Raw genomic sequence first — 72089 nt, 5'->3', positions numbered from 1 at the left:
TAATGAGTCGCCCTGTGAAGACCAATCAAAATCAGAAAACGGGCACCATCAAATGCAATCACGGGGGACCCCCGAGGTTGGAAGGCACCAACCCACCTCACTTCTTCCTCATCAAGGTAGCCGATCAAAGAATACCATTCTTCTTTACCACTCGAGACGAATGGAGCAACTCGTCTCAACATCATAAGTACGAGATCAGCATTAACGCATAATAGACGATTAACAACTTCGGTTGAAGCCATGTGATCCATAAACCAAAACTACAATAATAGGAGTATTCTAAACTTTGAAAACTAGTAAATTTAAGTTTAAAATTAAAACTAGGCTAAGTTTAGAATTTACCTGCAGGAGTGGAGCACATGCTCGAAAAACTCGATCACGACTGGATGAACAAGCCGTGAGAGATTGGAACATCTCGCTCAAAAGCATCGGTGCCAACCGGCGTCCCTCCCGGACTTGTTGAATCACGTGAATGAGGAAAAGATCTATGATGCCTCCGCCACCCGGGAACAAAAGTTGACTCACCACTAGTAAAGTGAGAGCATTAAAGTGAATCAATGGCTTTGAGGGATCCATGAGGCGTTCAATCAAGAAAGACTTGGACATAGTCTTCAAAATCGATCCGCCATCCGAAATCTTAAAAAACTTACGATTTATCCTCAAGAAGTCAGAAGTCTCACTTTGGTATCCATCACGCAAGGGTGGAACCACGATTGGGCCAGATATCTTGAGCCCCAATAACACTTCAAATTCCTTAATGGTGGGAGTCATTTCGTGCTCCCCAAATCGGAAGAGATTGAGTTCGGGGATCTAATACCCTAGCATGGCCTCAATCAAGCCCCATTACAATGGGACCTCGGGCAAGGAAAGAGTAAATCCTAACTTATTCAAGCACCATCGAGCTCTATCATCATTATCCATGCTATATATCAAACTACTCAAGAAAGGATCAACAATGCCGTACATTTTCAAGTTGGAAAGAGTAGAGGGCACCTCCATGGAGCTTGAGAAGAAGCTTGGAAGAAGAAGGAGAGTAAAAAAATGACCAAAAGTGAAAAAGGGAAGTGAAAAATCTTGAAAAGTGAAATGCTAGGGCAAAATGAAATTGAAACAGGCTTAAAATGGAAAATAAATCATACTGGTCCGTGTTTGAAACACGGATAAAGACAAATGTTAAGTCATCCGTGCCCAAAACACGGATAAAATCAACATTAACTTGTCCGTGTTTAAGGCACGGATAAAAGCAAAAATGACTTATCCGTGCTTCTGGCACGGATAAAAGCTGGAAAAAGCTATCCGTGTTAAGAACACGGACCTGAACATTTTTTTTAGCCTTAGGGCCATGAATCATATGAATTGGGAAAGATTTGGGACCACGTAGCAAGCATCTCATGTCTCGAAATCTCAAAAATCATATGAAAAATATGGGGAACTCCTACGTGCTCAATAAATGTGTTCGAAACTCTCAAAAGCTCTCAAAATACGCACCAGGCACGTAGGAACTCGCCAAGATCATATTGGGCCAGATCAGACCTCCAAGGACTACCTCACTCACCATGGATCCCAAGCGGGTCACACCACTCAAGAATACACTCGAAGGGTCCTTTGGACCCTAATCGCACCCTTTACCCACCCATAGGCTCACCAACACTCAAAGGGCGCAAAAGCCCTAATGATCGATATCACGCTTAAGAAACCCGATGGAACCCGAGTCAATGGCATAGACGATCATAGTGATACAACAAATTCAATGAATAATGGACATATATGTATATATAAAGGTTTAAAGTGTTTACAAACATGTTTGGGTCTAATGCAAAAATATTTACATGTTTTGTAAGGTACAACAAAATCAGATGGAATGGAGAGCATCGTCTCGGGCACTTTGAGTCTTAGGGATAGCTCCAGAAGAAGATCCAGCCACTGCACCCGAGCCAGACACTCCGGAAGAAGGTAGACCTTGCATCCGCAGTCGTCCTTCCGAATCCGTAAAGAATAGCTCCACGTCCAGCGCAGCATCCTGCTCCGTAATACCCGCGAAATCAACGCCGGGGGCAGAAGGGCCAGTGGAAGGGGAGGCCTAAAAAGAAAGATACAAAACAGATTAAAACACAGGTAGAAATATATATATATACAGAATATGCATGGAAATGAATAACTAAAAGGGAAATACTTACCCTAGGAGGTGTTGGAGGACGTGCCAAGGTGCTCACTCCATCTCGACGTCGATGATAATCCTGAAAAGATCACACGAGGAAATCAATCAAAGCATAATACCATGAGTTATGATCTATGAAGCAGAAGAGAAATGAAACAGAAATAACATACCATCTCAGCCTAAAGATGAGACTCCCACAGGGCCATCTCCAGCTCTAGCTCCTGAATTTTGGCCGCCTGTGCCTCTATGCGAGCTTCCTGCTCCTCAATCCGAGCAACCTGCTCCTTCACCTCCGTCCTAGAGGCCCTCCATCGATTTTCCATCTCCACGGCCCTCGCCGCCTGAGCCTTGATAACATTGTAGCCTTCTTAGAGACGACAAAGATCATTGGCCTGAAAGTAAAAACACTGACCAAATGAGAAAGACAAGAAACAAAAAGTTCTACAGAAAGGAGACAATGATAGAATGCATACCGTGACAGCGTGCTCCTGCAACAGGACCCCTCCGATCTCTGTGATCCCAGCCCTGGCAGTGACTACAGGCATGATGCATCCAATGGACGCCTCTCGGAACCATGCTTGATAATCCCCAGCCCTCACCAGTCCAGCAGCATCAACACCCCTCGATTGGACGAGATACTCATCTACCATCATAGCCCCCGAGATAGGCTCAGGTGGAGCGACAGGGATGCGAAAGCTCCCGTCACGCTGGAAAAACAAGCGTTCCCCTAGATAAAACATATATCTCTGCTCGTCGATGAACTAGGGGTAGCGCTGTCGCCTGGTGTTACGCTGATAGGTGTTCCGTACTTCCTATTGCTCGCTAACGGTGCGGGGTAGATCTCGTAAAGTGACGGAAAAGATCTGCAAAAGAAGTAGTCAGACAGCAGGAACAGACAATTTCAAGCTTAAAAGAATAAAGAGAAAAAGTTCAGATACTCACGTCTAGGAGACGACATCGGTTAATGTGGACTCGGGTACTCCTAGGGCTGTTCCGAATAGCCCTGGCGTTTCTAGTAGCCCAAAAGGCTCCCAAAGGATAACCCTCGTCGGGATGACGACAGGTGGGCAAGTAAAATGGAAAATATACATGAACAAATATCTGGGAAAAGAAAGAAAGCATCAGACAGTGAACGTGACATCGAGAAAGGAACTGAGAAGAAATGAAATTGACATATAGTTTACCTCAAGGAAGTGCCAGAAGAACCGAGTGGAGATACCAGCCCCATGAGGTGTAGTGATGCCCTCCACTACTCGATCAAGCCAGGCCAAAATGGTACTGCAGATCAAACTCCCCCAGTCGAAGTCTCCGATACGATCAATGTCATGCATGACAGAGAGGAAGGTGGTAGAGACTGAAGAGTCGTCCTCCAAGAAGAAACAGCTACCAATGAGGAGAAGGAAGCAAATACGAAAAATGATGTCGAAGTCTCTATTTCCAAACCGGGCTGACCTCTCTCTATAAGTGTAGGGGGCTCCATCCTCCCCCTCTATCAGTAGTAGGCCCATCAAAACCTCTGTACTAATGCGCCCCAACTTCCCCACCATGGAGGCAAGGACTCGGATGATGCCTAACAGCTCTCCTACCTCCTGCATCGTCAGCATAGTCAGCGATAGGGGCTCTTGCTCCATCGCAATGCCGGTAATCGCAACAAAGTCAGAAGGCCTGATGCCTATCTCCACCTTCGACATATGAAATGAGTGAGTCGTTGGGAACCATCTCTCCACCATAGCCAAAAATAGAGGTCGATCCGCCCTAAGCACAAGTATACGTAAGAAGGCACCTAAGCCCACAGTAGCGAACTACGTCCGAATGTCATCAGAAAATAGCGCAACAGTAGCAAGAAATGCACTCCATCTCCCTCTAAAACTAGCTGACGGGTAGGGAGTAGGAATATCCAATCGAATAAGCATCGACACATGCCTCCCTATATCAAGAAGCAGAGAGGTATCTGGGACCCTCTTGCTCTCCTCCGCAGGGATCTCCACCATAGGAGCCTCACGGCCCACTTGGCCAGCGCCTACGGCCCTATCTGCCTGGCCTCGACCACCACGTCTGCCACTCCCACTACTACTACTGGGAAGATCCTCAGCTGGACCGCTATGAGAGGTACTGACCTCCTCTGCCCTACTACCAGATGAAGAACCAGCCGCTGAAGATGAATCGGGCCTCCGCAAGGGTTGTCTCGGCCAGCCGTACTTGGTCGCCACACCAGACCCCAAGGCTAAGCGGGTCCGAGTCCTAGGTTGGCCTCCTCCTCCTCGTCTAAAGAATGTCGTGCCACTCGGGTCCTCCACTCTCTACCCATCTGCAAGTCGCCATGTGGTCAATCAACAAAGCAAAAATCCTATGATCACATATCTCGATGAAATTGTCTAAGTTAAACCTATCCAATCTGAGTCAAACCTATCCCATCTAAGTTAAACCTAGCCAATCTAGTCAAAGTCTAGTCAACCTAACAAACCCAGCCAACCGAAGTCAGCTTAGTCAACCATAGTCAAACCCAGTCAACTTAGTTCAACCCATCTAACTCAGTCAAACCTAGTCAACTCAGTCAAACCTATCCAATCTCATCCAACTCAATCAAACCTATTTAATCCAAGTCAAACCCAATCAACTTAGTCAAACCTATCCAATCTCAATCAACTCAGTCAAATCTAGTCCATCTGAGTCAAAGTCAGCCAATTTCAGTCAACTCAGTCAAACCTAGTCCATCTAAGTCACAGTCATCCAACCTAGTCAAACCCATCCAACCCAGTCAAATCTAAGTCAAACCCAATCAACTCCTTAAACCCAGTCAATTCAGTTAACTCTGTCAAAACCTAGTCAACCCATTAAACCCAGTCAACTCCGTTAACTCTGTCAAACCCAGTCAATCTAAGTCAAACCCATCCAACTCAGTCAAACCTAGCCAATCTAGGTCAAACCCAGTCAACCTATTAAACCCAGTCAACTCAAAACCCAGACAAAACCTAGTTAACCCAGTCAACTCAGTCAACCCAAAAAGCCTAATCGAATCCAGTTATACCTGGTCAAATTTAGCCTATCCCAAAATTCAGACAAACCAGTCGACCTAATCAATCCAGTCAACCCATGTTAATCCAATTAATCCATTTTTTTACCCAATTTAGTCGACCAATCAAAAGCCAAAGCCTATGCCAAACCAGATAATCATTCATCACAAGAAGATATTATTCAAAAGAGAGGAAATGTACCTGAAGTAAGGTAGAATATTAACATTTAAGAAATAAAACACAACAAGTATGATAAACAGACAATTCCAAATCAAAGCATGCTAGAAATAGAGAAAGAAAAAGAATCGACTTACCCAGGCCCCCTATTATCAACAGTCCAAACTCAATCAGAATAGCCCAAAACATCACCCCGACCATCCTATCTCATTACCCGTTCGAAAGATCCCAAACAACCCCCTAGTCCACGCCTAACCCAGTCCCAAAAATCACCACTAATTCCCATTCAAAATAATACCCAAGCAACCCAAAACAACCCCGAACCCCAAAGAGAAAGTCCACCTGTCCTTACCCTTCATCACCACCCCTAATCTGCTCCTTCATCCATTATCACTAACAAACATTAAAAACCCAAACTCTGCCTCCTAAACCACCCCAAAGCCGAGCCACCCAGAACAGCCTTCAAACCACTAAACTCAGCTATACCACCCCACGTCACCTCATCCATCCCAAAGCAATCCAAACACCTACCAATCCAAGTATTAAGTTAATCCAAAAGTCCACTTTCATTATCATCCATAATACCCACGCTTATATGTCATCATCCTTCCTAGTCCAACTTAATATTTCACCATCATAAAGCATGCATGGATCTTCGTCAAAACTCACCCCAACAGGATTCACCCTTAACCATCATCCTTTCAAAATTACACCAGCCTACCACCATCATACATTCAAGGCCAATCAGGTAATACAATATCAATCAAAATAAAGCAAGCAAGATAAAGAGACGGCAAGTGATAGCGAAAGATAATTGTTCTTAAAGCATGATGATATTTCAAAAAGCAATCATGCCCATCTCAGACATTCGGAGAATCATGAAAACATCACAATATAAAAAAGTCAAAATGAAGACAACAAAATGACAAACGAAAAGTCTCTGTCCAGGGAAAATCGACGTGTTCGTTATCATTCTCATATGGCAAATGAAAACAATAAGAGGAAGAATAAAACGAAGATAAAACTCACCATTAGCGCATAACTCGTCCAAGAAGCTTTTCGAAGCTTTAAGTCATTCTCACAAGCACCCAAAAACCACGCACGCACTCCAAGTAGACCCAACGATCATGCCAAATGCCCGAACCAATAAAAGCAAAAAGAAGACGAAGAAAAGGGAGAGAAATCGCGAGGAAAAAGAAGAGAAACCAAAAGAAAATCGAAAGAAGTGGAAAGGAAGAGACGCGCAGGCCTTAAGAGTTTAAAATTCGTACTAGTTCATGTTACCAGTACGGGTGAGGCAAGATTTATCCTATCCATGTCACCAACACGGATAAAGGAAGTTTGGTTGGATCTGTGCCCCAAGAACGGATGAAAGAAACGAGAGCACTACCCGTTTTTCAAACACGGATGAAATCGTTCCAAATGATATCCGTGCCTCAAGCACGGATTAGTCAATAAATAAAAAAGGGGAGAGATGAAAAATCAAAATCAAAATCAAAATAAAATACAAATAAAAAAAAAGATAAAAAAAAAATACAAAAAAAAATACAAAAAAATAATAAAAATAAAAATACAAAAAAAAATTAGAAAAATCAAAAGAGTTTCAAAAATCCTTTCGAGTTACAATCAATGCCGAATTGCTAAAACACGATTGAGAAGTATCCAAATTTCAAAACTCATCCAATCTTCATCAAATCCGAGATCTCACAAGAGCTCCGCGCCATCGAGATCAAGGAATTAATAAGGTAGCTCTGTTAGACCTCGTGCTTGAGTAACCATTTCTTACGAAAATCGTCAATTCAATCGGTAATTCGAAGTTGTGTTTTGTAAAATTTCGTCTGACCCGTACAAATAGGGATTTAATCTATTCTTTGTAGTTCTTTGCACATAATTCCAACAAAGAAGGGCAGCTGTAGACACCTCAATTTGAACGGGCCCTCACTCGAAAGGCCTAAAAACAGTAATTTTCCAATAAACTGGGCCAACGGGCCTCGAAGGCCAGAAGCATTAAAATTTGACAGTTTTATCAAATCAATGCCCTTAAGATCCCCTAAGGGTCTAACGGGCCCACATGAAGGGACTCGGCAAGCTCCCATCTACCCTGTTCCACTCAAAATACCAGTTTTCCAACAAGATAGGCCAACGGGCCTCTAATCCCCAAAACATTAAAAAATGGCCTTTTGATTGAACCGAGGCCCCTAAGACCTCCTAATGGTCTAGGGGACCTACAAAAGGGTTGTGACCCATCATACACTTGTTCAACCTCACCGCTCCGCCTTTATATCCAAGAATAATCAAACGCTCGATAAAATTCTCCAACGGGCCTAAAGAGCCCGATTCGCCAGCACGTGGCATTTTAATTGATCTAATAATTTCTAAAAATCTTAAAAAGATAAAAAATGGAAAAATGTGAGACTTGGGATTCCTATCCCTCCTCTACTTCTACCGCTCCGCCTCCGAATCTGCGTACACCCTAAACCCACTCAAGGCCCCTAAACCCTTAACCCTCTCCTAAACTAATTTCTCATCTTAACCCCAACCTAAAATCGATCCCATATTTACCTAAACCATAGAATAAACCCACATTCAAAAATTTATTTCAAATCAAACCCCATCCAAGTCAAAATAACCTACAACCCTCCTAAAGCCCAAGCCCAATACATCAAAAATCCACAAACCATTATCCATACCCAACCCACTTCTAATCCACAACCCAATACCCATCAACCCTTATCCACATTAACCAATTATCTTCTTCACATCAAAAGATGACACATGTCATCATCCTCACTCATCTCCCTCATCTAAACACCTACCCCCATCATCATTCTCTAAACAATTCATCTAACCTACATCTCTTCCCTTCAAAATCATCTCAACCTAAACCCTACCCTAACCTAACCTATCCCCTTCTCTAACATCAACAACCACTCACATCACAACCCATACCCTACAACCCCTAACCTATGAATATTATCTAATATCATCAACCACCCACATCACAACCCATATCCTTACCCATCACCTTCCTTAAAACACTTCAATAAAATCACCTCAACCCATACCCCCCTCATCATCAACTAACTAACCCATACCCTTCTGTCCAATCAAACAACCACCATCAACCAATCAACCAATCTCATCACCTTACTCTTTCATCATGATTACCACATGTCTTCATCCCCATAATCCTCCCAAAAATCAATCTATCAACCTCTTACATAACCCATTCCCCTAAATCTAAACACCTCACCTCCTCAACCAACCTAACACTCATTCTCTAAACAACTCCCTTACACTCCTATTCCTCCCATCAACCATCACTCATCTCATACCACAAAATACTCTACCCAAATGGATTTGGACAAGATCCAAATCATTTGGGTTAAAACACAACCCATTTTCCTCATTACACAACTACCCTCAATTACACTCAAAATTTCATACCCTTCACTTTTAAAATCCATGACATTCTCTATTCTCCCAACTCTTCACCCCACTGTACCTAAACATCCTTCAAATACCTATAAATACCCCTCCCCTCCTTCCAAAAATGGTTACCAAGTTTCACCAAGTCTCACATAAAAGAAAACTCAAATCTCTACTCACCTTTCCTCTACTATTCTACCTTCACATTAATCTTCTAAAAAAATACATACACATTCCCTCATAGTCTACTAAGGATTCAAGAAGATATAGAAGAAGAAAGAAAGAGGAGAAGAGAAGCTTCAAGGTAGGTTCAAGCCTTCATACCCCCTCTTTTCTCTCTACCCTCTCCTCCTCCCTCTTATACTATCCCCTCTCCTCTTCATTTATTTTAGATGACTTAGGATGAATGGACCTCAAGGCTAGGGATCTATAAGGATCATCCCCATCAATGGGGTGACCCTTTGATCAAGCCGAAAGCATACCCCTATCTAAGGGTACAAGTACAGAACACGTGGCACTTCACTTTTATTTTACATTTTTAATTTAAAATGATCGAGTTATTTGAGGTTACCGCCTGTAGATACGTGATTTTCATCATTATGACGGCCACACCTACTATGGTTTGGAGTCTCCACCATTCATATTGTAAGTGGATGTGAATGGTCACCCGATGTACATTTTCCAAAAAATGACATTTTTGGCATTTTAGTGAGTAATGATGGATAATGGGTAATCAAACCTTGAGATTCGGATAAACGATTCGGTTGGAGAAAAGGGAAGGTGTTAGGCACCATTTTCTCTCCGACAAGTGACTGTAACCTCAAAGGACTCGATTATTTTGATTTTAAAAAAAGTAAAAAATAAAGTGTCACGTGGGTGCATTTGTACCCTAGATAGGGGTTTGCTTTTGGCTCGACCATAAGATCATCTCATTGATGGAGATGATCCTTGTAGATCTAAGCCTTAGGGACTACTCATCTTAAATTCATTTAAAACAAAATGAAAAGCAGAAGGGGATACTAGAAGAGGGAGGATGAGAGGATTATCTCATTGAAGCTACAAGGTCACTTTTCTTCATTTCTTTCTTCTTCTTCTTCTATGCTTCTCAGTCCTTAGTGGAGTATGAGAGAATGTATTTTTTTGTAAAAGATTAGTATGAGATTAGAGATGAGATGAGGAGAGAAGATAGATTTTTTATTCTTTTTTTTAGCAAGACTTGATAATCATTTTTGAAATGAGGGGAGGGGTATTTATAATTGTTTGAAGGATTTTAGGGGTATAATGGGGTGAAGAGTTGGGATAATAGAGAATGACATGGGTTTTAGAAGTGAAGAATTTGAAATTTGGAGTGTACGTGAGGGTATTTATGTAATGAGGAAAATGGGTTGTATTTTAACCCAAATGATTTGGATCTTACCCAAATCCATTTGGGTAGAGTGTTTGATGGGATGAGATGAGTGATGGTTGATGGGGGGAATGGGGGTGTAAGGGAGTTGTTTAGAGAAGGAGTGTTAAGTTGGTTGAAGGGGTGAGGTGTGTAGATTTAAGAGAATGGGTTATGTAAGAGGTTGGTAGATTGGTTTTTGGGAGGATTAAGGGGATGAAGACATGTGGCAAATATGATAAGAGAGTAAGATGATGAGATTGGTTGATTGGTTTATTGTGGTTGTTTGATTAGAGAGAAGGGTATGGGTTAGTTAGTTGATGATGAGGGGGGTATGGGTTGAGATGATTTTGTTGGAGTGTTTTAAGGAAAGTGATGGGTAGATATGTGGGTTGTGATGTGGGTGGTTGATGATGTTAGAGAATGGTGATAAGTCAGGGTGTGTAGGGTATGGGTAGTGATGTGGGTAGTTGATGATGTTAGAGAATGATGATAGGTTAGGGTGTGTAGGGTATGGGTTGAGGTGATTTTAGAGATAAATTTTCTTGGAAAGATTTCACCGTTCACAGTTTATACTCTTGCAGGCCAGGAGTTCTTATTTTTTTTTATTTTTTTTGTTCACCCTTATTGCCCTTGGTGCCAATTACGATTTTCATTAGACCCGATTTTCACATTTTTGAGCATCAACGTCTTTTTCGGGATTTTCATCGTGTCGGTGGCTTTGATCTTGCCATAGTCTAATTCTTTTACTCATAACGTCCTTTCAGATTTTCTCTATGCCCCTTCAGACTATGTTTGTATTATTTTGACTTTTACACTTCGGTTCTGTTCGGAGTCTCTGTGGCTTGGTGACTCAAGTTGAGCTGCGAGATCGGCGACTCTACTCTTGTAGTTGCACTCTTTCTTGAGTAATAGATCTAGATTCCCTTCTCGAGCTTGTTGAAGACTATTCGTGTTCGACAACTCAAGTTAAGCCGCGAGATCGGCTATTCAACACTTCGAGTACTCTTTTTTCTCGAATATCCGACTTGGATTCGCCTCTCGAGTCTTCCAACGACTAACAAGACTTTGAGGTCCGGACCAAGTCACAAGATCATTGGTGCTGCCATAATCATTGTATTGCCCTAGAACATTCCCTGATCAAAAAAGGTGTTTTGTTTGGACGAAACGTTGGCTTGGGCTTATGGTAGTGGAAGGATACAAAAATGTTAAGGTCTAGGTCTTAGTTTATTTAAAGTAGGCTGGACATGGGGTTTGTCTATTTTTATTTCGAAAAGGTGATCTATGTCTCCTCCCAACGTCTCTCAAACTTGTTTAGGCTGGAGATTTGGGTCGAGCCAAGATCAAGTATCCGAGTTTTTGACTTTTTTGATTTTTTTTATATTTTTAACTGTTCACAGTTTATCCTCATGCGGGCCAGAAGTATTTTGATGCCTTTGATCTGATTTTCTTTTCTTCTATTTTTTTTTTCATTTTTTTTTCTTTTTTGTATCATTTTGTAGTTGTTGACTTGTCCTAGTCTTAGGTTAAGAAATGAACGTGATGGTTCAGAAGGGTTGACTAGGGTTAGATAGTTAGTTTGGGATAACAAAGATAACCTTTCGTCATCTCAGGATCGATTTTTAGGCGTAGTATTTTTTTAACAGTGTCAGCATCGATCGGTTGAGGGAAGACTTGTCTGTCTATTTCTGTAAGGAACAGAGCTCCTCCTGTCATTACCTTTTACGCGATGAAGGATCTCTTATAGTTTGGTCTAAATTTTCCTTTAGCATCTTCCTGGATTGGCAGAATCTTCTTCAGAACAAGGTCCCCTGGCGAGAAATCTCTAGGCTTAACTTTCTTGTTGTAGGCGCGAGCTATTCGTTATTGATAGATCTGTCCATGGCAAATGACTGCAAGATGTTTCTCTTTAATCAGATTTAGTTGATCAAACCGAGCCTGAATCCATTCAATTTCATCTAACTCTGCTTCTTTTAAGATCTGGAGGGAGAGAATCTCAACTTCTACGGGTAAGACTGCTTCCATTCCGTATACCAGTGAGTATGGAGTTGCCCCAATCGAGGTTCTGAACGAGGTTCGATAGGCGTGAAGTGCAAAAGGCAACATGTTGTGCCAATCTTTGTATGTAACTGACATCTTCTCGATTATCTTCTTGATATTCTTGTTGGCTGCCTCGACTGCTCCATTCATCTTAGGTCTGTAAGGTACAGAGTTGTGAGAAGTGATCTGGAAATCTTCGCACATCTTAATCATATCTTTGTTCTTGAAGTTTTTGGCATTATCAGTCACTAATCCACTGGGAAGCCCATATCTGTAGATGATGTTGTTCTTGACAAACTTCAAAACATTGTTTTTTGTGACGTTGGCGTATGATACAGCTTTTACCCACTTTGTGAAGTAGTCGATACCAACTAGGATGAAACGATGTCCGTTTGCCGCGTTAGGCGAGATCTGGCCAATAACGTCCATACCCTAGAGTGAAAAGGTCCAAGAAGTGGTCATATTATGTAATTCTGAAGGCGGAGCATTGATCTTGTTGGCATATATCTAGCATAGATGACATTTGCAAATATGCTGATAGCAGTCACTCTCCACTGTCGACCAATCGTATCCCATCCTCATGATCTTCTTGGCAAGCATGTGACCATTCATGTGGGCCCACAGACTCTCCCATGCATAGTCTCAATTAATCGTTTTGCTTATGTTTCTGCCACATACTGAAGTAAGACCTTGTGGTGCGATTTCTTGTATAGAATACCGTTGCTCAAGAAAAATTGCCCTGCTAGCTTCTGAATAGACCTTCGATCATTTGGTGTTGCATCTGAGGGGAGGGTTCGATCTTTGAGATATGCCTTGATGTCCGAGTACCATGGCTTTTCTTTAGATTCTTCTACTTCGATAGGTAAGCAGTAAGCTGGTTCATCTTGAATTCCAATCTCGATGGAGTCGATGACTAGATCTTCAGAAATGCTGATATAGAAGCGAGAGTAGCTAGTGCATCTGCGAATTGATTCTTGGCTCTTGGCATGTATGTGAATGAAATCCTATCAAAGCGCGAGCTTAGTTCCTCCAGATACTCGTGGTAAGGGACCAGTCTCTGTTCTCGGGTCTTCCATTCTCCAATCGTCTTATAGACTACTAAGCTTGAATCTCCGAAAACATCGGTCTCATCTACCTCAAGATCCAGTTCTGTTTTCAATCCTGCTATGCATGCTTCGTATACAGCCTCGTTGTTAGAACATTGGAATTTCAATCTGATGGCGATTGGTACGTGGGACCCATCTAGCTTGATCAGAACCGCCCCTATCCCGTTTCTTTTTTGATTAGCTGCTCCGTCGAAGTACATTTTCCAACCTGGTTCTTCGTCTTCAACATCATTTTCAATCTGGGTAAGTAGTATGGCTTCATCTAGAAAGTTCATCTTTAGTGGCTCGTAGTCAGGCAACGGGTGCTCGGCGATGGCTTGCCCTTTGATGGCCTTTTGAGTGACATAGTTGATGTCAAACTCGAATAATAATAATTGACACTTCGCTGTACAACCGGTTAATGTCGATTTCTCAAAAAGGTACTTCAGAGGGTCTATTCTGGCGATGAGCATAATCAAGTAACTGAGCAAATAATGACGTAGTCGTTGAAATGTCCAGACTAATGCACAACAAGTCTTCTCAAGTGTTGAATATTTTACTTCGTACTCGGTAAATTTCTTGTTGAGATAGTAGATTGCATGTTCCTTCCGTCCTGATTCATCATGTTGTCCTACCACACATCCCATTGACGTTTCTTACACTGAGATGTATATTAGTAGGGGTCACCCTGAAGTAGGAGGGAGTAGGACTGGTGGATTGAGCAAATATTGCTTGATTTTGTCAAATGCTTCCTGACAGTCTTTGTTCAACTTCTTTGGTGTGTCTTTCCTCAGTAGCTTGAAGACTGACTCACAGATAGGTGTAAGCTGGGCAATAAAACGGCTAATATACTGTATTCTTCCCAAGAATGTCTAAAAATCTCTATCTGAAACGGGTGCTCTCATGTCGAGGATATACTTGATTTTTGCTGGATCTATCTCGATGCCTCTTCTGTTGACAATGAACCCCAATAGATTGCCTGATGTTGCCCCGAACACACATTTTGCCAGATTGAGCCTTAAACTGTACTTCTTGAGTATGTCGAACAACTTTTTCAGGTTTACCAGATGGTCTTCTTCTATACCAGATTTAGCAATCATGTCATCTTTGACTTTGAAGGTCCATTCTAACTTTAATTTTCTCAATTTCTGCTTGATCGACTTATTTCTGGAGGTGATGGGTAGCTTGTGTACAACCAAATCTGTATCTAACCCAGGCATATCCCTATACGACCATGCGAAGACATCCTGATACTTTCGTAAGAGTTCGACCATTTCTTCTATATATTGTGACGTTAATAAGGCTCCGATCTTGACAATTCGTGGGTCCTTTTCGGTACCAAGATTGATTTAATCTGTATCCTCAATGCTTAGCTGAACACCTTTCTCTTGACGTTCTACCAAGTCTTTGATTTCTTTGGGTGGGTACTTCATTTCGTCCTTAGACTTTTCTTCGATCCCTATGAGGTCAAAGTCGAGTTCAAGATCAAAATCATACTCGTCCCTTTCAAATTCTATTTTATCTAGACACTCATTCGATTGAGACAAGTCCCTTGAAAATTCTTTTTCTGATTTTTTGAAAAATATCTATTTTTTTGCAATTTTGAAAGTTTTTTGATTTTTTTGATTTTTGAGAAATTTTTGATTTTTTTATTTTTTGAGGAATATTTTCTTTTTTGTTATTTTTTGAATACCTAAAATAAGAAGAACAATCATGCAAATTCATTAGTAAAGATAGGGTGCCCTCAAAACAGTCTTCACCCGAGAATAAGAGCTTGTTATGATCCTCGAGCAAACTAGATTCGACTAATGGCATTTTTTTGTGTGGCCTTAATAGCCTCAAGGGTTATTGGGAATTCTTCCCAATTGTTCAGAACTTCCCCTTTTTTAAGGGGGCGGATGAGATGAGAGAGTGATTTTTTGGGTGATTTGGTCGATGGTTCACAGATGACCATGATCTCCGATTGATTCTTGTTGTCAGGTTGGGGCATAGTCCCTCCCAAACTTGGTGAGATGACGACTGATGCCCAATCAATGCCATTAGGAAAGGGTGATTCTTTCTCTTAAATGGTAGTGATTTCCACGTTAGTGGATTCTAGAGTAGTTTCCGATAGAATTTCGTTAGAATCCCCATTGAATAAAATATCAATGCCTTCTATGAAGGATGGTTGGGACTCAACAACTGAGTCTTCATGAATATGCACAGGTTTGAAATTTACTACTTTTGTTCTTTTTACCGGTCTTGTTGATAACGGTTCTGATAAACTGTCGGGCCTAATTCGTGATTTTGGAAAGTCGACACTGATATGCGGAATTCTGCCCAGATTCCAGACATTCGATTCATGGTTTTGCCTTTTCGCTAGTCGAAGCTTTTTTTTCTTGTCATTCATTTCTACAATATCCTTTTTTGTAGGCCTAAACCCCAAACCAAAATAAGAAATGTGCTTTTTTGCTTCAATTGGCGTAGTTTTCCCCTTTCCTCCCGGTCCCAACCCTTGTCTAGGTCGTTGACCTGCTTTTTTCAAAATCCAACCAATCATCAGATTCGTTCTCAATAGTTCCGCCTTTACTTTCTCTTTTCCTTTCTCAATATGATTGACAGCAGCGAATTGATATGAAAGGTAGAGTGCTTTGTCCTTCGTCATTTCGACGTCGATAAACGGCACATCCGGGGCTCTCCCAGCTAGGAATAGATTTTCTGCTAACACAGATAGCATCCTTTGCCCCATAATAAATTTGACTTTTGGTGTAGAGAAGAAGGTATAGCCCCAGCTATGTGGATCCACGGCCTGCCCAATAGCAAGTTAAAGGTTGTCGGTATTTCCATGACTTCAAATGTTACTTCGAAGGTGCAAGGACCTATTGTGATCGGTAAATCCACCTCTCCCAGGGAATCCCTTCTCGAACTGTCGAAGCCTCGAACAACCTTGTTTTTAGGCTTGACATGTGACCAATCAGCGTTGAGTTTCCGGAAGGTTTCAAGTGGACAAACATTAAGCGTTGAACCATTGTCAATCAGCACCCTGGCAACCATCATGCCTTTGCACATGACCATGATGTTTAACGGCTTGACGTGCCCTCGTCCTTCTGGCACGAATTCACTTTCACTGAAAATAATAGGATTGGGGGCCATGATCTGGCCAACCGTTTACTCCAACTGTGTCGGTGAGGTAGTTGCAGGTACATGTGATTTTCCCAGAACTCTCAGTAATGCCTCTTGGTGTTCCTCCGATTTTTGCATCAGGCCCAGAATATTGATTTGAGCGGGCTGTTTGTTCAATTGGTCCACTATATTATGATCACTCTTGCGAACGAGCTTAATGAAGTCTGTAATTTCCTTGTTCGTTACTTTCGTATTCTCTTCCATCTTGTCATCTTTTTACAGTTTTCCCTTTCCCTTTGCTTTCCTTTTTTCTTCATCTATCACCTCTTTTGCATACTCTTTTGTTTCTTCCCTGATGTTTACCCCATTTTCTGATAATTTCTAGCATTTCCCTGCCCTTGTCATACGGTCGATATCAGCCACCATTACTTTCTTCGTGGTCTCTGTGGTCGTGATGATGGTGGTCTCGTAACTCCAGGAAACTGTCTGGTCAGAGCTATATAGGAATGGTTTAGGTGAGCGTATGGTTATGGGAGGTGGATTGGGTTTTACATTGAGAATGAGGGTGGTGGTGATGATTTGATGTAGTGGTGTTAGGAGGAGTTATGTGAGGAGTTGATGAAATGTATGGAATGACGAGCGGTGGATGTGAAGATGAAGTGTATGGTATATGAAGAGGGGGTCGGGTTGATCTTTGGGAATTTGACAGTGTGTAGGGTATAACAAAAGGAGGTCGGGTCAAATTTTGATGGTTGGGTGATCCATAAGGTATAACTAAAGGTAGTCAGGTAGTAGTATTTTGATGAGCGGGATGGATGGTAAGATCAGACAATCTAAGAGGTGGTAGTAAATTTTGGGACGAGTTTGTTGTGTAATTGTTGATTGTACTGACTGGTGGTGCTTCTGATCCCTGAGTTAAATGGACCTTGATTATAGACCCAATAGGGGCTATCAAAGTAGACAGCTTGAAATTGAGTTCCCCGTGAATGATTTTTACCCCATGCCCACTTCCCCCTCCATTGTGAGTAGGTAGGGATTTTGGTTGATGTTCTGTTGTTGGGGATTGGCCGGCCCATCCAATATGAGTGCCCTTTTGTCTATCAAATTCTGCACCTGGTGCTTGAGTTGCCAACATTGATCTGTAGAGTGTCTTGGAGCACCCATGTCGAATTCGCAAAATAAGTTAGGGTTGTACCCTGGACCTTTCTCAGCTTCAGGATTTGATGGCCTCTTAGTGAGATATTCTCCCTTGAGCAAGATCGGGAGTAATTCTGATAATGTCATTGGCAACCTAGTAAATACCCTGTTAACTCTATTAGGCCGTGCTTGCTGACCCTACCCGTATTGTGGTACCATAGGTGGAGGGTTTGCCCGTAATGGAATTTGAGGTGCAGGGGTCCAGACTGGTGGAGGTGTCGGAGCCCAAGAAGTTGACGGAGCTTGTAGTCTCGGTGCTGGTGCTGGAATGAAGAGGGGTCGGTTTGGTTGTATATTGTTAACTTGTGTCTCTTCTCTCTTCTTTACTATCGACACTAATTTTCTCTGAGAGAAGATCCCTGCTGCTGTCCTTAAACTCATGAAATCAAATATCAGACCGGTTCGGATCCCATCCTCTACCCAATCTGCCACTTGTACTAAATTCAAGAATGTGCCTGTGGTATGCCCTACCAGATGAGTATAGAAGGTGTGCCCTAGTGTTGAGATAAACGTGGTGTTCATCTCTTGCTCGGTCATTGCTGGCCTTACTTGTGAGGCTGACTCTCGTCATCTCTGTGTATACTCTTTCACCGTTTCCCAATGTTTTCTTGTCATTTTGGCCATGTTGTTTCGATTTAGCCCCACATCAGTATTGAATCGATAATTTTGCCAGAACATCTCGGCTAGGTCCTACTAGTTCTTAATGAGTGAGTGATCCAATCCAGAAAACCATTTGAGTGTCGGCCCTGTTAAGCTCCTCTGAAACAATTGCACCAATAACCTGTCATCCTCGTCATACTGACACATGGATCCACAGTATAACTTTAGATGCGACAGAGGACACCCCACTCCGTTATATTTCTCGAACTCCAGACACTTGAACTTGGTCGGTAATTGACCATTGGGGTACAAGCAGAGGTCCTTAAATCGAGTCCCGCTCATCGTGTTGAGGCCCTTCATTCTTCTCATCTCTTCCTGCAGAGACTCGATTTGTTGAGCCAATTTTTCATCTGTTGCGCTTTTGGCTTCTGTAGCCTTGTACTCACATTCATCATCAGGAATGACCACAGGGGGTGGTCGATTATGTGGAATTTAGAGCGGAAGCCCCTGGTATTCAAGCACTGCGGGAGGCATGGTGGCCTGTGGTCCCTGTGAAGGTTGCTCGGGTAAATCCTGATTTGATCCAGATGCGTGCTGCTGTGTATTGTTTGGGCTTGTATGATGCTGGCGTTGGCTAACACGGTACTTACTATCTTTTCTTGCCTCTCGATTATTTTCAATAGTGCTACTATTTGTGGATCGATACCTGACGTTTCAGCCGCTATGGGCTGTGCCGGTTCGGAAGAACTCATGATGATTGTAGATGATCTAAGGAAATAGGGGGTACCTCTGGCTGCTTGTATTTCTTTCGCTTGGCCACCTGTGAGTACAGAATACCAAGTGTTACTATCTTGTTTACAAAAAGTGAAGATGCATGATGTTTTATTAGGTCGGGTAAAGTTGTTTATTATGAGTTTTAACGAAAAGGTAATTTCTCGAAGTGAAGCTAGCATCAACACGAAGTTGGTAAAATGTTTTACAAAAGAATTACATCAGCACGGAGCTGGCATCGACACGGAGTCAAAAAAATATTTTTGAAAACGGAATTAACTCAGTGTGGAGCTGGCATCGGCACGGAGTCGGCATCAACATGGAGTTGGCATTAGCATAGAGCTGGCATCGACACGGAGTCGGTAAATCATTTTTTTAAAAGATAAATTCATCAGCACGGAGCTGGCATCAACACGGAATCAGAAAAATATTTTGCAAGCAGAATTATCTTAGTACGGAGCTGGCATCGACACGGAGTCGGCATCAACACGGAGTTGACATCAACACGGAGCTGGCATCGACACGGAGTTGGGAAAGTATTTTGAAAAAGTAATTCCATCAGCACGGAACTGGCATCGACACGGAGTCAGGAAAATATTTTGAAAAAATAATTTCATTAGCACGGAGCTAGCATCGACACGGAGTCGGGAAAACATTTTGGAAAAGTAGTTTCATCGGCATGGAGCTGGCATCGACACAGAGTCAGTAAAATATTTTGAAAATAGAATTATCTCAGCATAGAGCTGGCATCGATACGGAGTCGACATCTACACAGAATTGGCATCAGCACGGAGCTGCCATTGACATGGAGTCGGAAAAACGTTTTGAAAAAAGTAATTTCATCATTACGGAGTCGGGAAAATATTTTGAAAAAGTTAATTTCATCAGCACGGAGCGGGCATCGACACGGAGTCGGAAAAATATTTTGAAAACGAAATTATCTCAACACGGAGCTGGTATCGACACGGAGTCAGAATCAATATGGAGTTGGCATCAGCACGGAGCTGGCATTGTCGCGGAGTCGGGAAAGCATTTTGAAAATATAATTATCTCAGCACGGAGCTGGCATCGACCGGAGTCGGCATCAACATAGAGTTGGCATCAGCACGGAGCTGGCATCGACACGGAGTCGGTTAAATATTTTGAAAGAGTAATTTCATCAGCACGGAGCTGGCATCGACACGGAGTCGGGAAAATATTTTGAAAAAATTATTTCATCAGCATGGAGCTGGCATCGACACGGAATCAGGAAAACATTTTGAAAAGAGTAATTTCATCAGCACGAAGCTGTCATCGACACGGAGTCAGTAAGATATTTTGAAAAAGGAATTAACTCAACGCGGAGCTGGTATCGATATGGAGTCGGCATCAACACGGAGTTGGCATCAGCACGGAGTTGGCATCGACACGCAGTCGGTAAAACATTTTGAAAAAATAATTTCACCAGTACGGAGCTGGTATCGACACGGAGTCGAGAAGATATTTTGAAAAAGTAATTTCTAAGATAAATCGAGTTGGAACAACCCATATGTTTGGTAGCCTTCAATTCAATTATCTGAAATCAACACCGACCAGGCAAATCTCTAAGGAAGAGGCGGCGCACAATGGCACTCTTAAATCACCTTATTCCCTGAATAGACGTAGTCTATCCCCATCGTATCAACAGGGTAAGATCTTTCTAGGCACCGACTTTGATCAAGGATTGTAATTGGTGCTTTTTGAAATCTTTTTTTTTTTATTTTTAATATTGAATTCACTTGAGTTGATTGATCGGTTGTTATATTTGTTAAATCATGGGCTTGGTTCGAAATTGGATATGGATCCATTTGTAATAGATCTGGATCTTGTATCCAGTTATAATGGATCTGGGTTGCGGACCTAGTTGGAATGGGTTTGGATCTGGGTCGTGGACCCAATTGAAATAGATCTAGGTCGGGGACCCAGTTATAGTGGATCTGGGTCATAGACCTAGTTGGAATGGATCTAGGTTGTGGACCTAGTTGTAGTAGATTTGGGTCGTGGACCCAGTTGTAATGGATCTGGGTCGTAGACCCAGTTGTCGTGGACCCAGTTGTAGTGGATCTAGGTTGTGGACCTAGTTGGAATGAATCTGGGTCGTGAACCCAGTTGTAATGGATCTGGGTCATGGGCCCAGTTGTAGTTGATCTGGGTCGTGGACCCAGTTGGAAGTGGATCTGGGTCGTGTACTCGGTTGAAATGGATCTGGGTCATGGACCCATTTTTTATGTTTAGTAATGGACGATAATAAGTTTGATTGTAGGCAAGATTGATAATGTACCACGTGAGGTGGGGTCAACTTTGATAGATAGAATGCATGCGAGTTCTGTTTTGATCAAACAAAGAAGGGCGACGATGAGTAGGCCCTAAGTTTAAATTATGATCTATTTAAGCATTTTTAGGCCTTAAACGTCAAAAGAAAAATAAACTCGAGAACAAAAGTTGTCAAGACTGATGTCAAGAACAAATTGAGCAAAAAAATTTATTTTATTTTTTATTTTTTTTACATCTGTATTTCAAGTACGGATGAGTATATTTCATACCCATCTGTGCTTTAAATACGGACCAGTACGAATTTTTGGTTAAAAAAAAAAAAAAAAATTTAAAGTTTGTTAGTCCAAAATGAGGCACATTGCCTCTGATTTTTGGCTTGGGCCAAAAAAAGTTACATTTTTTAATTTTTTAATTTATTTTATTTTATGATATGCATGATAATTAAAAAAACTGATTTTGTTGGAATAAGTAAAGAAAAGGCATACTCCTAAGCCTATACAACTTGGCATTGTGGGCTCACAACTTGGGCTTCGAGGCCCGAATACATTAAACATTTACAACGTTGCTTCGAGGGTCGATATAGAATTGAAAACTTGTGTCCTAGCATTGTCTAATCGGGCACATGCATGCGGCTAGTAGGTGGTTTCATGGCTACCCGATCTTCAAACCTCGATGCATACCGAAGTACGCATGTCGTTGGTTGGTGATCGGATTTGATGTATTCATCCCCGACACTTGAAATAATGATCTCAAGCCATGGAATTACTAAGCATCGGGGCTAAATATATTGAGGGTGGGGTGGCTTGTGAAGTGGGTTATGCTCGCAAGTGCTCGTGCAACAGTATTTTCATTTCTTTTTCATCGACCCCCTTACAAATATCCTTGAAGCAAAAGAAAATAAATATTACAATATGTCACTTGAAACAAAAAAGAAAAGAACATGAACAACAAACACAAACTATGTTAGTAAACCAAATAAAAGTAAATTTTTTTTTGTTTTGATTTTTTGGAAGTACCGAATTGACATGAGGGTAGAACCTTGCTCCCCAGTGGAGTCGCCAGTTGTAGATACGTGATTTTCGTCATTACGACGACCACACCTACTATGGTTTGGAGTCGCCACCATTCATATTGTAAGTGGATGTGAATGGTCACCCGATGTACATTTTTCAAAAAATGACATTTTTGGCATTTTAGTGACTCACTATGACCATACCTATTATGGCTTGGAGTCGCCACCATTCATATTGTAAGTGAATGTGAATGGTCACCCGATGTACATTTTCTAAAAAATGACATTTTTGGCATTTTAGTGACTCACGATGGATAAGGGGTAATCAAACCTTGAGATTTGGATAAGCGACTAGGTTGGAGAAAAGGAAAGGTGTTAAGCACCCTTTTCTATCCGACAAGTGGCGATAACCTCAAAGAACTTGATTATTTTAATTTTAAAGAAAGTAAAAAGTGAAGTGCCACGTGGGTGCATTTGTACCCTAGATAGGGGTTTGCTTTCGGCTCGATCAAAGGATCATCTCATTGATGGAGATGATCCTTGTAGATCTAAGCCTTAGGGACTACTCATCTTAAATTCATTTAAAAAAAAATGAAAAGAAGAAGGGGATACTAGAAGAGGGGGGATGAGAGGATAGAGAGGGAGGGGGGTGTACTTTGAACCCACCTTGAAGCTTTAAGGTCACTCTTCTTCCTTTCTTTCTTCTTATTCTTCTATGCTTCTTAAGTCCTTAGTGGAGTATGAGAGAATGTATTTTTTTGTAGAGGATTAGTGTGAGATTAGAGAAGAGATGAGGAGAGAAGATAGATTTTTTGTTCTTTTTTTTAGCAAGACTTGGTAACCATTTTTGGAAGGAAGAGAGGGGTATTTATAGCTGCTTGGAGGATGTTTAGGGGTATAATGGGGTGAAAAGTTGGGATAATAGAGAATGGCATGGGTTTTAGAAGTGAAGGATATGAAATTTGGAGTATAAGTGAGGGTATTTGTGTAATGAGGAAAATGGGTTGTATTTTAACCCAAATGATTTTGATCTTACCCAAATCCATTTGGGTAGAGTGTTTGGTGGGATGAGATAGTGATGGTTGATGGGGGGAATGGGGGTGTAAGGGAGTTGTTTAGAGAAGGAGTATTAAGTTGGTTGAAGAGGTGAGGTGTGAAGATTTAGGAGAATGGGTTATGTAAGAGGTTGGTAGATTGGTTTTTGGGAGGATTAAGGGGATGAAGACATGTGACAAACATGATGAGAGAGTAAGGTGATGAGATTGGTTGATTGGTTGATGGTGGTTATTTGATTAGAGAGAAGGGTATGGGTTAGTTAGTTGATGATGAGGGGGGTATGGGTTGAGATGATTTTGTTGGAATGTTTTAAGGAAAGTGATGGGTAGAGATATGGGTTGTGATGTGGGTGGTTGATGTTAGAGAATGGTGATAGGTTAGGGTGTGTAAGGTATGGGTTGTGATGTGGGTGGTTGATGATGTTAGAGAATGATGATAGGTTAGGATGTGTACGGTATGGGTTGAGGTGATTTTGGAGAAAAGTGACAGGTTAGATGAATTGTGAGAGAAAAGTGATGGGGGTAGGTGATTAGATGAGGGAGGTGAAAAGGGGTGATGACATGTGTCATTTTTTTATGTTGAGAGGGTGATTGATTGATGTGGGTAGTGATTAATGGGTTAGGGTTGTGGGTTGGATAATGAATTGGGTATGGATAATGTATTGTAGGCTTTGTAGTGTTGGGCTTGGGTTTTGGAGATTGGTTATATGTTATTTTGGATTGGGTAAGGTTTATTTTGGATTAGATTTTTTAGGGTGGGTAAGTTGTAGGGTTTAGGTGATATGAGAATAATTTTAGGTTAGGGGGTAAGGTGGAAAATTGATTTTTGGGGAATTGAAAGTTCAAGGGCCTTGAATGGGTTTAGGGTGTTTGCGGATTCGGAGGTCAAGCGGTGAAGGTAGAAGAGGGGTAGGCAAATCGGGCTTTTTAGGCCCGTGGGAGAATTTTATCGAAAATTTGGTATTTTTTAGATGTAAGCGTGGAACGGTGAAGGTTGGACAAGTGTAGGATGGGTCCAATCCCTTTTATGGGTCCCTTAGACTATTGGGTGGTCTTAAGGGCTTCGGTTCGATTAAAACAACACTTTTTAGTGATTTGGGTTTTTGAAGTCCGTTGGCCAATTTTGTCGAAAAATCAATGTTTTGAGCGGAATGGGGTAGATGGGAGTATGCCGAGCCTTTTCATGCAGGCCCATTAGACCCTTAGGGGGTCTTAGGGGCCTTAATTTTGACAAAAGTGTCATATTTCAATGATTCGGGCTTTTGAGGTCCATTGGCCAAATTTATTGGAAAATTACTATTTTTGGGTCCTTTCGAGTGAAGGCCCATTCAAATTGGGGTGTCTACACAGCCATTTGGCAGGGAGAAAAGGGTGCTTAACACCTTCCATTTTCTCCAATCGAGCCGCTTACCCCGAACCTCAAGGTTAGATTAGTTCCTATCCATCACGAGTCACTAAAATGCCAAAATGTCATTTTTTCGAAAAATGTACATCGGATGACCATTCACACCTACTTACAACATGAATGGTGGCGACTCCAATTCCTAGTAGATGTGGCCGTCATAATGACGAAAACCACGTATCTATAGTATGGCTAGTATTATTTTAATCTTTTTGAATTATTTCTTTCCCTTGATCAGTATGTTTCAGTCAGATAAAAGTTTGCCAACACATCTCCACATAGACATCATACTCTAAATCTATTAGAAATGTAGGCATGTGTAATTTTTTTCTATGTTTGTATTATATTATTCTTGTTTTAGCCTAAAACAAGTTTATTTGTTTTGTTTCAAATCTTAATTATTCCCAAAGTTAAGGATGGACTACCTGGTCTCTCTAAGGTATTGCTCTATTTCATTTTATGTATCTCAGAATACTCATGTGAATTCTTGACATAGAACTCATCTTTCTTTTGTGGTTTATTTTATACACTTTTAACTCATCTTTAGAATTTTTTTTTTTTTTTTTTTTGGATTTTCTTGCTCTCTTGGTTGCTTGTCTAGTTTCCCAATATGAATTTGTATAATTTGCACCATAATCATATTAAATTTTAGATGACGAACAAATTGTATTAATTTTTTATTGATAATGTGAGGTTGTATGACATGTTTTCAAAGTATGGAATATGATCAGACCCTTATCACTTTCCTTCATCTTCTCCTCAAACCCATCTGGTAACCACCTTTGTTTTTGGTCTCCGTTGGGTTTTCCTAATAATAACCCATATGAAACACAAGCCTAGTTGGAAGTTTTGTTTGGATAGAGGAATATAATTGAGAGAGAAAGATGGAGGAGAATCGTTTCCATGTTTTTGCATAACACATAATGATTGATGTTGAGAGTAAAACTAGTTTCCATCTTTATTGGGTCAAATTAGGATCAATCAAACTTTAGTTTAGTCTGCTTATCCATCCTTTTGTGATTTCTTTGACCATGTCAAAGCTTTATCCCAAATATTGGTGTATGTGGCTGACTAAATCAGAAATTGAAAATGTCAGAGGAGACAAGCACTTTTGGAGAGTCTAAGAGAATCCAAGGTACCCCGTACACATAGTATAAGAACAAATTCCAAAGTCCAAACAGAATAATGGTGTCTCCATTGAACTGGGCCCAACAAGAGGATCAATAGGCAGAAACTTTACCAGATTTTGATATCGATTTTTGCCTTTTCTCTTGCATGCAATTCATCTTATTTTTTCCTTTGCTTGATTAGTCTACCATTTGATACTCTAACACTTCCACAATATTGTTGGTGTTGATGCTTGATATCATTGAGTCATTGGGTACTTTTGCACTTTCACAATATTGTTGGTGTTGCTATTGATGCTTCATTAGTGAGCCATTTGGCGCACTTGCACCTTTGATATGTATTGTTGATGCTTGCTTAATGATCTATTTGGTATGACCTTTTACTAGTTCAGTTTAGAGTCATTTTGGAATGTATTGTTGGTGGTTAGAACACATTTGGGTATAACTCAAACATGTATATTTAGCTCAAACAGGTACATTTAGTTATGTACCAAATGGTGTTGCTCAAACAATTACACAATCACAGTACCGTTAGTGTTGGTGTTTCATTCAATTTTGGTTTTTTTTATTTTTTTTTATTTCTAAAAATATGGATGATTTGCAGCAGGTTTTAATTGGGGTTGTTGATGTTGTAGTTGGTACAAGGTTGTTAGCTTGCGTATGACTTACAAGTAAGCTACAAGTTGATTCTTGATTAGAGGCTTAGAGCAAAATATTATTTTAATTAAAGAAAAAAAATTACTAATAAATTTGTAGAGTCAAGAATCTTTAAATAGAATGTCGAAGAGGTCTTTTATCTTGTTTGACAGGTAGTGCATCACTTGAAACTGATCTGTTTCGTATATTCCAGATGCAAGGGCATTCTATATTCAAGTGTGTAAGCATCAAAAGATATGATATGCTTTTATTCATTTAGCCAATTTATTTTTCCAGCTTAAAGGTTTAAATGCTCCATCATAGACACATTTTATAGTAATATAAAAGGTTCTAGGCTAATGATATTAAATACTAAAGAATTTTGTAGGTTCTTTGAAGATTACTAAATTGATGCTTTGAAAATCTTTGCAATGAACTTGTTGAACTCTAAATCTACTATTTTTAGTTATCAATTTGTATTTAATTTGTTTTAAACTTGAGATCTACAAAATTAGTTTCAATGTAGAGGAAATTCAATTCGTCTTGTCTTGAGATCTGTATTTTAGTTTCTAGTTTCTAGTTTTTAATTCTGATCTGTATTTGTTTGTGTTGGTAGAAGATATTTATTTTTTAATGATCTCTCCAAGCTAGATCTGGAGAGAATCAGGCCTCTGGAATAATTTATCTGAAAGTCTTGTATTGCAGCAAAAATGGCGGTGACATTGCCGTGAAGTTATACTACTAGCAATAGTGGCAACCATGGAGCTAATGATCTAGTATTACTTTGACTCTGTCACTTGCATTGTTCTATGTAATTAGAATTATAAGAATATTTGGATTTTTGGCGTTCCTCTGTGATGTTTATAAAATGTAATTCAGTATAATTAAGTGGAAAAAAAGTCACAATTTTCGCTCACTCAATTGATATTGTTGGTTTATTAGTGGGCATGGTACCTGGTTGCCAATTTAGACTGAAATGTAAACAAAATTTTGGTTCTGATTCTTGGGAAGGGAGATTTGATGCAAGAGAATTCAGTGTATTTTTTTTATATCTAAATTCTGAGAAACCAACATCTATGTATAGTCGTACATTTGTTCTGCAAATTTTTAAAGATACTTCATGATTAAATAATGTCATATTCATTTTGTCTAAATCTAAGTGTTTTCCACAATCCCTTGGGGATAGATATCCTTAGGGAGAGATTGACCATCTTACCTATAGATTAACATTTAAAATTGTTCAATTTATACTTTTTGATGATTATCGCACTCCCAACATAGATCCATTGTAGCACTTTAGGCCACTCCCAACATAGAACTATCTTCTAGTATTTTTGGTAACTAAGTTTTAAACTAGCTACTATTGGCATTTGTTTTCCATTAGTCTTTTCTAAGTATTGAACAATGAATATTGGTTGTGGAAACATTGAAGAAGACTTGTAGCCCTGAAGTTATTGAACGGTGTAAAATTGAACATAAAACTCATGTCATACCAACTTTGTGTAGTTCTTTGGTGATTCACTTATGAATTGGTGTGGGATTAGTAAAAGTTAGTGTGGCAATAGCATCTCTTTTATTATTTATTTTAGAGTTTTCAATGTATGGAGGTTGGAGGACATAGGTTGAATGTATAATATATATATATATATATGAAAAAGAAACTTACAATAGCGGATGTTAAGCTCCGCCGCTATATGTAGCATATTCTATTAATTTAAAAATTAACCTATTGCAACGGATATGAAAATCCGCCGCTATATGTAGCATATTATGTTAATTAAAAATTGACCAATTGCAGCGGATATTAAGATCTGCCGCTATATGATGTATATTCTATTAATAAAAAATTGACTTATTGCAGCGGATATTAAGATCCGCCGTTATATGTTTTATATTCTATTAATTAAAAATTAACTTATTGTAGCGGATATTAATATCTGCCGCTATATGTTGTATACTCTATTAATTTAAAAAGTGATTTATTGCAGCGGATATTCAAATCCGTCGCTATATATTGTATATTCTATTAATTTAAAAAATTGACCTATTGCAGCGGATATTAAGATCCACCGCTAAAGGTATTATATTTAATAGCGGAACATATTTTCCGCTGCTACATTTAGCAACCGAGGCAACAACGTTGGATTTTGCTTTCGCTGCTCATCGCCGCAATAACTTTTACCAGTGGAAAAATTACCCTATAGTGACGGAAACACTATAGACCAAAAATGTTGTAGTGATAGAATTTTGTCCTCTACAATCTTGAAGCATCAGATTATGTTTTTGATGCCACAAGGTGAGTCCAAGGACCCTTAGTAAGGTTGAAATACTTGTTAACTTAAAGTGGCGAAATGGGTTCCTCTTTATAATTTTACGAAAATTGATAGTTTTTTTTTATAAATATTTTTTTATTTTGATATTTTTATTTGTTTTTTTAATTTCCTCCCTATTTTCTTCCAATTAGCAGATTTTTCAAGAAATTACCTTTATTACCCTAGCACCTAACTAATGAAAATTAACGACTTAAATGCCCTTCTCTCTTGGGTAAAACTTTCTTTACCCTACTCTTCAACCTCAAGATTATTCTAATTCAACTTTCAAAATGTCTTTAATCATCTCTTCAACCTTAAGATTCTATCTACTTCAACCTTAAAATCTCAAAAACAAGATAGAATTTGTGAACTAAAAGATGAAAATAATCACTCATTTAAAGCTTGAATATGACTTGTTTTGGGAAGAAAAATTAAGGATTTTCAAATACAAGTTGAAGACGAGGGCATTTAAGATCTGTTTCCATTAGTCTATAACTGAAGACCGTTTACAAGGAGAAAAAATTGCTAGTTTGGAATAATTTTTAATTCTCAATGGGATAAATTTACCAGTTTAAAAAATATTTTTAAAATGTGTTGGTCCTTTAATTTTCTAAAAACTGTGTTGTTCTATTAATTTCCCTTACCTTATTTTGTTATGTGGGTGACCCATGGCTTCTTAATCATTCATGCATGATCCTACAGCACACATGTAGCATATGTAGGGGTGGGCTAGGTATTTAATGCTACTGTTCGAATAATAGTAATCATTCGAACCATGAGATGGTTATGAACTAATCAGATTGATTTTTCTTACTGAGGAAATCACGCGTAAGTGTGCAAAATATTGAATGACGATGGGTCTATATCCTCTACCTTTATATCAAATTCTATAGTTTTAATTGTTAGTCATGTCAAGCACCTAAAAGATCCTTGTAGTTATCCAACGCATCACATTTGCATATATGGTTCGAAAAATATGACTCATTCTCTGGAAATATATCTAAAGCATACATTGACGAAAACTCGAGTGAGGAGCTGGACCTACCTTCCTTTGATTTCGTTACGATTGCAAATGTCACTAATAACTTCTCTTGTCAGAATAAGCTTGGAGAGGGTGGTTTTGGTCCTGTTTACAAGGTAACTTCCCATTATTTATCTCATCAAATAAGCGTGAATCAAGTTGAATGTTCTCATAATCTTGTTCACTTGTGATAATCCTTAGGGTGAGCTTCCAACAAGACAAGAAATAGCAGTAAAGAGGCTTTCAAAGAATTCTGGACAAGGCCTCAATGAGTTTAAGAACAAGGTTATTTTGATTGCCAAACTTCAACATCGAAATCTAGTTAGGCTTCTGGGATGCTGCATTCAAAGAGAAGAAAAGCTTTTAATCTATGAGTATATCCCCAACAAAAGTTTAGACTTCTTTATCTTTGGTTTGGCCCTCTCTTACAACTTTACATATTTGACTTAATTGGATTGTTTATTTAGTAAAATCGTCAACTTCCATAGAAGAAGCAATCAGCTTGATAAACTTTCCATCAAAGGCAACATGGTGGTAGGAGATGAGGAGATTAGGGAAGGTGTGGTAGCTTACTACAAGGATTTGTATAAGGAAAAGGAACCATTAAGATCTCTACCGGATAATCTAGAGTTTACTTCTTTGAACTAGGAAGATATGGAGTGGTTGGAGAGACAAATTGACGAGGAGGAGGTTAGATCAGTTCTCTTTTCAATGAGTGGGGATAAGACGCCGAGACTAAACGGATTTACTATGGAATTCTTCAAACATTGTTAGGAAATTGTCTCAAATGACTTCATGAAAGTCATTAAGGAGTTGCAAGATAAGAAGTGCTTGGATTATAGCCTTAATAACACTTTTGTGGCTTTGATCGCCAAGAAAGTTGGGGCGAACATACTAGGTGACTTCAGACCCATTAGTCTAGTGAGCTCAGTGTATAAAGTTATATCCAAAGTTTTAGCTTCGCGCTTGAAAATAGTCTTACCTAAGCTTATCGGAGATGAGCAATGGGTATTTATTAGGGGAAGACAAATTCTTGATGGAGTATTGATGGTCAATGAATGTCTTGATTCAAAGATTAAGGACAAGAAATAGGGGATGATTAGGAAAATAGATTTACAAAAGACTTATGATCATGTTAGTTGGGTCTTCTTAGAATACATGACGGGGAGAATGGGTTGTTGGTGTAAAGTGGATAGGTTGGATCATGAAATGTATTACAACTGTGTCTTATTCGATTATAGTTAATGGGAGTTTAGCTGACTTTTTTAGGGGTTCGAGAGGGTTGAGACAAGGGGATTCACTTTCCCCATTCTTATTCCTTATAGTTGCAGAATCCTTGGGTAGATTGTTTAGAAGAGCAGTTGATTTAGGAAAGCTTTCGGGGTTTAGCATGAATGGTAGACAACACACTGATTTTCCTAGAGCATTCGAGGGATCAAGTGAGGGTGTTGCGGGTTTTATTGAGTTGTTTTGAGGCCATTTCGGATTTACATATCAATTTGCAGAAGAGTAAACTTTTTGGGGTAAGAGATGTGCACGATATTCATTTGATAGCAGCAACCTTGGGTTGTGGGCATAATATTTTACCCACGTCTTATTTGGACTTACCGTTGGGAGCACCCTACAATAGCATTAAAATTTGGGAAGGAGTGATTAAGAGATTAGAGAAAAGGTTAAGCATGTGGAAGGCCAATTATCTATCCAAAGAAAGGAAAATAACCTTGATAAAAAACACCTTGACGAGTATCCTGATTTATTTTCTCTCCCTGTTCACTTTCCCTAGATCCGTCAAAATCAAATTGAAAAGGCTTATGAGAAACTTTTTATGGAATGACAGGAATGATAGGAGGAAATACCACCTAGTTAGATGAAGGTTATTTGCAAGTCTAAGAAGAATGGGGGGTTGGAGATAAGGGGCCTTAAACTAGCTAATATAGCACTTTTAGGTAAAAGGTTGTGGAGATTCGGTGAGGAGAAGGGTAGTCTATGAAGGAAGGTCATTATGGTTAAGTATGGGAAAAAGAGTCTAGGTTGGAATAGCGGTGAGGTCAAAAGCTTGTATGAGTGCAATGTTTGGAAGGGGATTCTTAAAGTGAACGAGTAGTTCGAGAAATGGATTAGATTCAAAGTGAGAAAGGGAGACAAGATTAGATTCTGGGAGGATATTTGGTGCGGCATTTCGTCTCTAGCAGTCCAATTTTTGTCTTTGTATGCCTGTTCTCTGAAGAAGAACTGTTCAATCTAGCAGTGTCGGATTTGCAACGAGTGCAGCTCTACTTGGGATTTGGGGTTCAGGAGAAATTTTAATGATTGGGAGCTAACAGAGGTGACATCTTTCATTGATCTTTGAAAGCGCCCTCGATCCGCGGGGTGCGCGGATCCGCTTTTGACCCTTGAGGTTTGGGAGTCGCCACCTAGTTATTACGGTCTAGGAACCGATCAATGACTCTAAACGGATAAAAACTAATCTAAAACCAAAAAAACTGAATTCGGGGATCATGTTACGGGATTGGAAGGTGTTAGGCATCAACCCCGCCCGGCCAAAGCCGGTCTCTACTAAAGTCCCAAGTAAATTACATTGCTAAAACCTAGATAAAAAAATAAATAAAAATAAAAATTTACCTTTCCGATGGCAAGGACTTGGTTCCCTCAGATCTGACAAAAAGAACTCCTTGTACCGTGCTCCTTTGCTTCGTTCTGCTTCCGGATTTGAGTTCGGATCTCCAAGGCAAGGTATCTCCTTGTTTTTGAATCTGAACTCTTCAAGTTCGTTGTGGATTTGGGGATGTTTTTAGAAGGCTTTTGGGTGTTTTCTAGACTAAAATTGAAGGAGGGATGTTAGCTAAGGAGTTGGGGCTCCAAAACTAGGGTTTATGGGGGGCTAGGGGAGCTTCTAGACCTACTTATCTTAGGGTTTATTATTTGATACGAAAATAGGGTGTGAGCACCTCTATTTATAGATGTTTTTAGGGGTTGATTTGGATAGAGTTAGTGTTTAATTAGAGATCTTTTAATTAGAGTTGTGTTTTAGTTAAAATTATTTTAGGTAGAATTATGTTTTAATTAGAATTGTTTTAGGTAGAATTGTTTTTAAGTTAGAACTCTATTAGATAGAGTTATTATTTAATTAAAATTCTATTATGACTTTTGGTCTTATTTGATTGACTTTTAATGTTTTGACTTTAGTCTTAATTGATTGACTTTTAATATCTTGACTTCAGTCTTGCTTAATTGACTTTAATTTTGACTTCAGTCTCACTTGATTGACTTTAATACCTTGACTTCAGTCTTGCTTGATTTACTTTTAATTTTTGGAGAACCCCCTTCCATTATTTCTTTAATTCTTTGGACCCCCAAATGGAGGGGTCCTTAAAGAAATATCCCACGAACCCTCAACAATTTTGCCTGAGAGTCTGATTAATCAATTTTTTAGGTTCAACTTTTTAAATTAATTTTATTAATGTTTCACTTTAATTAATTAATATTTTATTTATTAATTTCGAATTTTTTAATTATGAAAATTGTGAAATTACCGTTTTGCCCCCGAAGAGGACTTTTCACGTTTCAAGTCGGTTTTTGATGTTCTAGGATGTTTTAGAATCAGTTTTTCGTAAGGAATTCAATGGAAATGTTGGTTTGTATCATTTATGAAAATTTTTATGTGAAATGATTGTGAACTTTATGAGGGGCATTTTCGTAATTTTGTCAAATTCTGTTAAAATTGGTGAAATGATCTATGTGATTTCGATTTGTTATTTTATGTGTTCGAGAGAGTTTTCCTAAGCGTAACTTAGGCTCTAGGGTTATTTTGATGTCAGGGGTATTTTGGTAATTTGATCAATTTTTAGTGATTTTTATCGTGAAGCTTCTTTTTGGTCTGCAAGATGATGATTTCTATGTTTCTGGGGTTGTGTTTTCCTAGCGTAGCGTGATTTCTAAGATTTTGTCAGTTCGAGATACCTCATCCGGATTTCTGAAACACATCTGGTAACAAAATAAAGCAACGGAATACACATCCATCATTGGGAATCCTTGCGATCGGGTTGACGAGTTGATTAATCAGGCAGATGCAAAAATGGGGTGTCTACAATCTTTAGCATTCATCTCATTTCAATGGTAGTGAATATGATAGATGAGAATGGAAGAGGGCCAAGGATTTGAGATTTTTTGTCAAGTCTTTCTTTAAATGGCTAACCCCTTTTGCCGAACCAACCCCTTTAGGGTCCATCATCTGGTCAAAGTTTATGCCTTCTAAAGTCTCATTTTTTGTCAGGTTGACCTCCCTTGGGAGCATTCTTACGATGGATAACATAATTATTCGGGGTTGGATCTCACCCAATTGTTGTCCCCTTTGTATGAAGGATGGTGAATCTGTTGACTATATTCTAATTCATTGCTCCTTTGCGCACATTATTTGGTCAAAACTCCTTGGTCTGTTTCGTGTCCAATGGGTCTTTCGTGTCCAATGGGTCTTTCCACGTAAGTTCTCCTCGTTGTTGGTAGAGTGGGTCAAATGCTTTCAATTCCAAAAAAAAAATTCCTTTGGACTAATCTTCCTTCGACTATTGCTTGGGGGGTGTGGAACGAAAGGAATAATAGGGTGTTCAATAGTAAGAGGAGAAGCTCTCACGGGGTTCTTGGAGATCATGGTCCTTTTGTACCTTTGGTCAAAACAAAACATAGAATTTACGGGGATTACTTTTGACGATTTTATTTTTAGATGGAATTTTTTTTGTAATCATTAATGTTTTAGCTTTCTTTGTTTTGTTGCTCTTGAGAGGCTTCCTCGGCCTCCTTGTACGTTGTTCTTCTTCTTCCTCTTTTTCATCAATATATTACACTTATCAAAAATAAATAAAAAAATTTGTAGAAAAAATCTAACTTTTATCAAATTAGTTCAGATCAAGCAAGATATGCTTTACTAAGTTGGCAAAAACGTTTTGATATTGTCGTCGGCATAGCTCAAGAACTTCTTTATCTTCATAGAGATTCAAGACTTAGAATTATCCATAGGGATCTCAAAGTTAGCAATATTCTACTAGATAGTGAGATGAACCTCAAAATTTCAGATTTCGGCATGGCAAGAACATTTGGAGGTAACCAGATAGAAGCAGTAACCAAGGGTGGTTGGAACTTAGTAAGTATTATAGAATTATTCTCCATGCACATATTATAAATCAGACTTGTCATTGGTATCAAAGTCTGCTACAGGTGTCCCAGACATAAATGTATGGCGAAGAGTCAGAAATAGTAGTTGATGCATGTATGCCAATCAATCAAACCCTTAACACTCTTTTGGGCTTTTTTATAAAGGAAAATGTTGGACTGCCTTGGTTGGACGTTGGTTAACACTGAGCTGATGTGGCAGTGCACAGAGAACAGTTGATCGTTTAACTTGTATCTCGAGGAAATAAATCTATGGTTAGATATGCACAGCAATGTCATTGCAGTGTGGAATGCAGTGTCCAACGAAGACAGTGGTAGCACGATTCTTTTATAAAAATAAAAAGAGAGATTTACCAGGCAAACATAGGGAGTGGATCCTTTTTGGTGCGTTTTTCCTGCAGTTCCTATAGTTCCATCATACGGTTGAGAGAGTGCCACCTGTTATAGAACGAAATTTCCTTTCCTTGAAAAGTTAGGAATTCAGTGACCATTTATTTTCAATTGCCCAGATCAGATTTAAAAATAATTGTTTTTTATTCAAATCTGATCCAAATCATTAATTATCATTACATGGTTGATGTGTTAGATTTTATTTTCAACATCCTCTCGATCATTTTTTGTATCTAGAAAAAGATCAAGAGCATCTTTATGCAACAATAAGCTGCATTTTTCACATAGATACAACAAGGTTACACTAAAGTTGCATTTGCAACACAAAATGGGGTTTTGTGATTTCATACATGAGAAAGACATAAATTTGTTTTCCTTGAGACAATCTTTTATCGACCCCCTAACAATGTAATACTTACCTGATTTGAACTAAACATTTTCTCACTTGATACTAAATTTCCCTCGGTGAGACTCCTTTCATTGTAGAAACCAGGTTGTTTAGGTTTTGGCGAAATCACACCCTCATTACTCAACATCAAAACCACAGACGACATGGTTAGCCTGTCTTCCGGACGCTGTTGCACACACAAGAGACCCACATGGATACATCTCAACACTTCAGACTCCAGTAATTGATCCCCCACCGATGAATCTATTAGTTCCCGCGCCTTGCCTTCATTCCATACTTTCCATGCCTAGAAACAATCCAAATACCATTATTCGTCAAATAATTAATAAAATATAGATTTTAAGAAGAATATGTTCATCCCTACACTTACATGTCCTATAAGGTTGAGGTCATGATCAGGATGAGAAAATCCTCTGTTTTTCTTTCCACACACTATCTCAAGCACCAATACACCAAAGCTGAAGACATCGGATTTTATTGAAAATAGTCCATCTATCGCGTACTCCGGTGACATATAACCACTACATGCCATCATAAAAATAAAAAATAATAATTTAAGCAGTTAAAGTAGATGAATAGGTTGGTAACTGTATTTAGTACTTACTATGTTCCAACCACCCTATTTGTATTTGCTTCAGTCTGATCTCCTCCAAAAGTTCTAGCCATACCAAAATCAGAAATTTTAGGGTTCATCTCATTGTCTAATAGAATGTTACTAGCTTTTAGATCTCTGTGAATAATTCTCAATCTTGAATCTCTATGAAGATAAAGAAGTCCTTGAGCTATCCCTATGATGATGTGAAAGCGCTTTTGCCAACTGAGTAAAGTACTTCTTGCTTGATCTGCACCATTTTAACAAAAAGTTCAAATCGAGAGCTTCTTCCGTTCCATGGATAATTAATATTTCTAATATAGTTTTGAAATTTAGAGGGCCTAACCAAAAATAAATAAGTCCAAACTTTTGTTGGCCATGTACTCGTAGATTAACATATTTTCTTCTCTCTCAATGCAACATCCAAGAAGCCTAACAAGGTTCCGGTGTTGAAGTTTGGCAATCAAAATAACCTCGTTCTTAAACTCGTTGAGGCCTTGTCCAGAATTTGTTGAAAGCCTCTTCACCGCTATTTCTTGTCCATTTGATAGCTCACCCTAGAGATTTCAGAGGTGGAAATGACAAGGAGAAATATTATTTAACATTCACCTTATAATTATTAATGTTTGAGCACTAATTCGATCAACATTATGGAAAGTTACCTTGTAAACAGGACCAAAACCACCCTGACCTAGCTTACTATCAGAAGAGAAGCTATTAGTGGCAGTTGCTATGGTAGCAAAATCAAACAATGGTAAATCTATCTCGTCCTTCTTGCTTTCGTTCGTGTAGTAAATTTTTTGTTTAGTACCTGTTTAGTATAAATTTACTTAAAACATTTGAATGAAAGGAATCAAAATGATGACAACAACCATACTATCTCTGAATTTCTTTTGACTTTTGCCAATTTGGACATCCAAAATTTATAATTTGGACAAGTATGTTAATAGATCTGTCCATCGAAAAAAGAAAATGATTCTTAGAAGAAGGTTCGAAAGGGAGGGTGAATCCTTAATTTTACCTCTTTTCTTTATCTTGATCTTCCAAATAATACAACAGATAAGTATTCCCAGGACAACTGGTACTGATACCATCACAATCATAGGTTTTTTCCTCTTTCTAGAATCGCCATTTATATCTACATTTCCATCATGGTTAGAAAGTTTAGAAAACAAAAAAAATAAAGAAATAAATAAAGAATAAAATACACACACACACAAGGACATAAACTTTTCTAAATTACCTTAAAAAAAGTAGCTCAATTATTATTATACTTATCCTTAATTGCTTTTAGTTTCCACCCATAGATGAGGAGGTGCTTGGCTACCAAATAATAATCAATCCAATCTCTATGATGTGAAAAAAGTTCCCTTGTGAAAAACCATTCCAAGTGTGTTAATGTAGTATATATAATGCATTAGTTCTGTTACTCTGTCATCATATTTTGGACTTTGTTTGAATTATATGTTGTTCATCAATGCACTAGTCACGTGTGTAGGGGTGTCAATGGGCAGGGCTTGCAAACATAGTGACCCGTAATGGATCAAACTTTGGAGAGGATAATAAGGCTGAGATGGTTTTGGAATTGGACGAGCTAGCACCATTAACTCAAGGGACCAAACTTGCGTTAGTGTTGTGGTCTGGTGGTCGACAACTGAACCTGTTAGTATCAGTTCAATGTACAAAATCTTCATTAAAAAAAAAAGGTGGTGTTATTGTCAATTAACCACAATAAATGCAATAGAAATATATAAGGGTTAAAAAGGTAGTTTTCCTACTTTCTCTTGGCTCAAAAAAATTATCATTTCTAAAGAAATTTTTCGTATTGAAAAATATTATTGCAAAAGTTATTCTCACAAAAGTGTTCCAACACAAGTTATTCATCAGTTAAAATAGGGAACTAAACCTAAACCAATTAATTTCTTACTTTCCTTAAATACTTTTAAAAAATGAAGAAGAAAAAATTAAAGAAAGAAATAGCATCAGTAGAGTAAAATCTAATCAGCCCAACCATACATACCTAGCTCTGAAGATGCCATTCGAACATAGAAATCTTGCCCACCAAAGTTAAACTGTCTAAGATCAACCAATTCCCCAAACCACATCACACACCCACTACCTTCTCCTCTAATATCTGAATTAGCATAAGCTGTACAAGAACAACTGTTCAAGCACTTCACCTCACATTCCTTGAGATTCATACTCTTGTTCACCCATGAGCCTGATGTATCAGGCAATTTCACAGATTCAAACTTCTTAAACCCATCTCCATTACTATTACAATCCAATGGTGTCCTCCGAATGCATCCACCAGACCATTCCCCTCCATCCCAATCATGTTGTGATTTGGGTGTAAATCCCTTTAAACAATTGCAAACCGGCGAATTGCTCATACTACAATTACTATAAGCACCACACAAACCATAACTATCACAAAGGTCTTTCTGCACAGTTAACAAAATTATCCACTCCATGTTTCGTTCATTCCATCTAAGATGTTGAAGTAAGCCCGATGGAGTCAACACGAACCTCGAAATAACAGAATTATTACTGCGTTCAAACACGAAATACAACTCTTTGCTATTAAATTCGAGCTTTGGATGGGGAATCAGTTTTATCATCATCTCAGGTGAACCACTAAATCGAAGCCCATTCCACGGTCCACTACGAAACTGCTCGATCGATCCCTTACGAAGAATAAATTCGGGACACCCACGAGGATCAATTCTGAAAGTGAAATTACCAAGAGAAGGGTCGTCCTGGTTCTTCCATGATGTCAATTGCTGACTCAGACCAGTTTTAAAGTTGAATCCAAACTTCATGCTTTCTAATACTGTGTCAGATGGATAATCGAAGCTTTGCCATAGATAGTTCTCAGGGTCATCTTTGCCACCTTCATATTTCAAAACAAAATTACCCGAGTCTAAGAGCCGAGCAATTGGATTCTTGGTTGTTGAATGATTCAAAGACGACGACCATATAATGCTGTTGTTTCGACTGAGAAGTATAAGATTTCCATTGTTGTTGATCTTCAAAACTCCTGATGAATCCGTAAGTGGGTTGTTTCTGTTTGCAACCCAAACTACTGTTTGAATTTTAATGTTCTTGTACCATATCCCCAAGTAGTACTGGTTATTGGAAGTAGAAGGATTGAAGAACCCTAATTCAAAGGTTTGGTTTTCCGAAACCAAGCTCTGGTTGTGTCTGAGGACTTGGTTTGGAATTAGAGTGTTGGTTGCAATACTTGAGACTTTAGAAAAGAAAAAGAGTAAAGTGGGGATGATGATAAGGAAGAGAACTCCCTCCATTAATTAGTTAAAGAGGGTAATCTCAAAGTTTGATTCTTTGGTACAGAGTCTTGAACACTTGAAACTTGAAAGACAACCTCTCTGAAGTCAAAGTTTCAGTGTCATCCATCCATGATGAGCTTCCCGTGAATTCCTTTCCTTGATACGCGTAGCCGAATGGAGTGCGATTTTGGCGACCCCCACTTTAGAGACCCCGCATACCGATTGTGTTCCATGGAGTATTTAACGAATTCTCTCTTCCACGCTGGTATTTTGTTCTTCCGAAACTAACCTCAGTAAAGTTGGAGTGCAAATAGCAGCTCTCTTTTATAGGATGCTGGAAACCACGTTTTTTTTTTTTTAATAACTATTTTATGTTTTGTTTTTAGTATTATTTATTTAAAAAAATGAAATCAGATTTTGTATATTAGTAATTGATTTAACAAGTTTAGAGTCCTAAATTTTGTAATCTAATTCGTTGCGTTAAATTGGTGTTAATGATATGGAAGAACAAAACACCAGTGTGTGCAGGGGTGGAGTTAGGATTTTCCTGTAGTGGGGGCAAACGATGATTAGTTGTATAGTGAAGATAAATGATTTTAAGAAAAAATTAAGATGTTTTTAATTAGAAATTAAAGAAAATGATATTTAGGTCATTTTCAATTAATATTTGAGAAATCCTGGTCAAGAGGTAATGTCATCAATAAAAAATTGAAGAGGTGAGGGAGTGGGGACAAATAGGGCATGTAATTAGTTGAAAATGTAGAGGTGTCTCAAAGTTCTATGAGGACAAATGGGGCATGTTATTCATATTTTCAAATAAAAGTTTTGCCTCATGTTGAGGCTTTCTGTCAAACAGACGGTTGAGATGATATAGGTTTTCAAGAAAAATATACGCCTAGAAAAAAAAATTGTATTGGTTCCTAGGTGATCAATATTAATTTTTAGAAATTTTCGTTATTCCTTTTATCTCAATTGTTTATTTGATGAAGGAATTGGAATCTAGCGTTTTCAAAAATAATAAAATAATAAAATGAAAGTGATGTAACTGTCCATAGGTGGATTTGTGGCTTATAATCCAAGACACTGGATGCATTTTTGGATGTGTGGTTTGATTCGAATTATCCAACTAATTAAAAAAAGTATTTTGGTGAAGCTTATAAAACACTAATAAGATAGAGATAGGGGTGGAGTCAGAATTTTCCTGTAGTGGGGGCAAACTATGGTTAATTGTATAGTGAAGATGAATGGTTTTAGAGAGAAATTAAGAGGTTTTTAGTTAAAAGTTGAAGAAAATGATATTTAGGTCATTTCCAATTAATATTTGAGAAGTCCAACTCAAGAGGCAATGTCATCAACAAAAAATTGAAGACGTGAGGGAGTGAGGACAAATGGGGCACGTAATTAGTTGAAAATATACGGGTGTCTCAAAGTTCTTTTGGGACAAATGGGGTATGATATTCATGTTTTCAAACAAAAGTTTAGCCTCTCATTAAGGCTCTCCGTCAAACAAACAATTGAGATGATATAGGTTTTTAAGAAAAATGTACCCCTAGGAAAAAAAATTCTATTGTTCCTTGGCGATCAGTATTGACTTTTAGGAAATTTTCGTTATTCTTCTTATCTCAATTGTTTGTTTGATGGAGGAGTTGGAATATAGCGTTTTCGAAAATAATAAATGAAAAATGAAAGTGATGTAATTGTCCATAGGGGGATTTGTGGCTTATAATCCAATACATTAAATGCATTTTTGGATGTGTTCAATTCAAATTATCCAACTAATTAAAAAAGTATTTTGGTAAAGCTTATAAAACACTAATAAGATAGAAACAGGGGCGGAGCCAGGATTTTCCTATAGTGGGGGCAAACTATGGTTAGTTTTATAGTGAAGATGAATGGTTTTAGGGAGAACTTCAAAGGTTTTTAGTTAGAAGTTGAAGAAAATGATATTTAGGTCACTCCAATTAATATTTGAGAAGTCCAGATCAAGAGACACTGTCATCAACAAAAAATTGAAGAGGTGAGGGAGTGAGGACAAATGGGACATGTAATTAGTTGAAAATATAGGGGTGTCTCAAAATTCTATGAGGGCAAAAATTGGACGGAGGTGAGGGTGTAAGGGCAAATGGGGAGAGAGGTGAGGGAATGGGGGACAAATGGGGCATGTAATTAGTTGAAAATATAAGGGTGTCTTAAAATTCTGTGGGGGCAAAAATTGAAGGGAGGTGAGGGTGTGGGGGCAAATGGGGAGAGAGGTGAGGGAGTGGGGACAAATGGGGTATGTAATTAATTGAAAATATAGGGGTTTCACAAAATTCTGTGCGGACAATTGCCCCCACCAACTCCTTACCAGCTCCGTCCTTGAGTGTGTGAGAGAAAATTGGTTAAATACTCTATGTCATGTGGACCAATGGGTATGCGGGATCTCTAAAGTGGTGGTCAACAAAATCGCACTCAGCCTAATGAGGGTAGTTTAGAAATTTTGAGAGTTTTCAATACACGCAGGTTAATGTGATTGGTCCTTCTTGAATCCGGTGATCTCTCTGAGGAGAAAGTGTTTGGCTCAATTTATAATCTCAACATTATATTATACCACTCCCATTTAAACAACTTCAATTTGTTTACAATTATGATTAGGCTCATATAAAAATCCTAAATCCAAAAAATAGAAATCTCGAGAGAGATTGTGAAGTTTCTACTAGCACATCAACTTTTACTTATTCTAAATGATTCACTTTTTTTTTTTTAATTGGGAGTGTCAATAGCTGATCTCTTTATTTATAAACTGTTTTACTTTTGTTTTTTAAGAAAATAATTCACCTTACTAAGGTAGTAAGGCTAGTCGGACCCCCCCCCCCTCCCCTCTCCAATATGCTAGTTTGATTTCCTCTTGTTTTTATGTTGCTCAAGTCAAACAAACGACAAAAAGCTAACCATTAGAAGTAGACTTCTAAGCACCATATGCAATAATTTTTAAGAAAATTGCGCACTTGTTGTTGTCCAAGACAGAGACGAGTCTAGAATTCCGGATTTGAAACCATAGGTGAAACATAAAAAAAGCAAGAGGGAATCCTTATAAAACAGGGTATTAATCTCTTGAAGATTACAACTGATCTCTAGAAAATCTGCATTTTTCCTCAAATTCTAACAATCACGTTGTTAGGGAGCCTCAACTGTGGGTTGAGACTAGAAGTCTTATATTTATGAGTCAGTTGGAGTGACTGCAGAAAACACTGTATTTCACTCTGTGGTCACGTAGAGGTGTGCACAGAATCATAGATGCTTTCATCCATCTCACTGCACTGGGAAATACAGTGCTTGCACAGTCACTTCAACATTTACCAATATTTATACATCTGGACAGATTTGTCAATTAATATGTAGTGAACTTATGTTAATATTCCTTTGGTTTTAAAAGGGAAATGCTGAATTGTCATCGTTTCACACATTACTGATGTGGATGTGTGTACAGAACCATACATACTTTTCATTGAGATACAAGTGAGAAGTATCTATGGTTCTGTGCATACCAATGTATAAAACGATGCCAATTTCAATGTTATTCCAGCACGACTTGTTTTAAAATCCAAGGTGCAAAAAGATAAATTTATGACAAATTTTTTTATACGGATGGATAAATTTATTCAAGTACATAAATATTATAAATTCTTATCAACACAACAAAAATAATTGTTTTTAGGGACACATTTTCAGCGACAGCCAAAGTAGGCGCCACTGTAGGCACGGCTGCGCGCGCCAAACATTACGAAATTTCACTAAAAACCTCTATATCCCTGTATCTGCAGATTTTGTGAAAAATACTCTCTCTCTCTCTCTCTCTCTCTCTGTATCAATTTCATCTCATCTCTTCTACATCTATGAAAAAATCGAGAGAAATCTCTCAGGGCTCTCATTCTAACAGGAACGATAATATCTCCCATCGATCTCTCCCCTCTTATATTTCTTCCATCGATTTCAAAGATTTTTTCGATTCAAATCGATTTCAGCCCTATTCTTATTCGATTTTGAGAAGGTGAAGTTCATTTCAACCCCATTCATATTCGATTATGAGATGGTGAAGTTCGTTTCGACCCTCGTCATCTTCGATTTGGAGAATGTGAAGCTCGTTTCAATCCTATTCATCTTCGATTTTGATAAGGAACTCGTCTAGCAAACCTGTAAGATCTTAAACAAAAACCCTAGAATCGACATTTATTTTTCTTTGAGTTTTTATAAGTTTTTGTTCTGAATTGGATTGGTCAAATAATCACTTTAGATCTTTCGCTAATATTTCGATTGAGATTGTTAGATTTGAAGTGTGCTTTGGTTGCTTTGATTCATAGAAGAAGAAATCTAGTTTTGCTTGATCTATTTGTGGCATTCTGGTTGATTTTGTTTCTCTCTTATCATTTGCGGTTTTTGCTGTCGAATTTTTCAATCTGTTACATCTGCACGTTGATGGACTTACTAACATTTTCAAAAAGTTGCACCTGAATTTAAAAACCATATGTTATTTAGAAACTTATTTGAAAACAATCTGTTGTTATAATCATTTTAAATTTACTCATCCAAAAAATAACATTTTTAAATATAAAGTATGATGGAAGGAAGGAAGGTATTGTATTCCCTTTTTATAACATGAAGCTCTTGTGAGTATATGTTCAATTGTTAGCTTCATCAGTTTTTGGTTTCAGTTCTTTTAGTGTTTGGCAAAACTAAAAAAATTAAAAATCAGAATACTGGGTTCAAACTTTTTTTAGGTGGATTTAGAGAGGTCTGTAGAGATTATTGGAATGGTAACAGTAAGTTGGAGGTTTGGTTGGACTTTATAGAGTTTATAGCCTTCTTGTGTGAACATGATAGAAGAGTTTTAATGGATTTTCTAAGGTTGATGAATTGCAGATAATTAGCATAAAAATAATGAATGATAGGGAGCACTAAAATGAGAGAAAAATTGGGTCTAATTATCCAAATTCATAGTCTTAATACTGTCAACTTTTGACTAATTCAAGTTTTAATTAAGTCAATTTTGGTGATTAGTGTTTGAGATTCCTTGTTGCTTCAGTTTGCTTGCTAAAACTAACTCAAATTCTAGCATGTTTTATTAGGAGGTTTTGCAACCAGGTTGAACAATAGATGTTGGATACGTTCTTTATTACCATGGACATGAGAAACCAAAACTGAATTGTTCCAGGTGACCATCTGTCTGGGGGATAACTATTGGTTGAGAAGTTGAGACCCAAGTAGATAACAATGCTCGGTCCAGAATCATCCTGCGAATCTCAAGTCTTTATTACTTAAACTTTTCAAGTTTCCTTTGTTCTCTCTTTTTGAATGGGCTAAGGGGTCATGGTTAATGACTTAGTGGCTGATGGGTATGTTGGTGAAGACTGGTCTTGAACACAAGTCTATGTTATGGATACTAACAATGGAAAATGACTGCCTGCCATGAGGAAATAACACTATATAGTGACAGTTCTGTGGCATGAAATTTCGCTAGCTTGTGTGACATATCAAAATCAAAAGAGAAGCTAGAGTTATAGGAAGAAAATAAAGTAGAACTTGGATCTGCACTTTTCTGGGAAATTTTAGAGTGGAGTTGCACCACTATAGGACCACAAGTTGTCGACTCACATTCTCAAACTAGATCAATCAAGCCCATTATATTGTGATTTGTTATAAAAGCATAATACATCCATATCGTTTAATTGAATGGTAAAATACTTGTAAATTTTGTTTAAGAGATCAATAGATAAGAGGGGCTCACTTGGAAATTTTGTTTTTTATTTGATAAGACTTATATACATATACATGGAAGACACAAACATATAAATGTGCCAAATGTCCAGACATGATTTCTAAAGCAAAGTTGTACTAACCAAAAAATAACCTCCATTGGCTTTTGGGTTTTCCCATTTTTGACATTTTCTTTGGGCATGAAACCAAATGTTAGCCCTTTTTTTTTTCTTTTCTGTTCCTCATGTTTATTGTATGCCAAGTTTTTGACTGCTGTCATACACTCACACCTAATGAAAGCAGACAATTTTCTATTTGGATGACACCCGACCTCAACTATAAGTTACTAATTTGGTTTTTAGTCAAGTAGCTCAACTGTTAAGGCTATCTTTTTAGAAAGTCATGGAGATGTTTTGAGAAAGGAGGAAGAATTTGCACATGTTTTTATTTGGATCAGAAGAATAATATGTTAGAGTACCTGGAGAGTTAGTTTGGTGAATAGTTTGAGGTGATACACGCAGTCTCAAGTTATAGACGATTTGCACCAATGATTTTCTCTAAGCTTGTAGATGGGTTAATTATTGAAGGAGGGGTCTCTTCCTATATGTTATCTGCGATCGATGTAGTGTTGGTCAATGAAACGAGGAGGGAGTAAATTCAAATTAGAATTGTGGAGGGATATATTTTAAATTGGGGAGTTTAAAAAGGTAAGTTCAAGATAGAATGTATGATTTGCAATTTTCATGAGGAAACTCCTAGGAATAGGATGATAGTTAATCTTGATTGGCAAGAAGTCCCCCAAAGTGACCACACTCATTATTTTTGTTTCAATTATCTATATAGATGGAAAGGGGGGAGTTTAAGTGGAGGATCACTTTTGGAATATTACAAGACAAGAGAAAACCTGCCCTGTTTTATGCAACTGAATGTTGGGCAATCAGGAAACATGTTCATAGAAATAGTGTATCAAAGATAAGGATTTTGTGATGGATTAGGGGTAAGATTGGGAAAGAAATAATTAGAATGAGCACATGTGAGGGATTTTGGAAATATCTACATAGGAGAGAAATAAAGGGGAAGTTGATTGAAATGGTTAGGGCATGCATAAAGAAGACCTGTGATGAATGATTTGATGTAAGTCGAAGGCTCTAAAACTGAATATGGAGGAAGTAAGAAAATATATGAGGAGACTTGCTCAAAATAGAGTTGAATGAAAAAATAGGATTTACGCTTCCATCACCAATGTTTGTCATAAGCATAAATAATGATATCAAAAATACAATCCATCCATCGAATGACTATTCTCCAATTGGTGTCATTTTAGCTTATTACCATATGAGAGGCGACCAAGCAAATTGGATGTCTTTGGTTGAGCTCATTGGAAAGATTTCAGCGAGAGCTTTCTAATGGATCCATTTTTATAGCAAACCAAATAGGGATTAAAAGTTATGAGTTTTTGAATTTTCTAGTTATATTTTTTCCAAAAAGACATTATGTTATTTTTTAAAAGAGGAATTTCTCATTAATTTTTTTTCCTAAAGATTTTTTTTTTTTATGGATATCATTTTTTCAAAAGATATCATGCTAGTTTTAAAAAGTGGGATAATGTAAGAGGCACCATGGTTTCTCTCTTAGACACACTCACATTTAGTTTGTTGAAAGTTGTGAAAGGACATACATACCCTTAAGGGTCGGGATCCAGAGCGGTGTTCTGTTCCTATAGAATAGGAATGGTGTTTACGTGGTATGTTTGGTTAGGAGTTTAAACACATTGGGCTCCTAACAAAGCCATTTTCTATAAAGGGTGCAGCCCGATGTGTTTAATCTCCAACCAAAATGTGCCACACAAACGCCTTGTGTTGCTATAGGAACGGGACACCACTTTGGATTGCTACTCTACCCTGAAAACAACGAAGCAAATAATTATTTTTGTAAGGTTATCATTGGAGAAACTATTACAAAGCACTTGTTTCTCTACCCAGTTGTCATCATCATCATCATTGTCTACACCTAATCTCACTTAGCATTGCCAATCCTATTATTCAGTCAAGGCTTGTTCCTTATCTTTTCTTACTATATCCATCTATATCATTTTCGATCTTTCTCTTGCCTATCAAAGCATTCTTTATCTTATCCAATCCATTTTCTCTACAAACAGTTGTCTAATCTTGGATTGGATTGGATTGAATGATATTGAAGATGAACAGGGAACTAAAGTGTTTAGTGTGAAGGACTTGAAACCAAACAGGAACTTTCATTTGTATAGATAATGCATTATTAGTCTATTTCCTATATTTATGTCTTTGTAAGATATAATGTTGATTCTTTATGTGTGTGTGTGTGAAGAGGCATAAACTTAATATTCTAAAATAACCAGTTCTTGCTATGCTATTATTGCAAATTTACAGTGTTTTTTTACGGGAATATTCTAACACTGTACCCACTAATCTAGCAATAACCAGTTCTTGCTATGCTATTATTGCAAGTTGGCTAGCATTGATGCAGCTGATTGTATATAATATTTTTACTAACTATGCTAGTACGGGTCATATACGTGTTTGAAGGTTTATCAAGATGCTTGGTTGGTTGGTTGCTGTTATTCAGAGCCTCCTGATTCTAGCATCCTGCTGGCATTACAACGTTGATGTTGTCGTTGCATGGTAGGTTCGTCATCCCCTCAGTTTTAGAATACTTGTTTCCATATTGACACTAATAAATCTATATGATCCATTTTGCAGGTACACAGCAAACCTGGTTGTATTCTTTGTGGATAAGAAATTGCCAGGTTAGCCTTTGATGCTCTAATGTTATTTTGGACTTTGTTTTTAGACTGTCTTGGTGACTGAATTATTTTATAACGCAGAACTCCCTGACCGAACCAACGCAACCCTGCCTCCATTGCTACCATTGAGTTCCAAAGATAAAAATAGTAGAACCAAAGAAGAACATCACCATTGATCTATATTATTTAAGTTTCCTCATCAATTATTTCAACCCTGCCTCCATGTACATTCAAGTCCTTCTAGATAATTCATGATTTGTCATAGGAAAAATCTCTCCAATCCACATGTTACATCCACTTCAAACACATAAAGTCAAAATAATATGCTTTGTTCTCTAGGAATTTTAATCCATTTGTTCATCTGTGAATATAGTAACAAACAATGCCTGTCTAAACATTGTCCCTTCTCATGGGGGTTGAGATATTTTGAGGTTAGTTTGTTGAATCAGATGTTATTTCATTTTAGATATTTCTATTTATAGATTGACAGCTTAATAAACAAAAACAAATGTAGTTTTTAATTCCCGCATCGACTTAGTTAACTAGATGCTTCTTTTCTTGAGTAAGGAATTTCACCAATTTGACCATAAAAATGAAATCCTTGAACAGGAAATTAACTATTTTCTTGGAAAATAGTTATAGCTTATTAATTCTGTGAAATGTATGTGCATTCCGTTTGTTTGATATCCTTTTGAGATAGGCCCAAATTTCCTAAAATATTGTCATTTTTTATTTGCGTTTCTGTATGCTACTTTTCCTAGTTTAATTCTTCCCGACGTCCTCTTTGACACTCTTCTTTTTTTGCTTCCAAACAAACTGAAGAAATTAGGCTTGATAGTTTCCTATTTAATTGTTATTGTTTAATTGTTACTTAATTATCCAATTAGGCTGATGTCCACACCCAATGAGAGTGTTTTGTGTTTTTTAGATGAGCAAAGGATTTACTTATTAATGCATGTTATTTGTCCAAGTATTTGAACACTATAATAGTAGTTTAATTCTTACTCTCTTACATAATCCTTTGTTTTTGTATAAAATGATATATAGATCCAAACATAAGAGAAAATTTGAATTGAGAAATGCGTTACAAAATCATAGGAGGGATACATAGGTATGGTAAAAAACTAATTTGCGGCCGCCACATTTCCATCACTATAGACCTCGTTTATGTCTATAGTGATGGTAATACATTAGTGGCGGCCACTCTACCGTCACTATAGACCTCGTTTATATCTATAGCGACAGTAATATAATTAATTAGTGGCGGTTCTTGGCCGCCACTATAGGGCTCCATATGGCCTTTAGCTACGCCACCAATAGTAGCGTTACACTTGGCCATCACTATTGATATAACGGTGGTATTTTTGGTATTTGTGGCGGTTTTTGACCTTCGCTAAAAGCCTAAAATTTTGTAGTGTTAATTATGTAATTGGAGTAAAAGTTCTACACCTTTCGTATTTTCACCCATTTTTATTTGATTTGTGATTTTTTTTTCGATGACTGAGGTTTCGAACTCGTATGCCTGTCTGGCAGGGGTGAGGTAAACTGCCTTCTTAGAATATCATATCTCGTCCAAATCCCTCAGGTACATGTAATACACCGCAAACCACAAATACCAGGCAGGGGCAGAGCTAGTATTTTTGGTAGGGTCAATGTGTTAACGGATGACAGAAGGTTGTAGAGGGCTCTTAAGTTAGAGTCCATAAAAAATTACTTTCCTTTCAATTAGTCCATTGATCACCTTGTGACATCCAAAAACATTATCTGATGCCATAGATGGTAGAGGACACTGTAGGCACCAAAATTTTGAGGAGGCCTTTATAATTTTATAAATAAAAATGAAGTCCCTAAAGTTATAAATGAACGTCGCAATTGAGTTCATTAACTGGAAACGTGCCACTTACAAGCTTGGATTTTGGACTTTCGCAGATAAAGCCCATGATTTAAACAAAATCAAGTGATTCACATAAATATTGGGCCTTATACCTAAGTAAATGAGTTTGGCCCAATAATGATCCATAGAATCCTTAAAATTGGATTTGGACAAATTTAGCCTTTTAAACAAATCAATTAAACCTCTTTAAGTTGGGGTATAATTGGAAAGTTAAATTACCTTTAAGTCTATAAATACAAGAGCCTCTTTCATTGAGAGGGGGATCTGGATCACTTTCTTTTAGAAGACAGAAGCTCTCCCTCTAGAGAAGAAGAAGCTCTCAAGTCCTCATCCAGAGACAAAACAAAAGTTCTTCAGAGATTCGGACTCTGACTAAAGAGAAGATCAATAATAAAACTCTTCTCCGGAAGTCAAGAAAACCTTCTCAGCCGATAAAGCGTAAAATCCGGAGAGAAGAAAATCTACAGAAGTCTCTATAGAAGATCAAGCACAAAGCAAAGCCACCGTCCAAGCAACCTTCTCAACTGATAAAGTGCGTAGTCCAGAGAGAAGAAAAGTTCTATAAATCGTCACTATTTTGTATTTGACTGTTAATCAGAGGAAATACTAAGATCTGTATCTCCTTTTCATAAAAAAATCAATAAAATTATTTGCGATTATATTTTACGAATCTCGAGGTAGGTCTGTTGAAATTTATTATCCACAAATTTCTAGCACACTCGGTGGGACCATCTCAACTTCTCATCTTTTAGTCAACTACAAAATTATAAGCCAAAACATCGATGGCATCTTGCAACCTCAACCCTATCGCATCAGCTATTGTTGAGAAAGGTAAGAAAATCAATTCTTCGAACCTTGAGTCTGTCCAGGTTATCAGTCGTGATCATCATGTAACTTGAACAATGAGGAAAATTGGTGGATCTAAGTTGGTGGAGCCTCTCCAGCATCATTCTAAGAAACGTGCCACAAAAATGGTACTCACAACAAAGGCATCGTGGGCGGACGTTGTAGAAGACGACTTATCAGATTCTGGATCTGATTCGAAGTCAAGCGAGGGATCGTCTAGATCTCTATCGATCACTTCTCCGTCGCAAACTCACACTTCTATCAGAGCAGTGATGATAGCTGGAACGTTAACAATGGAGGAACAAGTTGCCCAGATGGCAGACACCATCAACAAATTAACAAAGGCAATGAAGGACAAAGACATCCAGATTGCAACCCTTGTTAGTCGTTTGGAGCATGAAGATAAAGAAAATGAATCGAGTACTGGACCTTCGCATCCTCTAGGATTCACTCCTGAAGTATACACGACTTCATGTGAAAAAGAACGAGAAGACTATACTAACTCACGTAAAGCTACGCAAGACCCACCACCAGGGTCTGTTACCTTACTTTCCATTCAATAACTGTAAGCAATGATTACTGACACCATTCGTGCTCAGTATGGGGGCATGCCACAGTCTTCATTGGTCTATTCCAAACCCTACACTCAACGCATCGAACAAATGCGTCTTCCAACGGGATGTCAACTGCCAAAATTCCAATAGTTCGAGGGAAAAGGCAATCCAAAGCAGCATATTGCCCACTTCATCGAAATTTGCAACAACGCTGGTAAATTCAGTGATTTTATGGTGAAACAATTCGTTCGCTCCCTCTGTAGCAATGCGTTCGACACAACTCAATAAACAGTTGGGATCAACTTGAAAGAGTGTTCCTTGGCCGTTTCTACAACACCAGAAGAACAGTGAGTATGGTAGAGCTCACTGCCATCAGACAAAGGAAAGATGAACCAATCATTGAATACATCGAGCGTTGGAGAAATCTTTCCCTCAACTGCATGGATCAACTTTCTCAATCTTCTACTATCAAGATGTGTGTTCAAGGGATGCACTGGTAGCGCCTTTACATCTTGAAAGGAATTAAACCAAATACTTTCGAAAAGCTAGCTACTCGAGCTCACGACATGGAGCAGAGTATAGCTGTGCATCAGACTCCACGACCAAGCGAGTCTCGAAGACAAGAAAAGAAGGATGGCAAGTCCTTCGAAACTAAAGAAGTCTTGTCTACCACTACCAGCAAACCTGTAAAGATCACATGTAAGAAAAGAAAAGATCAGTCACGAGCTGATTCAACACAAGAAAAAGGAAAAGCTTGGAAAACTCTCAAAGAGCTTGAGGCAAAAGAGTACCCTTTTCATGATGCTGACGTCTTGGGCATGTTCGAAGAGCTGCTGAAATTAAAGCTTATTGAACTTCCAGTACCCAAACGACCCGAGGAAGCAGGTTGCGACAATGATCCAAAATATTGTCGCTATCATAGGGTGATTAGTCATTCGATTGAAAAATGCTTCGTCTTTAAGGAAAAGATTGTGGATTTGGCACGTCAAGGGAAAATTGAACTTGATTGTATTAAAAATGTTGCTACTTCCACAACTCATGTCCGTACATTCCGATGTTGAAAAAGCCCATCCCACGCTGGGGGCAAGGCTAAATCAAAGAAAAATCATCACATTTCCCACTCCACCTCAACAAGGACAACAATTTCAATCGACTTCAAATTCAAGGTCAAATATCTCACAATTTGCTTCAGTAGATGGTGAAGGGTGGACAGTTGTCACTCGTCGAAAAAGATACTCTACATATGTTCCAACCCGTTCTATTTTGAAACAAAAGAGAAAGAGAAGAAAGTCAAAACAAAATACAGGGTCAAAGAAACGAAAGAGAACAACAAAGAAGAAGGCTTTCTGAGTTTCGCCCGCAGACCCCGAAGACATCCTTCAGCAACCTCCCCGTATACCGGTTACTCTAGACTTCTTACCCAAGAAGTTCTTGAAGGAAGTCTGCATGGTTTCATGTCATCAAGTGGAAACGAAAGTACTAGAAGATGTTATTGATGATAGGTCAAAAGAACATCCTACTACTTTCAGTGATGGAGATCAACAACTTGAAAAATACAATAGCACTTCAGAAATAGAAGATTCATAGGTCGACTTGGATTTCTCCAGTGAACTCCAAAAAGTTCAGCATATTTCAAAGCAAAGCTCAACTGATTCAAAACAGGAAGTTCAACCTGACATAAACTCACAACAAGACAGTATGTGTATGGCCACAATTACCTTCACTAATAAAGATCTCCAATTGGGGTCTCAACCTCACAATAGGCCTCTTTACATCACAAGTTATGTGAGAGAAAATAAAGTTCAAAGAATCCTCCTAGATTGTGGTTCTACGATCAACATCATGCCAATTTGTACCATGAAACAAGTTGGGATCTCGTCGACTTGCTCATAGTAAGTTGATGATCCAAGGCTTCAACTTGGGTGGTCAGAGTGCTATCGGCATGATAAGAGTCAAGTTTTCTATCGTAGATTTGGTGTCAACAACGCTCTTCCACATGATTGATTGCTTCTCGGTAGACCGTGGCTACATGAAACTGGAGTAATACCATCCACGCTACATCAATGCTTCAAGTATTACCAAGATGGTGTGCAGAAACATGTAGAAACGTGTAGTAGTCAAAGATCAATCATTTGACAAGGTAGAAACGTATTTTGCAGATGCAAAATTTTATTTTGGAGGCGACGTCATTCAAGAAGCACTTCCAATTTCGGTACCTCCATTTAGTAAGAAAAAATCTGATAGAAGAAAGTATACTATGAATGATGCCGAGAATATTTCTCCTAGTCCTCAGCTTCAAAAAGAACAAGTAAAGAAGCAAGAACCAGAAACTCAACGGACCAAGGTGATTCAATCAATGGTGGATGCGTCATCCACAATTGTGTTGCCAATTCCAATGCCTCGTTACGTGCCATAATCAATACGGAAGTCGAGACAATCACCTTTCGAAGAGATTTCTTCAAAAACCAAGCGTTTTGTCTCTAAAGTCGAATTAGAGATATTGAAAGAAGAGTTAACCCTTCCGGTTATACCTTTTCAGAAATCTTACATAGTAAGGATACCCGTGGAAAATATTGTTCAAACTACGTCAATCGCGAAGAATCATGAAGAAAACCTCGTAAAAGTAAAGTCTAAAAGTTGGTTTGGTCATAAAACTTCAAAGTTATTCAAGATTGCTGGTCATAGAAAAGGTGAACCTTTGCGATTGGGTGAGCTACCACAAACTGATCAAATGCATGGTTTAACTGTAACACAAGTCAAACTCGTTCAAGCTGGAGAAATAGTTTTCATTCACACGAGCAGGGCTAGGGTATACGCCAGAGGCTCCAATCAAAATTTCTAAGATGAAGACGACTTTTTTACAACATACTATAGTAGAAGTCATCGACAAGTCTGTAAAAGAAACACCAGTTCCATGGACATCGATCTTTGATCGAATTAGTGGTCACATCTCGACCATATTGGTATTTGATCGATTGGGTGCTTTAGATGATCATCATGATATACAAATTCATAAATCTCGTGCGTCTGTTCTATCTAGACTTGGTCAGAATGTTGGAGTAAAAATACAAAGAGAATCACGACGTCGACCTAAGCAAAGAAATAAACATGTGGAGCATAAAGATAGTAGTGACTTGCATAACACTATTTCATATCGCATGAAACGACAAGCAGTTTTAAAGGTCTCGTTATTAGATGCATTGGTTGTGAAGTGACGCACCATCATCCTCGTAAACCAAATGAGCGACAGCGTAGCTTCAACTGTTGGAACAGATAATTTTGAAGATTTCGTTTCTGTAAATCATATTACCATTGAAGAATTTCCTGAAGGAGATTCTACGTCATCAGATGAAGAACTCGAAAATGCTCTACCGATCTTTGAAGAAAATGGACAAGTCATTGTCGATGACTTGAAAGAAATAAATCTTGAGACAATTGAAGAGTTGCGACCCACGTTCGTCAGCACTCTTTTAACCCATAATAAAGAAGTCGAGTACTTCAAGTTGCTACATGAATACTAATATGTCTTTGTTTGGACTTACAAAGAAATGCTAAGACTTGACCTGAAAATTACTGTTCATTAGCTCGCAGTCAAACACGTAATTTGCCCAATAAAACAGGCACAACGTCGTTTTCGACTAGAATTAGTACCACAAATTGAGACAGAGGTCAACAAGTTGATTGAAGCTAGCTTCATCCGAGAAGTAAAATATCCAACCTGGATTTCCAACATAGTTCCGATAAGAAAGAAGAAAGGACAGATTCGAGTATGTGTCGATTTTCGCGACTTGAATAACGCATATCCAAAAGATGATTTTTCACTTCCAATCATAGAACTTATGATTGATGCGACTACAGGACATGAAGTTTTGCCTTTCATGGATGGATCTTCTGGTTACAATCAAATTCGAATGTCGCCAAAAGACGAGGAGCTTACAGCCTTTCATACCCCAAAAGATATATATTATTACAAAGTTATACCTTTTGGACTTAAGAATGCTGGTGCCACTTACCAGCGAACTATACAGAAGATCTTTGATGACATGCTACATGACAAGGTTGAATGTTACGTTGATGATCTATTAGTAAAGTCCAAGAAAAGAGAAGATCACTTACAATATCTACGTGATACCTTCGACAGATTACGACGGTACCAGCTCAAGATGAATCCATTAAAATGCACTTTTGAAATTACCTCGGATAAATTTTTGGGAGTCGTGATTCGGCATCGCGGTATTGAAATCCATCGAAACAAGATTGAAGCCATTCAAAAGATGCCGACACCAAAAAACATTCATGAACTCAAAACTTTACAAGGCCGATTTGCTTACATTCGTAGATTTATTTCAAACTTAGCTGGGCGTTGTCATCCCTTCAGTCGATTGATGAAAAAAGATACATCATTTGAATTGGATGAAGCTTGTGAGAATGCTCTAACAAGTATCAAGGAGTATCTTCTCAAGCTTTCTGTTCTTTCTGCACCAATTCCCGAGAAGCCACTGATTCTCTATATTAGTGCGTAAGAAATGTCACTAGGAACATTATTGACTTAAGAAAATGACGAAGGAAAAGAAGGTGCACTCTACTACTTGAGTCGATCTCTTGTTGGAGCAGAAGTAAACTATTCACCCATCGAGAAGACATATTTAGCACTCATCTTTGCCATAAAGAAACTCTAGCATTACATGTTATTGCACACAATCTGACTCACTGCGCGAGCTAATTCACTCAAGTGCAACATTACAAGGTCAGTCTTGTCGGGAAGACTAGTTAAATGGACCCTTCTCTTATCAGAATTCGAGATTATTTACATCCTTCAAAAGGCTGTAAAAGGACAAGCGTTAGCCGTTGCTGACTATCCTATTCCGGTTGCATAGGAATTGTCTCATGACTTGTTTGATAAAGAAGTATTCTCTATTGACGTGCTTCTAGCTTGGAGAATGTTCTTTAATGGCGCAACTAGAAAAAATGGAGCGGAAGCAGGTGTAATTTTTATCACCCTACAAAATGAAGTATTGTCATTCTCGTTTGTCTTGACGAAATTATGTTCAAACAATGTTGTAGAATACCAATCTCTGATAATTGATTTAGAACTCGGGCTAGAGATAAAATTACACCAATTCTATGTGTATGAGGACTCACAACTTATCATTAACCAACTCTCAACAGAGTGTGACGTTCGAAAGCATAAGTTAATGCCTTATCACTACTATGATGTACAACTTGTAAGTCAATTCGAAGACGTCATCATCAGGCATATACCAAGAGCTGAAAACAAGCAGGCTGACGCTTTTGCTAGTCTTGCTGCAAGTTTGGCTATGCCAGAGAGAGAGACAATGAGTATCCCTATCTGCCATAGGTGGGTATTACCTCCTTTGATAGATGAAAATTGTGAGTCTTACGAAGCAAACGCCTTCGAAATAGTCGAAGTCAAAGATTGGAGACAGTCACTTATTGACTATCTATAGTATGGAAAGCTGTCAAACGACCTAAAACACAAAATCGAAATACTTCGTAGGGCCCCTCAATTTTTATATTTCAACAATAAGTTATATCGTCGCTTTTTCGACGACATCTTAATGAGATGTCTCAGAGATGATGAAATCCAAAATGCTTTAGAAGAAGCACACTTTGGAGTGTGCAGTTCACATCAGTCAAGGTCGAAACTCCATCACAGTCTGAAGAGGATGGCATTTTACTGGCCTACTATGATAAAAGATTCTTTAGACCATGCAAATATGTGTAAAGCTTGCCAATTTCATAGGGATTACATTCATCAACCACCGGAGCCATTGCATCCTACAATGACATCTTGGCCCTTTGACAGGTGGGGACTTGATGTCGTTGGACCACTCCCGAAATCTTCAAGACAACATCTTTATATCCTTGCTGTAATAGATTACTTTTCTAAGTGGGCTGAAGTAGTTCCCCTTCGAGAAGTCAAGAAAGAAATGGTAGTCGACTTCATCAAAAATTATATTGTCTTCCGTTATGGCATTCCACGATATATCATGACAGATAATGGGAAATCTTTTAGCAATACGCTGATGGATCAATTCTGCATGAAATTTAACATTAAGCAGAGATATTTTACAATGTACAACGCTGCAGCAAATGGACTCGCCGAAGCCTTCAACAAAACTCTTTGTAAGCTTCTTGAAAAGGTTGTTTCAAAATCCAAAAAAAATTGGCATGAACGAATTAGGAAAGCATTATGGGCATACAGAACCTCGTACCGCACCCCCACGCAAGCTACGGCTTACTTATTGATTTATGTAGCTGAAACTGTTCTCCCTTTGGAACGTCAAATACCTCCCCTAAGGATTGCGATCCAAGAACGTCTAACTTATGATGAGAATGCCAAGTTACGTCTGACTGAACTTGAAGCGTTGGATGAAAAAAGATTGGAAGCACAACAACGACTAGAGTGTTATGAAGTTCGTCTGTGATATGCATTCAATAAGAAAGTTTGACCACGTTTTTTTCAAGTTGGCAATTTAGTTCTTGCTGTACAACGACCAATCATCCTCTCACACCGTTTTGGAAAGAAGTTTGATCTGAAGTGGGATGGACCTCTCGTAGTGAAAGAAGTATACACTAATGGTGCATACTTTCTTATAACACTGGAAGGATTACGTCTTGGTTCAATCAATGGCAAATTTCTTAAAAGATATTATACTTAAAAGAATATTGCTCCTCGACACGAGCCTAAACTGTTTGACAATACTCCCCAGCACGAGCCTAAATTATTTGATAATTCTCCCCAAGATGAGCTTAAACTGTTTGATGATGCTCACCAGCAAGAGCCTAAACTATTTGATGATGTTGGTGAACCTAAACTATTTGATGATGCTCCACAGTACAAGCTTAAACTGTTTGATATTGCTCCCCAGCACGAGCCTAAACTGTTTGACAATGCTCTTCGACACGAGCCTAAACTTTTTGATGATACTCCTTAGCACGAGTCTAAACTGTTTTACAATGCTCATTATCGTACAAGCTTAAACTATATGATACTCATGACTCGCATGAGTTATAATTGTGAACGGTCCAAAAAAAAATTGAGCTCGCTAGATTGAAAATCCGAGAGGGTGATCTAGGCAAAACTTAGAGTATTATCCATCTGAACTACGTTATGGTTTGATCTCATTTTGGGTACGTAGGTAGTCTGTAAAGTTACTTCAGATTCAATCACATCAACAAAAAAGGCCATCATACTTACTAATGTTCTGGCGTTAGAGTTTGGCCAACTAACTGTACAAATAATTTGTCGCATGGTTCTTCTAACCTATTGACGTTTGTCAGTCAGTTGACGTTGTGTACTCTTAAGTACTATTGATGAACAACTACTTTAGAAATTGGCCAACCAATTAGACAAATAATTCGTCGCATGGTTCTTCTAGCCAGTTGACGTTTGTTAGCGAGTTGATATTGTGATGCTACTAGCTAGTTGACGTTGTCCACTCCTAAGTACTACTGATAAACATTTGTTTTAGAAGTTGGCTAACTGGTTGGACAAATAGTTCGTTGCATGATTCTTCTATGTATACAAATCTTGCATCTCGTGATTCTACAAGCCAATTGATGTTTGTCAGTCAGTCGACGTTGTCCATTCCTAAGTACTATTGATGAATAGCTATTTTAGAGATTGGCCAACTAGCTAGATAAATAGGTCATCGCATGGTTTTTCCAAGTATACAAATCTTGAGTCTCGTGATTCTACAAGTCAGTTAACGTTTGTTAGCCAGTTGACGTCATCCACTCCTAAGCACTACTAATGAATATGTACTTTGGAGATTGGTCAACTGGTTGGACAAATTGTTCATCGCATGGTTCTTCTGCGAGTACAAATCTTGCATCATGTGATTCTTTTAGCCAGTTGACGTTGTCCACTCCTAAGCATTACTGATGAATAGTTACTTTAGAGATTGGCCAATTGGCTGCACATATTGTTCGTCGCATGGTTCTTCTGCGTGTAAAAAATCTTGCATCATGTAATTCTTCTAGCCAGTTGACGTTTGTCAGTTAATTGACATTATCCACTCCTAAGCACTACTGATGAACAGTTGCTTTAGAGATTGGCCAACCGGCTGGACAAATACTTTGTCGCATGGTTCTTCTACGTATACAAATCTTACATCATGTGATGCTTCTAGCCAGTTAACGTTTGTCAGCTAGTTGACATTGTCAACTCCTAAGCACTATTGATGAACAGTTACTTTAAAGATTGGCCAACTGGCTGGATAAATTGTTCGTCACATGGTTCTCTTGTATTTACAAATCTTGCATCCTGTGATTCTTCTAGTTAGTTAACATTTGTCAGTCAGTTGACGTTGTCCATTTATAAGCACTACTGATGAACAGTTGCTTTAGAGATTGGCCAACTAGCTGGATACATTTTTCGTCGCATGGTTCTTCTACGGGTACATCTCTCATCATGCAACTCTTCTGACAAATCAACAATGTTCACCTCAAACATGATTAACAAATATAGTCATTTAGTGGACAAGTGTGACTTCCTAATATCTTGATCATTGCACCCTGTTACAAGTCATCATGTATAAAAAGGAATATGTCAAGATAATCAAGTTAAAAAAAAAATTTACCTTTTTCGTATTGTTGTCGAGACACGATGACAAAAACTAAATTGGGTAGTTGTCAAGATTAAAGTTACCACACATACAAAAAAAAAGTGTATGATAGAACAACGTCATAGAAAAAAATCCAATGAAGCAAAGTAAATAAAATATCAAATTTCTCAAACACCATGAACTAGATAAAAAAACATTCATCTATGCATGAGGTCGTGAAAGAAGTCCAAATCATAACTACAACAATGCCTTGTGGACCTTATTGAAAAGATTTTGTTGAAGTTAAAGTAACCTCTTTGTTTAATGGAAAGGGCAAATACATTGAATTAGTTAAATGCCATGAAATTAAAGCAAGCTCTGCGCTCCATTGAAGAAATGGTCTTGCATCCAACATATGGGAATCATCTTCAGGAGGTCGAGACTTCAAAGATTGTAAAATCTGATTCACAAAGGGATCTACTCGTCCAAAGAATAGTTTGGATCTCTATGATTTTAGAAATCTCCCAAAGCTTGATTTTAATGCCCCACCACATCCAACCTTGCCAAAAATAAACAAAACATATAAAAAAATAAATAAATTGGTTAAGTACTAATTTATTTATTTGTTCCTTTTACTGGGTAAAAGAAGAAAAAAAATGAGGTAGATCCATCGGTACAATATTCAATCCAAAGGGTTTATAAATCTCTGTTCCCCAACATCCATCAATAGAGAAAGGAGAGTGAAAAGGAAATCGAAGAACTCAACATCAATAGCCTTTATCACTAATATGGAGGTCGCAGCCCCTGTTTTGAAAAAAAAAAAATTTCTCCAACTAAAGCATGTGAGCGCACATGAGTTACCGCATTGGCAATCCATCGCCACAGTCTTCAAGATTTTATGAGAAGAAATTTGAATTTCATCTATCACGTTATGGAAAAAGGAGATTAAAGTTTTGTTGTCTTCCTATACTTCCTTCTGACTTCAATTCACGTTTTGGAGATCACAATGTAAATCCAATAAGCCTTAGCAAGATTTGGAAGTTTACTGTGGTAGTAAGAATAGCTTGTTTTTATTAAAAAAAAAAAAAAAAAAAAAAAAACAAGAGCAACCCTTGTTTTAGCCTCCACGTACAGTAACAAGAGATATGGATAAGAGAAGAGAAGAAGGGAAAATTGAAGATAAAGAGATACATACCTGGTAGGGATGATCTGGGTTTGGATTGCAGCCGTAAGAAGGATTAGAAAATAAACAAAAAAATAAATAAATTAGAAAGAGAGAGCAAAAGAAGAGAGACGTACCTGTAGGCAGCTATGGTTGGGACGTGAGTAGATGCTCCTTATGTGAGGGTTGCTCCAACGTAAAAAAAAAAAAAAAAAGGAGAATGAAATAAATAGGCAAGAAAGTGGAATTGGAGGAGTAGGAAAGAAGGGATGGAAGAGAAGTGTGACTCTCACCGGTGTAGGAACGTGAGGAAGAAGGAAAACAGAGACGTGAAAATAAAAATAGTAAGCTAAGCTTACTAACTTAGTAAGAATTTAAATCTTACTAAAGTTGTTGAGCCCACCTTGTAGTATTCGAATGCATGACCCAGTGCAACACGGTTGTAAGGGATCAAATTCTTTGAATTTTCAAAAAATAAATATAAAAAAAAGTTCAAAAGAAACGTAAAAATTTTCACGGTAGAATTTTGAAAAAATTACCAAAACGGTACAGTTTTGGAAAATATTTACCAAAATGGTACACTGTAGCAATTAATTCCGAAAACGGTAAATTTACCGTTTTCGGAATTAATTTATTTTACCAAAACGGTAAAAACAGTAATCCATTACTTTTTTATTCCGAAAATGCCCTTTTGTTAATTTTGACTGAAATTACCATTTTATCCTCGCCTCTTTCATTAAAATGTCTGTAATTTCAGCTGAAAGGGTTTCTTTGTTCTGCAACAAGTCCAAGATGAAGAGTGCCACCTCCATTTCTCTCTCTCTCTCTCTCTCTCTCTCTCTCTCCATTGGGGAGATCTTGAAAACATTGTAAGTTACCCTCTCTCTCTCTCTCTCTCTCTCTCTCCATTGGGGAGATCTTGAAAACATTGTAAGTTACCCTCTCTCTCTCTCTCTCTCTCTCTCCGTTGTGAGAACGTGAGAAACTGCAACTTTCTCCGTATTTATCTTTCTTTGTTGTGGAGATTCTCCGTTGGGGAGATGTAGAAAATATTGCAAGTTTCCCTCTCCCTCTCTCTATCTCTTTCCATTGTGGAGAACGTGAGAAACTTGCAAGTTTCTCCAAATTTGTCTTTCTTTGTTGTGGAGATTGTTAAAATAATTTCGATTCAAGTCTCTTTCTATCTCTCTCCGTTGTGGAGATTTTGAGAAATTTGAATCGAAAGTGTTTGTGTTTGTGTTTTGGAGTATTCGAACCCTAAACTTTCCATAATATTTTGTCCAAATTCTTTTTTGACTTTTTATTAATTATTGTCATTATTTGCTTGTTGTTAAATCTCTTTCAACAGGAACCTTGGAAAAATTGAATACTTCAAGGTGACAATTTTATTTGATTTTAATTTATAATTTTTTTCTTTCTACCAATGGAATGCAAATTATTCATAGTGAAAGTTTATTATTGATGAATTTAATTACGTTTAGGGGAAAAAAGATGTAGTCCTCATATCATTAAACCATGATATTTTCAGGATAATGAAAGGACTGTAACAAGGTGTTTTTTGACATAAGATCAAAACTATTTTAGTCAATGTCAAAAGGTGCTTTTTGACATAAGATCAGAACTATTTTAGTCAATGTCAAAAGGCACATTTTGACATTAGATCAGAACTATTTGACTCAATGTCAGAAAGCTCCTTTTGACATTAGATCAAAACTATTTTAGTAAAAGTCAGAAGGAATCAGAACTATTATAGTCAATGTCAAAAGGCTCCTTTTGACATTAGATCAGAACTATTTTACTCAATGTCAGAAGGAGCCTTCTGACATTAGATCAGAACTATTTTAACCAATGTCAGGAGAAGCCTTCTGACATTAGATCAGAACTATTTTAGTCAAATGTAAATTGTACATAGAGAATCATTTTGATATAATTTATTTTTGTTATGAATTTAATGTCAAAAGGATCCTTCTGACATTGTCTAAATGTTTTTTTAATCTCACGTCAGAAGGTTCCTTCCGACATTATATACAATACATTCTGATATAATGTCAAAAGTATCATTCTGATATTATATTGTATTGCTTATGAAATTAATTAATTATTTTGAATGGGTCTACGTTAGGTCAATCGTATTGGAAATAGTCTTTCATCCACATTGACATGGTATGTTATCCTCTTTTTATGACATTAAGTATCATATTTTTTTACATTTTGAAAAATACGATGACATAGCAATATATATTTTGCAGGCACGTGTTGTGTGTAACGCGGAAAGATTTTCACAATTCTTCTCAAATTTAACATTTGAGCAGAAGACATGTTTAAATTCTACTTGTTTTGCTCCACTACTATCTATGCCACGCGTCCCAATGTGTAGCAATTTGATTTTTCTTCTCATAGAGAAATTTAATCCTAAAAATGGTTATTTTTCATTTGAAATTAAAGATATTTCTATTTCAGAAGGTGAGGTTGCATTGATATTAGCTTTGGGAGGTTTGTATAGTAGTGATGGAATCGGTTCTCTCTCAAAGAAAGACGAGCTTTGTGTACAATTATTTTGGAATAAGTACTTTGACGTGCCAACAGAGATAACCTTAGATTCTTTTGAGACTATACTTAATACAGTCTTAAAAAATGAAAATATTATTGAATTTAAAAAAATATTTTTATTATACATAGTTATTACATTTTTACTTCCTAAGGACAGACTGAAGATAAACAAAGAACTTTTAAGTATGGTATGGTGCGATGAGATCTTCAATAGGATCCCATGGGGCAGATTAGTACACAACCACCTTTTAAAGTCTTTACGCATCTGTGCGACGAAGTTTAAGGAAACTGGTAAACATGTACATTTCTATGGTTGTGCATTGGTGTTTCAGGTAGGTAAAGAAAAATTTGAGTTAGTAATTTAATCTTACTTCGAAGTACTACTTTTATAAACTATTAATGTTTATTTAAGCACTCGTCCTGTATTCTTATGCACTTGTAGGTATGGGCATTCAAACATATACCTGTAATAGCCCCCCGCATATTTGCCAATCATTTTCCAAGGTACCTGAAGTATCCTTATTATTTAAATGAGGAACGACAATTTTACGTTGATAAGTTTGTCAATTGCACGGTATAAATTATTGAACTACGATTTCAATCGTATATATATATATATACCTCCATCTAATACAAATTTTTTATATGCATGTATCATCTTTAACAGATTATCAATAAGTTGAAATTGACCGATCATGAACTTTGTGAGGTTGTTCTTACTCCATTTTGTAAGGGTTATAAGAGGAAAGAGGAAAATGGTGTTCGGTCTAAAAGGAAAAACTTAGAGGAGGTTGATAAGTTGAAGAAGAAAATGACGGTGATGGAACAGAAGTTGAAAGATCATTCTAAAGTTATCCAAGAATTGAAAAAGGACATCAAATGTTTGAAGTCACATAATGACATCTGAAATAATGCCAATGAACCATTTACCTGAAGTATCATTCTCTTCATCCACAAAATACAAGGTACCTTGCATGAACAATATTTAAAATGTTCAATAAATATTTCATGTGAGTTGGTTTTATGATCATTTTCTATTCTTCTTATTCAGCTGTCTACTAAAGTTGATAACGGACGTAGTTCGCTAATATTTTGAAAAGTAATTATCTCAATAATGAACAAAATTCAGAATTCAAATTCGACGCTGATAAGGTATGTATATACTTAATATTTAAAATTTTAATGTAGAAAAAATCACTCACATTCGACTTCATGTTTTGTCTAATTTTTAGACTTATATGTTTTTGGTTAGGAAATTGTTATCTATATAATAAACGCATCTTCAATAATACCTGTCTAACTTTTATTTTTTATAGGCTGAATCCTCATCTCCTCTTATAAAGCTAGAGTCTGAAGACAACAACATTCTAGCTAGGGGGAATTCATCTGATTTTGATCAAAAGGTGTGTGGTCGTTTGTCTTACAATATCCCCTCTTGGGATTTATCCGGTATATTTATTATGTTGTAAGATTTTCAATCAATTTCTTTGATTTGAAATGTGTATCTATGCACATTTACAGTTTCTTATTGCATGTCGTTTAAATTGTTAGGATGAAATGAAATTTTAATCCTCGTATCAATTGATTTCTTTAGCGAATAAGATGTATAAATTTTAAAAAATATATTATTTGAAATGTTATATCATGGTCAATTTAAATACAATCAGTTCGTTATTCATACGTAATTGTTAACTTCATATTTTAAAGGTGTGAAGTACCATACGAATACGAGTAATTTATGCAATGTTGTCATTTGTTGTAGGAGGGTGGGTATTCCATGAACCCTGTGAAGTCTAAAAGAGATGTGAAACCTTCAGTATATTTGAAGCCACCCTATGCACCCTTAGATATACGAAAAAAGAAGAAGATATGCAAAGAGTTGAAGTGGGATGTATGCATGTTTCAGATTTCATTTTGATTATGTTTGTTCTAATATTATTATGAATGATATGTAATTATTTTACGTACTAATTTGTAGAGATGCGCTCGTAATTATTTTCATGATCCTAAGCGTCCCTTTACCAACGAAGAATTAACGTTGATAAATTCACATCACGCTGATATAAATTTGGAAGACGGGTATTGTATTCCGAGCGCATCTATTGATTCACTTAGGGGGTTGGGTGGTTGGACGATCAGGTAACATTTTTCCATATTTTAATTTTAATTTTTTTGAGAATTCTAGAATGATTAAATATTTCTCTGACTTTGTTGCCACACAGATAATCGATGGATATTGTAAATTTCTTAAAAGGAGAGAGTTGCAACATCCAGATCATTTTCTCAAATGTCATTTCTTTAGTCCAATGTATATTGTACGTCCAATTGACATAGACACATCATTTACATATCTTTAAGTTAGATGTATATGTCTTTATAAAGCTTCTTTCATTAATCGGTATAGGTATTACTTAAGGAAGCTCAAGAAAATTACTCTGGCTGGTCAGTGGGTAAGGTCTTGTTGAATAATTTTGAGAGTGTGTCGGGCGAAAAATTCCAACTAAATAAAAATCTCAAAGCGTTTACTAGACCTGACTATCTTAAATATCATATAACATCTTGTGATAAGGTTTATTTTTTTCTTGTCTCGTGCCTCCGTATATTTATTTTGTTGTTAAATTACCTCTCATTCTCACATTGTTATTAATCACTAGGTATTTTTTCCCATTCACGCACACGCTCATTGGGCCGTTGCAATATTGGACATAAAAAATAAGAAATTAGAATTTTTGGATTCCCTCTCTAAGGACTGTATGTCAGTCTATAAAGTTGAAATTAAAGCATTGGTATGTATTGATAAGTTATTTAATAATTATTACGCTAATTTAGTAAGGAATTCCACAAGTACTTATCACATTATAATTTGTTAATGCGTAGAAAGAATTTTTCCCGATAGTACTCGAGCAGATGGGGTCAGCGAAGATTGACATCCCACATTGGCCTTGTTACGATCGTAAGAACATTCCCAAACAAACCAATACATGGGATTGTGGAATGTTTATTTTAAAATATATTGATTACGCAAGCCGCGGGTTGGAATTTAATTTCAATCAGGTACTACTATATCCCATTTATCTATTTTTAACTTAATTTGGAAACATTCAATTAGTAAGATTGATGATTGTTTTACACATCACTCTTTGTAGGAAGATATGTCCTACTTCAGGTTGCGGACTATTCTTGAGGTGGTTATACAGATGGCATTACCTTAAAAGTTTTTTGTTCTTATTTTTGTTCATTACATTGTTATCGACAATGTAATCGTGCATGAATTAAAGATTTGGAAGTCATAACCAATTGGGTGGTTGGGAAGATCGATGTTGGAAAATGCAAAGTTATGGTCTTCACGTTTAAGGTAGAAATCCTAATCTACGTTTATTGACCCTATTAAAATTATAGATTATACATAAAATTTCGTAAAGAGTTATGTGGACAAAATTAAATAGTATAATATAGTTGCATGGTGACACAATCATTCATGATGAGTTAAATGAAGTTTGGTAAGCAATATCTATTATTTGAAACTATTAGTTCACGTCCAATCAACCTTAAACATAGTATCCACCTTTTGAGACATGTGGATATTATGTATGTAGCAGTGTTAATCTGCATTTATTGATCCTAATAAATAAAGTGATAAATTGATTAATTTCTGTGCAGGGAGTTAGGTGGGCAAAAGAAAATATGGTGACATGAGCATTCATGAGGAATTAAATGTCATTTCGTAAGTATTAAATATCAATGTAAATGCACTTAATAGCTCCATTAATAGTTATAGACTTCACCTTCATCATATAATCTTATTCAGGGAAAGAATCCAAATTTTATTCCTATTTAGAAGCTGCAATGAATCACGATGAGAATATGCGTCGTGGATTTCGGACGGGAGATGCATATAGAAAGCACATGCTGGAACGCGAATGGATTCTACTTGTGAGGGATTCAAAGAAATTGATTAAAGAATCCAAACTTGTGCAAGTACCTATCCCAAACAGACGTGCGATTTCGATGCCGCGTCATAACCTATATTCACTCCATGCGGCAGTTATGAGGTTACGAGCTGAGGTATCAAGAATGTGTAGACGAGTTCTAAAAATTTCATCACATGAAGTTGATAACGATCCCAACTATGCATCTACTTACGCTATGTCGGATGAAGACGATGACAGTTCTTCTGACTTTGAAGATTAATTTTGTTACTATAGACTTGAGAATTTAAGTAAGTATGTTTAGATTCTAAAGTTTTTGTTGAAAAACTAAGTTTGGTTAATTTCATCACAATATTAAATGTGTCGCTTGTAAATTATTTTTCATCAATTTATGTAGCGTTTAAAAAGTTGACAAGGCAATAGAGGATCTTTTAGATCATCTTTATGTGTTTGTCAGAATAATCATGTATTGGGCTTTAGCCTTCCTATGAGTCCTTTTAGTGGCTGAGAAACCCATTGCTGCTTTAGAACAATCCATGAGCACTATGCATGAGTATCAAACGGCATGAGCACTTTCTTGCTTTACAATTAGGCCTAAAACATGGCCAAAAGGTTTGTTTCATTCATATGTACTTACAATCATTATAAGGCTTTATATTTTCATCTTGGGAAAATTTTGGAGTTCAACTTTTCGACTGTCACTGTAGGTGCTGGCCATGGGATGTGGAATTGGTGGGCCATTGAGAGAAATTGCTAATTTTTCTGTTACAATTTCATCGGTTAATATGTTGTTGCGAAAGCAATGCATGTTAATTCTACAGTGACCAGACAATCGCCCAGTACGCAAAAGAAATCTGGATTGGTGAGGAGTGCGTTGTACCATAAATATTACTCTCCAACTGATGTAGAGTTCTTTGCCATGTGGGGTTTGTGAAGATTTTGAAACTTTCAAAGAGTCTTGTGATATTGAAAAGGTGTGAGTGTAGAACAGTGGAAATGTAGGGGAAATGTAAACCGTGAGGAAAATAAGAGGACACGATATAGCGGAGAGAACCGTGGCAATGTAGGGAAAATGTAAACCGTGAGGAAAAGATATGAAAGGCATCATAACCATTTGCTTCTGATTGTGTTTTATTTGTAAATAATTATGTGATTCAATTTCATTTGTTAGTGTCTTATTGCTTCTCATTGACCTTGTTTAGTAATGGAATTTCAATACATAATATGAAATATGAACTTGTTTTATGATTTATCTTTTATTTTTTATTTTGTTTTTTTTTATTTTTCGTTTATTGTGATTGGTGAGTTAGATGACTGTGCTATTGTTTGTTAAACCTCCAAATTCGATGACGGGTTAAGATCACCAAATTCATGGAATTATCATTTTTCTTCCCCTTGATAAATTTAATTTACAAAGATCTTTGTAAATCTGAGTGAATGATTCGACTTAACATCTTTGACATATTGATTCTTTTGTAAATTCTCGGGACAAAAACATTTTCAAAGATCTTTGTAAATCTGAGTGAATGATTCGACTTAACATCTTTGACATATTGATTCTTTTGTAAATTCTCGGGACAAAAATATTTTCAAACATCTTTGTAAATCTGAGTGAATGATTTGACTTAAATATTGAATAATTTTATTTATTCAATCCCATAACTCTCGTTCAATGATTTCTAGTAGTGAAAACAAATCTTTGGAAGACCTTTCAATAGTTTCGGAAAAATATATCCACTTTAAACTTTTATTGCCAAAATTTCAAAATAGACATCAATTCCTAAATTTTTATTTGATCTGGCTTAACTTCAATAAAAGTTACTTAAAAATGATGCCTACCATAAAACTAATGGTACATTAGTTTAGAGTCCTTAAAAATAGAATCCTTAAAACCAGGTTAGATTCCTTGTACAAGTTACAAAATTTTAAACCGTGTAAGTGAATATACCATATGAAATAACTTTTTTTTATTTGACAATCGCAATTAAGTGCATCGGTTCTACTAGAACTTTAAAACTTCAAGATTGAAATTGTAGTATTTGGTAATAATCATGTTGGCCAACTCACACACAATGACAAAATTTAGAACTCTTTAAATAAACGGCAATGCCTGCAAATTAACCCCCAAAGGTACATGCAAAAAATGTTTCACATTCCAAAATATACTAAAAAATATACTGTTATATGGAATAAAGTTACACATTTCTTTTCTCCATAAACGGCAATGACTTTCAGCAGTGATATTGGTCTTTGTTTCAGTAATCCTGAACCACCCCCAGATAGATATATATATAATATATTTTAATTTTAAAAAGTTTATAATTCTATTGAAATTTCGACAGCATCTCCTCTTAAAAATGGACATATGAAATGTTCCTGATAAACCTTAATAATATCAATAACATTAAAGACCTCTCTCCGATAGTCTCGAGCATAAAAAAGAAATAGAGTATAAGCACATTGTAGTAAATAAACAATTATAGGTGCCTGAATCCACTCATGTTTAATGCCACGTAGAAGTAGAAACAATAGCTAACACCAATAAAATTGAATTTGAGCATCCACATAGTTCAAATCTGCATCAAACAATCAAAGTAGATGAGTCAAATATAGTTAAGGTTGATAGTGTACGCAGAATGCATAGAAAATTATCAAATTACCCTTATAAATATATATTTGCAAAGCTGATATTTAGGGAACGGATCAAGGTTTGCCATATGAAATTACATAAGTAAAAACAACGTAACATTAATAAATTTTCAAAATATGGGTTAGGAGTTTGGGATTGAGCTGATTTTTTATGAGGATGATCTCTATGATGGGAAGATCATCCTGAAAAAAGTTAGTCCAATAATTTGTAAATCACTATTGATGGATTTATAAGTTTCAGATTGAGCTAATTTCTTGTGAGGATGATCTTCTCATCATAGTGACCATCCTATTTCTTGTGAAGATATATAATTCTATAGAAATTTCGACTGCATCTCTTCTTAAAAATGGACATATGAAATGTTCCTGATAAACATAATACGCAATCCAACATAATGCACACAGAATGCTTGAAAAATTATTATATAATAGTTTATTCAATGTCAAAAGGCATCTTTTGACATTAATCAGAACAATACGTTAGTCAATGTCAGAAGGCCCTTCTGACATTAGATCAGAAGTATTTTTACCAATGTCATAAGGTGCCTTTTGATATAGATCAGAACTATTTTGATTGTCTTCCTATGTTACTATTTGTTGTGTGTGATACACTTGTATGCAAAATACGTGCATCTTAACAAATCACTGAAACATAGAACTCACTTATAAATGTTTCAAAAATCAGAATCAAAGCATCTTACATGCATATAGGTATACTACACGAATTTTGGTTAGTAGGATTCGCCCAAGTAATGTGTAACCGTACATCCATACCATGGGATGTTATATAATGAAAAAGATCATGTACGGCCATACACAATTGGATCTCATATCTTGGTTGCAAATTTAACATATCATATATGGACACACAACTGAATCACATATTAAACAATGCAAGTGCTGTCCAAAACAACAATAAATTAACAAAATCTAGAGCTATAGAGAATTAAAACATAGCAGTTACAAAAATATTGAAAAACCGAAGCCTACCAATGAGTGATTGAGTATCTGAGTCTAAGAAAAATCATTTTTTTAATCTTCTCCACTAACATTAATTTTATAAAAACAATAGACATATAGTGCAATATCAGAACAATACCTTAGTATCTTGTGTTTTGTCAGCTAGTTCTCTTTATCTCAAACATTAGAATCAAACACACACACACTATGACAAGAAATTTATAAAGACCGGATGCCTTACCATGAAGCACCATCCACAAATGTTCCTCACGAACAGTTACAGCAATTCTGTTAAGTATTTACAGGTGCATTCTTATAGGCCCCACCGATGGTGAGGAGATGTGCATAAATCCATACAATCGCCATCGATAAATTTCTTCGCAAATCGGTCTAATATATGCCATTTTGAGTGTAAAACATGTGGTATCTACTGCAATTAAGCATTTGAAATTTGATGCAATTAGTATAATAAATATCAATCACTATATACATAATATTATATAAAATACTTTTCTTAACAACTAAGTAAGCACATAAGGTGAACTCTGGTTGTTAAGAAAACTTGACGTCTTCCTCGTTAATGGATGAACTCTGGTTGTCATCAAAATTATACCAGCTATCTCATCTACAAGCAACAGGGTGAATAAGATGGAATCAGCACTCCACAACATAAGGTGCCTTGTTGACATTAGATCAGAACTATTTTGGAGATGTCGAAGGCACCTTCTGACGTTAGATCAGAAGTACTATAGACATGTCAGAAGACACCTTCTGACATTAGATCAGAAGTAAATTCTTC

The 72089-nt window shown here is 37.3% G+C and overlaps 2 protein-coding genes and 2 long non-coding RNA genes across 7 annotated transcripts; 3 read left to right on the top strand and 1 right to left on the bottom strand.

The window, feature by feature from the left end:
• Window positions 1-35685: 35685 nt before the first annotated feature.
• Window positions 35686-39909, bottom strand: LOC147381899 (G-type lectin S-receptor-like serine/threonine-protein kinase At4g27290). Of its 3 annotated transcripts, XM_086429843.1 has the most exons (7): window positions 38392-39905; window positions 37393-37509; window positions 37034-37182; window positions 36718-36928; window positions 36384-36621; window positions 36150-36300; window positions 35686-36065 (listed from the first exon to the last, which is right to left on the bottom strand). In XM_086429843.1, the coding sequence occupies exons 1-7, from the start codon at window positions 39677-39679 to the stop codon at window positions 35760-35762; spliced, it is 2460 nt and encodes an 819-aa protein (XP_086285969.1). In that variant the 5' UTR covers window positions 39680-39905; the 3' UTR covers window positions 35686-35759. The 3 variants fall into 3 exon arrangements, with proteins under 3 accessions (XP_086285969.1, XP_086285971.1, XP_086285970.1); XM_086429844.1 differs by lacking the exon at window positions 36150-36300 and having other exon boundaries at window positions 35926-36065; window positions 38392-39909; XM_086429845.1 differs by lacking the exons at window positions 36718-36928; window positions 37034-37182; window positions 37393-37509 and having other exon boundaries at window positions 38392-39907.
• Window positions 39910-43365: 3456 nt separating this feature from the next.
• Window positions 43366-60207, top strand: LOC147381898 (phosphatidylinositol:ceramide inositolphosphotransferase-like). Its single transcript, XM_086429846.1, has 4 exons — window positions 43366-43836; window positions 47959-48054; window positions 48133-48179; window positions 48258-60207. The coding sequence occupies exons 2-4, from the start codon at window positions 47969-47971 to the stop codon at window positions 48350-48352; spliced, it is 228 nt and encodes a 75-aa protein (XP_086285972.1). The 5' UTR covers window positions 43366-43836; window positions 47959-47968; the 3' UTR covers window positions 48353-60207.
• A 4594-nt stretch (window positions 60208-64801) lies between these two features.
• On the top strand, window positions 64802-66080 carry LOC147381897 (uncharacterized). Of its 2 annotated transcripts, XR_015174279.1 has the most exons (4): window positions 64802-64904; window positions 65069-65155; window positions 65515-65643; window positions 65731-66080. It is a non-coding gene; the product is annotated as an uncharacterized LOC147381897 (long non-coding RNA). The 2 variants fall into 2 exon arrangements; XR_015174278.1 differs by having other exon boundaries at window positions 65515-65753.
• Window positions 66081-66222: 142 nt separating this feature from the next.
• LOC147381896 (uncharacterized) lies at window positions 66223-68778 on the top strand. Its single transcript, XR_015174277.1, has 7 exons — window positions 66223-66321; window positions 66407-66538; window positions 66630-66806; window positions 66899-67107; window positions 67413-67476; window positions 67561-67971; window positions 68389-68778. It is a non-coding gene; the product is annotated as an uncharacterized LOC147381896 (long non-coding RNA).
• Window positions 68779-72089: the final 3311 nt, after the last annotated feature.

This window comes from Akebia trifoliata, unplaced genomic scaffold (assembly GCF_017979445.1).
Source record: "Akebia trifoliata isolate Shusen 1 unplaced genomic scaffold, ASM1797944v1 Contig00147, whole genome shotgun sequence".
Lineage (NCBI taxonomy): Eukaryota > Viridiplantae > Streptophyta > Magnoliopsida > Ranunculales > Lardizabalaceae > Akebia > Akebia trifoliata.
Note: the sequence above shows the minus strand (reverse complement) of the source record. Positions and strands in the feature narration are given on the sequence as shown.

Excerpts from the sequence above, each read along its gene's own strand:
- LOC147381899 (XM_086429843.1), bottom strand. The coding sequence starts at position 39,679 with ATGGAGGGAGTTCTCTTCCTTATCATCATCCCCACTTTACTCTTTTTC. Across the intron at positions 37,183-37,392 it reads GATCAAGATAAAGAAAAGAG|GTACTAAACAAAAAATTTAC; the intron begins GTAAAATTAAGG and ends TATACTAAACAG. Across the intron at positions 36,622-36,717 it reads TTTGGACTTATTTATTTTTG|ATCAAGCAAGAAGTACTTTA; the intron begins GTTAGGCCCTCT and ends AAAATGGTGCAG.
- LOC147381898 (XM_086429846.1), top strand. The coding sequence starts at position 47,969 with ATGCTTGGTTGGTTGGTTGCTGTTATTCAGAGCCTCCTGATTCTAGCA. Across the intron at positions 48,055-48,132 it reads GTTGATGTTGTCGTTGCATG|GTACACAGCAAACCTGGTTG; the intron begins GTAGGTTCGTCA and ends TCCATTTTGCAG. Across the intron at positions 48,180-48,257 it reads TGTGGATAAGAAATTGCCAG|AACTCCCTGACCGAACCAAC; the intron begins GTTAGCCTTTGA and ends TTTATAACGCAG.